At 37.2% G+C, this 72,089-nt stretch overlaps 3 protein-coding genes and 1 long non-coding RNA gene across 7 annotated transcripts; 2 read left to right on the top strand and 2 right to left on the bottom strand.

The window, feature by feature from the left end:
* Nucleotides 1–12,606: 12,606 nt before the first annotated feature.
* LOC140862535 (uncharacterized) lies at nt 12,607–14,360 on the bottom strand. Its single transcript, XM_073265563.1, has 5 exons — nt 14,070–14,360; nt 13,900–14,015; nt 13,626–13,695; nt 13,363–13,482; nt 12,607–12,924 (listed from the first exon to the last, which is right to left on the bottom strand). The coding sequence occupies exons 1-5, from the start codon at nt 14,358–14,360 to the stop codon at nt 12,607–12,609; spliced, it is 915 nt and encodes a 304-aa protein (XP_073121664.1).
* A 14,074-nt stretch (nt 14,361–28,434) lies between these two features.
* On the bottom strand, nt 28,435–32,565 carry LOC140864314 (uncharacterized). 4 transcript variants are annotated; one of them, XR_012144205.1, is made up of 6 exons: nt 32,112–32,565; nt 31,565–31,738; nt 30,612–30,703; nt 29,888–29,949; nt 29,070–29,129; nt 28,435–28,976 (listed from the first exon to the last, which is right to left on the bottom strand). It is a non-coding gene; the product is annotated as an uncharacterized lncRNA (long non-coding RNA). The 4 variants fall into 4 exon arrangements; XR_012144204.1 differs by having other exon boundaries at nt 30,617–30,703; XR_012144203.1 differs by having other exon boundaries at nt 29,888–30,703.
* Nucleotides 32,566–59,093: 26,528 nt separating this feature from the next.
* On the top strand, nt 59,094–60,442 carry LOC140863145 (lignin-forming anionic peroxidase-like). Its single transcript, XM_073266333.1, has 3 exons — nt 59,094–59,560; nt 59,644–59,809; nt 59,946–60,442. Exons 1-3 carry the CDS (start codon nt 59,159–59,161, stop codon nt 60,332–60,334), a joined length of 957 nt encoding a protein of 318 aa, XP_073122434.1. The 5' UTR covers nt 59,094–59,158; the 3' UTR covers nt 60,335–60,442.
* Nucleotides 60,443–61,218: 776 nt separating this feature from the next.
* LOC140867425 (pumilio homolog 12-like) lies at nt 61,219–63,523 on the top strand. The gene is made up of 5 exons (XM_073272497.1): nt 61,219–62,194; nt 62,289–62,451; nt 62,540–62,706; nt 62,791–63,052; nt 63,147–63,523. Exons 1-5 carry the CDS (start codon nt 61,269–61,271, stop codon nt 63,261–63,263), a joined length of 1,635 nt encoding a protein of 544 aa, XP_073128598.1. The 5' UTR covers nt 61,219–61,268; the 3' UTR covers nt 63,264–63,523.
* The last annotated feature ends 8,566 nt before the right edge of the window (nt 63,524–72,089 follow it).

Here is a 72,089-nt window from a genome sequence, read left to right as displayed (position 1 = left end):
AGCCTGGATCGTCGGCCGAAAATGATCTCTGATAGGCACCAATGGAGCCTGTGGTGGATTTTCTTCAGCCATATTTCTCAACTCTTCTTCTCTTCTCAATCTTCTCAAAGCACTTGCAATGCGTTCGATCTCTGGATCAAACAATAGTGAATTAGCGCTTTGAGACCTTCCCATATACTGCACACAAGAATAATTTAAAATTCAATTAGTAACTAAAAATAAAAATATAGAAAAAATCTAAATTAAAATCTAGACTAATTGGTAAAGTATACAGTTGTCAAGTTTTAGTAAAGTATGAGTAAAGTATCGTTCCCACGAGGAGTAATATTGATAATTATTAAGTACTTGTAATTAAAATGGTCTAAACTTTATCTAAAAAATTAAATAAGAGAATTTTGGTTTTTAAAACTAAATTAAATAATAAATTCTGGAAAATTTACCAAACCACACACTTCAATTCAGAAAAATATCGATATGAGAAAAATGGTCTAGAGGTTCGGATTTTACCTGGTTTCGACAACAACTACTCCTAAATAATTTATTTTCATAAATTTTATTCAATTAATAGCCAAGAACACTTAGGTTATTCTATTTCCCTCTCCCGAGCAACAAATAGAGTGTATCAATTAAGATTCAATTCCAATATCCCTATTAAAAATCTAGTCTTAGTGATATGTGTAAAACAATGTTCTTCCTAAAACTCCATTAAAGTTATATATTCTCCCGTGCTATATAAACAATTAATGGTGTGTTTTCTATTGATCCTATTCAAAATCCCCTCTCTCGAGAAATGATTTCGAATAAATATAACAGAACAATTTATGACCAGTAAATTTAAAAGACAATCAAAAATAGAAAAAAAAATAATTAATCTAGTAGAATTCAATCAAATAATATTAAAAATTCGTAGAAGTATCTACACCAGGTTCCATCATCCCTCTAGACTATGAAAAGTTTAGTTCATGATAAAATTCAAATAAACCCAGTCATGTTTTTCAATCCATACATCAATTCAATAAATCAATAGTTCAAAGAAAGATAAAAAATTCGTAGTCGGTTTTCCGTGTCCAGTCGATCGATCTACGTCTTTGTTCCAAGTGTTCTTCCTTGAAATCTCACAATCAAGCTCTTAATTCTCACAAGTTTGTTCTATCAAGGTTTTGTGTGTGTTATGCGGCAGCTAACTCCTTGATTATGTCCAGAAAACTACCTTTTATATGCCCTAAGAATCGTCCAAGATAAGCCCAAGAGAATCACAAAGTTTCCATATAAAATCAGACTCTCGAATTCTGCAACTCGCTACGCGCAGGCGCGCATAAATCTTTGTCCAAAATCTTCAAAAATTGCCACATCGCGCGGGCGCGCATAAGCTTTGGACTTGCACTTCTATTTTTCTTCAAGTAGCGCGGGCGCGCACAGGCTTCGGCCTTGATCTTTTTTTATCCTTCAATCCTTGAACCACCCTTGCTCGTTCATTCTTTTTATTGGTCTTTTTGACTCCGATCAACACCAAGTCATGATTTCTTATAAATCCTTGCACTCAACACAAACAACAACTAATAACGCATAATTCCGCTCGAAACAAAGCAATTAACCATAAATATCAATTCAAATTAAGTGCACAAAATGCACTTATCAAATCCCCTCAAACTTAAATGTTTGCTAGTCCCGAGCAAAATGAATTAAACACAAACACTAAAAACTCATAATACTCATGCAATCAATCAACAACAATCAAGAAATACTATGGATCAATGGCCTCAGCAATGTTTTCAAAAAAAAAATTTCAAATCCAATCATATCAAACCTACTAACACTTTGAAAATTAAAACGCAAACTAGTGAACCTCAGAGACTTCCCGCAACTCACATTTCAGAATGCTCTCATCCAAATTCAATTCACACATTCATATATCATAAGGACTTTTTAAGGTAGCACATGATCAAAGTTAAAGATATTCAATCAAAAACACTCACAATCAGTTCAAAAAAAAGAATATTAGTGTGTGCGTGTTTTGATAAAAAAAATTCATACTCATTAAAAGTGTCTATAGACTGTCCATAGGCTAAATTCTCGCAACCCTTCTCCACTTGTATATTGGGTGACTGTGACTCGGTCAGTAGGACTTAATAAGCTTGTAATATTAGGCTTGGGTCATGGCTACGAATGAAGGATAATAGTTCAAAGGAGGGAGTAAGCTATGATCAATCAATGTTTTTCATCTCCTTCTTTTTTTTTTTTCATTCCACTTCACTTCATCAAACCATTGACTTCACTTCTTTTTCATATTTTTCTTTTCCTTTCAACATTTTTTTCAATTCTATCATCATTTTTTTTTTATTTCACCACTACCTTTCTTCTTTCCAACTTTTCTCAACACATCATTCCACATACAATTCTCACATTCAAAACATACTCCCTTTAAGGTGGGAAATACTGTTTAGGCTATTATTAGGTAGTGAGTGTAGGACTTTGAAACCATGCTGAATGAGGGTTTATCACATGTTTTCACACGTGCCATTAGTTTTTCAATTAGGCTCAAACAAGGTACTAAGGATAAATATATCAGTGGGTAGCTCGAAAGGCACAAACAAATTTCCAAAAGATTGTCTAAATCATTCCTAAGTCACAATTTACCCGTATCTCGCCTCGAAGGGTGTCCGAACTAGTTCTAGAAAAATCTCAATTCACAATTAAATCGCTTGAATTTCAACCAGTGCAGAAACAAATAATCATCAACAGTAAACGATGATTTCCCAACAGAATTCAGAATTTGTATCTAATGTACTCATATAACTACGTGAAAGCTCAATAGGGCAACTAGGGATAAAATTAATTCAATGAAAATTAGGTTCAACGATCCAAACAATGCCTCAATCATATCCATGTTTGCACGTTTTAAACTCAGAATCAAGCATAAATCATAGAGTATATAAGAATTTATTCATCTACTTGGTTTCACCAGTTCAAAATTGGTCAGATAGGTCGACAATGATAGACTTCAGTTACCTAAATTTTTTTTTTCATCATTGGCAATTTTTCTAATTCTTTCTTGATTTCTTGAAATAAATTCCACACACTTCAACTTAAATGCAACAAAACAAATTAAAAGCAATCACACCAAAAAGAAAACCATAAATCTTAAAACAGCAAAACAGCAAAACCTAAATTCACAAATTTTGAAACACTTGAACCCCCCCCCCCCCCCAAATTAGGTACAATCATTGTCCTCAATGATATAGACTATGAAAATTAAAGGACATGTACCTCAAACAACAAACGTCAGTGGTCGCCGCCATCATCTACATCAGCAACATTAGGAGAATCATTAGGGCTGAACACTGGTGGTCATTGTGGATAAGGAGGGAATGGGTGTTTCGAGCTCGCAGCATATGGAAACTGATGGCTCAAGGCATCCGTAAACCCCATCGTGTAATTCATAAAAACGCCGGACGTATGCTGGAACTCCCGAAACTCCTTTTTGTGCTAGCGTAGCTCCTCCTCAAGGTAAGTGACACAATCTTTCATGGAAGAAGAAGCCGCAGGATGTGGTACAGGAACTCGTTTGGCGGCAGCTCGTGCATTAAATGCTCGCCTTGCTTCACGTTCACGCTGCTCAGATTTAGGAACCAGACGAGATGAATGAGAACGGGGTATGATAGCCCGAGGTTTCAACAACTCTTTAGTCGGGAACCATTCAACACCCACGACTTCACAAAGATCAGTAATGATAGAAGGCAGACCAAGACCCCGACTTTAATGGCCAGCTATAGAATTCATAATCGTCTCCTGGAAAATGCGACCTAAATTCACGGCCTTACCCACAAGAATTAAATAAACAAGAATGACCCTCTCCTTTTTTACCTCATGATCATGATCTGTGGGCTTTAATTGAGCACATACGAAAGAGTACCATCGTTTGGCATCCGTGATCAAATCAATCTTCCTCAGCTTTGATGGCTTATGATCACTATTGAGTCTCCACACAGCCCCATCAACACATATCGTTCGAAGAATGGTATCATAATCAACCTCTCCAGATTTGTACTCAACATACTCATCGTGCAACACCGGTGGGAATTCAAACAGGGTGTGTATAGAATGAGGATCAAACGGAACCATCTTTCCCCGCACTAACACCTTCAGCTGAATATTTTTAACTTTTAAATTGGCATAGAACTCACGCACTAAAGGAACCATGGCATCTTGCGGTTTTTGCACAAACTTCTGCCAATTCCACGCTATTACTTCACGACCCGCATTGCTCATGACAGGTGCCGATGGATCAAATCCAATAGACATGTCAAACCAAAGCTCTTGAAAAATACTTTTGGATAAAAAAAATTGATAATTTTCTTTAGCCTTGTCATCCCAAAAACGTTGGACATCAGAGGCGGAAGCAGACGAAGAGGAAGCACCATACTTCAATTTTTTTGGAGCCATCTAGCAAACACGTGGTGGGCGTCTTACACAAGAACAAATTCCAATATAAATCAATGAATTCAAACCCCAAACTTGCAATTGACAACACCAATGAGGAACAAACTTCAAAATCAGACCAAACACACCCCACAATTTAATCCGCAATTACCATCCAACACCACGGTACAACGGCTCAACCAATAAAGTACTGAAATTTTTCACCCCGCTAATATAGAGAACTTATCGCCTAGACCAAGAGAAACACAATTCGGAGATCAACAAAATCCTCCCTTTTTGAATCCCAAATGTGCGCCTTTAGATAATAGTGGAGATAGAAGATTTATAGAGAAGGATACGGGGGAAAAGGATGAGATATGAGTGAAATTTGATGAAGGTATTGAAGTTAGATGATGTAATTAAGATGTAAGATGAAGCGGATGGGGAGAGAATTGGAGAAAGAGTAATAAGAAGTATGGATTGTAGGGTTCAGAAGAAGAAAGAATGAAGAAAAGGAAAACAGAGGCGGCTTAAAAACGGGGTGGGTGGGCGTGCATACACTGCACCGTGTGGTTATTTTTAGATCGGGATATGTGCGGGCGCGCGTGTACTCCTGTCTTCAATCTTCTCAATTTTTTTTTTCAGAATAAGTGTGGGCGCTGCGCTGGACATGCGCGGGCGCACATAGGGGTCTGATTTGGTACCTAGAACCTAAAAAAAAAAAAAAAAAAGAAGATTCGAAAAATCAAAGGAAGAATAAAGAGAAGAAGAAAATTGCACTAAGAATGAATGAATTCGCAGAAATAAAAGAAAATTAAGCAAAAGCAAAATGAAACAAAATTTTGTATTGCCTCACAAATAGCGCTTGGTATAGAGTCGTCAGCCCGACTGTCATCAGACTTAGGCATGGTCATTGAGCAAAGTTCTCTCAACTTTTCGCACGTCATTCCCAAAATAATGTTTTATCCTCTGTCCATTCACTTTAAACATTCGCCCATCTAGACAGTGTAGCTCTATAGCACCATGCGGAAACACTTGCTGCATGATAAAAGGTCCGGAAAATTGCGACTTCAGTTTTCCTGGAAATAATTTCAAGCGAGAGTTAAATAACAACACTTGATGGCCCGATTCAAATTTCCTGCGCACAATGTGTTTATCATTCCACTTCTTAGTTTATTCTTTCTATGTAGTAGCCCGTAACCAAAATCAGTAATTAAGGAATTAATCATAATTACTTGGGAAGGGTTCGGAAGCTCCGAAGGCAAGATCGAAAGCTCAGAAGGTGAGTTCGAAAGCTCCGAACAGGATCGGAAGCTCCGATCGAATTACGTCAGGCATGACGTGTGGCAGGATCGGAAGTTCTGATCACCTCTATCCGAAGTCAACCAGTGAGATTTTGACACATGGCAGATAAGCGAGATCGGAAGCTCCGATGTCAGGATCGGGCGTTCCGATCGAGGAACGGAGGTTCCGATCGTCGTCCATAAATAGAGGGTGCCGAGCTCACATTTGAGTGCACCAATTCCTCTCTTCTCTCTCAATTCCTTAGCCTTCTAACTCAGATCTAGGGAATTCTAGGCGTCCCGTGGGGAATTCGGAAGTGGCATAGCGATCCAGGCATCGTAGCGAAGCTGTGGCCTAGTTTTGAGGCAATTGACATCAAAGGGCTAACGACGGACGAAGGTATAACTTTTGCTTCCTATAAATATTTAGGAGTATGCAATAGCTTAGTTAAGGCTTTTAGAGCACTTTTATGATAGTAGTATCATTTAGCAGTGTAGAGCAGACTATAGGCGTGGACCTAGAGTTGGTAGAGCTTGCACTGATTTGAGGTACGAAAGTACTGTTCGAGATATCCTGACTGAGTATGCATGTATTATGTGACTGCATAATTTATATGTCATGATTTATTCTGCTTTCATTTGCATATTGAGCTATCTTCTTCGAGATGTCTATTAGTAGGGTTGTACCCTATCCTGTTAGTGGATGGACTTCCATGTCTTTGGGTCCGATAAATTTACTGGTATTATGGTATGGGAGCCACCTCCTAAAGCGACGGCACAGCGTGCTACATACCAGGGCCCGGTCTGTCTTTGTTATCTGATCCTTGACCTCGAGTTTATAGGGAGTTCACTTTGCATGCATGTATACTCATATTCTCGTACTGAGCGTTTTATGCTCACGTCTCGTACTCTGTGTTTCTGGACACCCTATTCCATGGGGCAGGTTTGCGATTGGATGAGGCAGGTGGATCCAAGAAGGGCTAGGCAGTTGTTGGCCAGCTGGAGCTTCGCCTAGGTTTTATTCTGATATCCATTTAGTTAAGTTAATTGCATGCCTAAGTTCTGTTTAGTAGGTGATCCAGGTAAGGGTCACTACATTTATGGTATCAAAGCATGCAAAGTATTCTTGGGATTTAGATTTTACATAATATAACCATTAGGTTAATTTTGTAGATGGCAGATCATGACGAACAGAGTTCTCATGGCAGTATTGGTGGGCGTTGGGGTGATGCCGACCTGGAGCCTCGTCAGGAACGCCGCCATCGTCATCGAGATGAGGACCGTTTCAGTGTAAGTCGGTTCTTGCAGATGGGGCCTAAGCCCTTGGTTGGGGGTGAGTCTCCAGAGGATGCGGAGAACTGGTTAGACAGCATGGAGACGACTTTTCAGAATTTCCAATGCACCGAGGAGAAGAATATGGAGACCCTGGGTTATCTTCTGGATGGACGTGCGCGCAGGTGGTGGAGGTTTACTTCTGCACCTTTTGTTGCGGCGAGAGGAGTGGCCACCTGGGCCGAGTTCCGAACAGCTTTTCAGAAGCTGTATTTTCCTCCTGCACTCCGTCAGTCTAAGGCAGGTGAGCTACTGAGTCTGCGATAGGGAGCCATGTCTATTGATGAGTATCAGCAGAAGTTCTTTGATCTGCTATCCTACTGCCCCGAGATTGCCGACATCTCCGAGATGAAGTATAATCTGTTCCTTCAGGGCCTTAACCTTGAGATCCATGACCGTGTGGCGGTTGGTGACGACATGTCTTACAAGGGTTTGGTGAGCCATTGTCACCAGGCGGAGGACAGCATTCGGCGGAATATGTCTTTCTCTCAGTCGAGACCTGCGAGTTCTTTGGGTCCCCGTGCCCAATATTTCAAGAAGTCTGGATCTACTTCTTCTTCCTCTGGCTCTACTAGTGTTGTCCGTTTCGGTAGGAAGGACAAGTGTGATCACTGTGGGAAGATCCATCCATCCGACAAGTGCCGTAGAGCTTCTGGAGCTTGTTTTTGTTGTGGAGAGACTGGTCATATCCGGAGGGATTGTCCACTATCTGGGGGAGGTGGTTCTGGTTCTGTTTTAGGATCTGGTTCTCAGGCCACCGTTCAGCAGAGGTTGCAGGGCCAGCCTGCTGGGAGTTCTCATTTGAGGCCACGAGCTTTTGGCCAGGTGTTTGCCCTGAGACATGATCAGGCAGTGGAGGACAATGAGAAAGTCATCGCAGGTACATTTCTGCTTTATGGTATACCTGCTCTTGTACTTATTGACACTGGTGCATCTCATTCCTTCATTTCTGCACGTTTTGTTAAGAGGCATAAGTTACCATGCATTGCACTAGACGTAGTGATGTCTGTTTCTACTCCGACGGGTCAGTCTACTTTGGCCAAGCGCCTAGTGATGGGTTGCCCTTTAGAGTTCGAGGGTAACATTTTGATTGCGAATCTCATGGTCCTGGCGATGGATGATTTTGATTGCATTCTGGGAATAGATATGTTGACTACCTATCGAGCTTCAGTGGATTGCTACCAGAGATTAGTACGCTTTCATCCGGAGGGGGGTGATAGCTGGTTTTTCTATGGAGAGGGAGCACGACCCCCGATGCCTTTGGTATCAGATTTGAGAGCCTGTCGAGCTCTAGAGTCTGGCGGGGAAGGCTACCTTATCTATGCAATTGATTTGTCCGCTGAGAGCATTGGGATAGAGAGTATTCCTGTTGTGGATGAATTTCCAGATGTATTTCCTGATGAGATTCTGGGTTTTCCTCCTGTTAGGGAAGTCGAGTTTGGCATAGAGTTGATGCCGGGTACTTCGCCTATTTCTCGAGCACCGTATCGTCTGGCTCCGTTAGAGATGCGTGAGTTGAATAATCAGCTACAGGACCTTTTGGACAAGGGGTACATTCGTCCTAATGTATCTCCTTGGAGAGCTCCTGTTCTTTTTGTAAAGAAAAAGGATGGGTCGATGCGGCTGTGCATTGACTATCAGCAGCTGAATCGAGTCACTGTGAAGAACAAGTATCCTTTGCCTCGTATTGATGACTTGTTTGATCAGCTGCAGGGCACTTCGGTTTACTCCAAGATTGACTTGAGATCTGGGTATCATCAGTTGAGAGTCCGAGATCAGGACGTAGCCAAAACTTCATTCCGTACTCGCTATGGGCATTACGAGTTTCTAGTGATGCCATTTGGTTTGACTAATGCGCCGGCTATATTCATGGACTTGATGAACCGTGTCTTCAGGGAGTATTTGGACAAGTTTGTCGTGGTCTTCATTGAAGACATCTTGGTGTATTCGCATAATACAGAAGAGCATGTTTCTCACTTGCGGTTGGTACTGCAGACTCTTCGAGATGAGCAGTTATACGCCAAGCTGAGCAAGTGTGAGTTCTTGATGGATAGAGTGGTTTTTCTTGGCCATATCATATCCAGGGAGGGGATTTCTGTTGATCCAAGCAAGATTGAGGCGGTGCTTAATTGGTCGCGACCGACGATAGTTGCTGAGATCCGTAGTTTTCTGGGTCTAGCAGGATATTATCGTCACTTCGTTTTGAACTTCTCTCAGCTAGCTCGACCTTTGACGCAGCTTACCCGCAAGGGTGTGGATTTCGAGTGGTCCTCCGAGTGTGAGGAGAATTTCTGTGAGCTTCGACGGCGGTTGACTTCTGCGCCGGTGTTGGCATTATCGTCAGGATCTGGAGAGTATGTGGTGTACACTGATGCTTCTCTTCAGGGGTAAGGTTGTGTCCTGACTCAGAATGGGCATGTGATTGCATACGCTTCTAGACAGCTGAAGCTTCACGAGGACAACTACCCAGTCCATGATTAGGAGTTAGAAGCCATTGTGTTCGCTTTGAAGATCTGGCGTCATTATCTGTATGGCGAGAAATTTGAGATCTTCACCGACCATAAGAGTCTCAAGTATTTGTTCACTCAGGCGGAGTTGAACATGAGGCAGAGACGTTGGATAGACTTGCTTTAGGACTATGATTGCGAGATTAAGTACCATCCGGGAGGTGCTGATGCATTGAGTCGCAAGGTGAGACTATCCGCACTTCAGACTTGTTCGATGTCTAGTGCGATCAGTGACTGTTGTATTTCAGGATATACTTTCAAGCATAAGAAAGGTATGCAGGGTATCCAGATGTTTGCGATATTATCTGAGCCAGCATTGTATTCGCGGATTCGAGATGCTCAGATGTCTGATTCAAAGACCCAGCGTTTAGCTCGTCTAGCTAACGAGGGTAGCTCGTCTGGATTTCATTATCAATCAGATGGCTTTCTATGTTTGTTTGGTAGGCTTGTGATTCCGCAGGATGTAGAGTTGCGAGAGGAGATTTTGTCTCAGGCGCATCGCACTAAGTTGAGTATTCATCCTGGGAGCAACAAGATGTACAAGGATCTACGTACTCGTTTCTGGTGGAAGGGAATGAAACGCAGTGTTTATTAGTTTGTTTCGAGATGTTTGGTGTGTCAACGGGTCAAGGCAGAGCACCGACGACCTGGAGGATTGCTTCATAGTCTGCCTATTCCTGAATGGAAATGGGAGTTTATCACAATGGACTTTGTGACCCATTTGCCGGTATCTCCGAGGAACTATGACGCTATCTGGGTTGTGGTGGACCGACTCACCAAGTCAGCGTATTTCATTGCTTATAGCCGGGAGTACAATGTGGATCGTATGGCTCGGTTGTACATTCAGAAGATCGTTCAACTTCATAGAGTGCCGGTAAGCATTGTCAGCGATCGGGACCCCAGGTTTACTTCTAGATTCTGGGGGAGTGTTCAGCGTGTGATGGGTGCTACTCTCAGTTTGAGTACTGCCTATCATCCGAAGACTGATGGTCAGTCAGAGCGCACTATCCGTACTTTGGAGGATATGCTTAGAGCGTGCGTCATGGATTTTGGTTCAGCCTGGCAGGATCATTTGCCATTGATCGAGTTTGCGTACAACAACAACTATCATACTAGTATTTGGATGGCACCTTTTGAGGCATTGTACGGGCGACGTTGTCATACTCCACTCTTCTGGGAAGAAGTGGGGGAGAGACAGGCTGAGGGACCGGAGTTTATCCAGCAGGCAGTACACATTGTTGATCAGATCAAGAAACGGATTAAGACTACACAGGATCGTCAGGCCAGCTATGCTAAAACCAAGCGTAGGCCTTTGCAGTTCGATGTCGGGGAGAAAGTGTTTTTGAGAGTGTCACCTTTCCGCAGGATTCTCAGATTTGGCCTTAAGGGCAAGTTGTCTCCCAGATTTATCGGTCCGTTTGAGATCTTGGAAAGCATTGGCGATTTGGCTTATCGACTAGCTTTGCCACCGCATCTTTCCAGTATTCACGACGTGTTCCACGTATATCTGTTGCGACGATATATGGCGGATGAGTCTCATATTCTGCAGCGGTTTGAGGTTCAGGTGAGCAAGGATTTGACCTATGTTGAGAAACCTATTCGTATCCTGGATCATAAGGATAAAGTTTTGCGGAATAAAGTCATTCCTCTGGTTTTAGTTCAGTGGCAGCGCCGAGGCACTGAGGAAGCTACTTGGGAGCTTGAGGACAGGATGCGTGAAGACCATCCTGAGGTATTTTGATTTCATTCTTAAAGTTGTATTCAGTTGCAAACTCTGTAAACGTTTTATTTGAATAAAGAATGTTTCTGATTTCTGTATTACATTCAGTACTTAAGATCTGATTTCGAAGAAGAAATATCTTAAGTGGGGGAGAATGTAGTAACCCGTAACAAAAATCAGTGATTAAGGAATTAATCATAATTACTTGAAAAGGGTTCAGAAGCTCTGAAGGCAGGATCGGAAGTTCAGAACAAGATCGGAAGCTCCGAAGGTGAGTTCGAAAGCTCCGATCGAATTACGTCAGGCATGACGTGTGGCAGGATCGGAAGTTCCGATCACCTCTTTCCGAAGTCAACCAGTGAGATTTTGACACGTGGCAGATAAGCGAGATCGGAAGCTCCGATGTCGGGATCTGACGTTCCGATCGAGGAACGGAGGTTCCGATCGTCATCTATAAATAGGGGGTGCCGAGCTCACATTTGAGTGCACCAATTCCTCTCTTCTCTCTCTATTCCTTAGCCTTCTAACTCAGATCTAGGGAATTCTAGGCGTCCCGTGGGGAATCCGGAAGTGGCATAGCGATCCAGGCGTCGTAGCGGAGCTGTGGCCTAGTTTTGAGGCACTCGACATCAAAGGGCTAACGACGGACGAAGGTATAGCTTTTGCTTCCTATAAATATTTAGGAGTATGCAATAGCTTAGTTAAGGCTTTTAGAGAACTTTTATGATAGTAGTATCATTTGGCAGTGTAGAGCAGACTATAGGCGTGGACCTAGAGTTGGTAGAGCTTGCACTGATTTGAGATACGAAAGTACTGTTCGAGATATCCTGACTGAGTATGCATGTATTATGTGACTGCATGATTTATATGTCATGATTTATGCTGCATTCATTTGCATATTGAGCTATCTCCTTCGAGATGTCTATTAGTAGGGTTGTACCCTATCCTGTTAGTGGATGGACTTCCATGGCTTTGGGTCCGGTAAATCCACTGGTATTATGGTATGGGAGCCACCTCCTGAAGTGACGGCACAGCGTGCAACATACCAGGGCCCGATCTGTCTCTGTTATCTGATCCTTGACCTCGAGTTTATAGGAAGTTCACTTTGCATGCATGTATACTCATACTCTCGTACTGAGCATTTTATGCTCACGTCTCGTACTCTATGTTTCTGGACACCCTATTCCATGGAGCAGGTTTGCGATTGGATAAGGCGGGTGGATCCAAGAGGGGCTAGGCAGTTGTTGGCCAGCTGGAGCTTTGCCTAGGTTTTATTCTGATATCCGTTTAATTAAGTTAATTGCATGCCTAAGTTCTGTTTAGTAGGTGATCCAGGTAAGGGTCACTACTTGTAGATCATGACATTCTCATACGCTTCATTTAGAAATTCATCTAACTCGTTCAGCTGTAATTTCCGCAACTCCCTAGATACGTCAAGATCAAAATTTAACTTCTTTACAGGGCCAAAACTCCTTATGTTCAAGCTCCAACGGCAAGTGACAAACTTTTCCATACACCAATCTATATGGAGACATCCTAATGGGATTCTTGAATGCAGTGCGATATGCCCAAGAGCATCATCCAGCTTAGTTGCCCAATCCTTCCAATTAGTTTTAACAGTCTTCTCCAAGATTTGTTTAACTTTTTGGTTAGAAATCTCTGCCTAAACATTGGTTTGTGGGTGATATGCGCATGAGACTTGTGACTGACACCATACTTTTTGAGAAAGGTATTAAAAATTTTATTACAAAAATGTATACCTTCATCACTGATGATCGCTCGTGGAGTGCCGAACCTAGTGAAAATGTTCTTTTGCAGAAACTTGACTACAACAGAGCATCATTAGTGAGGTGGCAATTGCTTCCATCCATTTCGAAACATAATCCATGGCTAGTAAAATATAAGTGTAACCAAAATAAGGGCGAAATGGACCCATAAAATTGATTCCCCACACATAAAAAAGTTCAACTTCTAAAATATTCGTGAGGGGTAATTCATGATTTCGAGATATATTCCCAGTTCTTTGACATTTATCACACGATTTCACTAAGGTATAACTGTCCCTAAATTAAGTAGGTCAATAAAATCCAGATTGTAGTACCTTAGTTGCAGTTTGTGTTGCTCCGAAGTGGCCTCCATAAGGTGTTGAATGGCAATGCTCAAGGATTTTCTGTGCTTCTTGACCCACAAGAAATCTCCTAATCACTTGATCAGCACATCGCTTGAAAACATAGGGATCATCCCACAATTAGAACTTAATGTCATGGAAAAATTTCTTATTCTGGTGGCGGTTCATGTTTGGAGGCATAGCACCACACGAGGAAAAATTAGCGATATAACAAACCATGGAAGAGTAGAACGTACCTCAAAAATCTGTTCATCCGGGAACACGTCTTTTATAACTTCCTTCTCCTTAGCTTCTTCCAACTCCAATCTAGAAAAATGATCGACAACTTGATTTTCACTCCCTTTTTAATCCTTGATTTCGAAATCAAATTCTTGCAGCAGTAAAATCCACCGTATCAAGCGTGACTTAGCATCCTTCATGGAAAACATAGTGAATCGCTGCATGGTTAGTATAAACAACTACTTTAATGCCAATTAAGTCACGACTAAATTTATCAAAAGAAAAAAATACTGCAAGCATCTCCTTTTCCGTGGTGGTGTAGTTTTGCTGTGCAGCATCCATAGTGCGACTAGCATAGTAAATGGCTCGAAACATTTAGTCTCTTCGTTGTCCCAAAACAGCTCCCACTGCATAATCACTAGAATCATACATCAGCTCAAAAGGTTCCTTCAATCCGGTACAATCATTATAGGTGTCTTGATCAATGTTGTATTGATCTTTTCAAAGGCCTGCAAATAATCAGCATCCAATATGAATGTGGAATATTTTTCAAGTAAATTGCACAAGGGTTTGGTAATCTTAGAAAAATCTTTTATAAATCTACGAAAAAACCCCGCATGGCCTAAAAAACTCCAAATGCCCTTGATATTCTTGGGTGGTGGCAGCTTCTCAATTGCAACAACTTTGTCTCTAACGACCTCTAATCCATGTGAAGACACTTTATGTCCAAGGACAATGCCTTCTTGGACCATAAAATGGCACTTTTCCCGGTTAAGAACTAAATTCTTCTCTTAACATCTCTGCAAAACAAGGGAAAGATTATGCACGCAGTGATCAAAGGAAGAACCAAATACCAAAAAATCATCCATAAATATCTGCATGATGTCCTCCACCATTTCTACAAAAATAGTCATCATACACTGCTGAAACGTAGCCGGTGCGTAACAAATAGCAAACGACATTTGCCTGAAAGAAAATGTGCTATAAGGACACGTGAATGTGGTCTTTTCCTGATCTTCCGAAGCTATAGCAACCTGGTTATAACTTGAATACACATCTAAGAAACAATAATAACAAAAACCAACAATTCTATCAAGCATCTGATCAATAAAAAGAAGTATAAAATGATCTTTACGAGTAGCTTCATTTAACTTCCTATGATCTATGCAGACTCTCCAACCAGTTACTGTGCGTGTAGAAATTAATTCATTATTTTCATTTTTACCACAGTAATCCCACCTTTCTTGGACACTACTTGAACTGGGGACACCCAACTACTATGAGAAATAACATATATTACACCAGCATTCAACAATTTTAAAACTTCATTTTTAAACACCTCTTTCATGGCCGTATTCAATCGCCTTTGATGATCCACATAAGGAGTGTAAGACTCCTCTATCAAAATCTTATGCATGCATATAGTGGGACTAATACCCTTGATATCAGAAATTGACCATCCTAAAGCAGTTTTAAAATTTCTCAACACTCTCAATAATTTATCTTTTTCAACCTCAAAAAGATAAAAAGAAATAATTACCGGACATGTTGAATTCTTACCAAGTAATGCATAACATAAATGTGCAGGTAATTCCTTGAGATTTTGATTTTCGATGGTTACCTTGGTTGTACTATCCTCCAACACTTCTGGTATCGTGGAATTCACTCCTTTGTCATTTGGAGCACCCTCAAGAAATGTCTCTTGTTCACAAAGCTCCAAATCCTCTTCTTTGTCAACTTTCTCATCCGCAATCAAACATCTCTCCAATGGATCATTACTTCCTGCACATTAAAAAGGAGTATGAGAATCAATAACTTCAATACTTTTACAAGTACTTACCTCGCTTGGTCCCCTGACCGGCTAAATCGGTGTGATTAAGAATCTATTGGCAAGCGCACCAGGTCAAATTATAATAAAGTGGACAAAGGTCCAGATGTCGAACCCACAGAGACTCTATAATTATGAGTACCAGAATATGATTATTCTTACTTAATCTAGACTAATTAATAAGAGTGATTTCAGATTTTAAACTAAAATTTAAATAGAAAATAAATTTCAACTCAATAAAAACGCAGCAGGGATTTTGGATTAAATTCAATTCGGGAAAAGCTCGATCAAGGATTCACGTAGGTACCAGACAAATTATGTAACAATTAGTTGATTCAAGTCTCAAAATTAATCTTAATTCACTGGAATTCTCCTAATTTGTTCAAAGGATTATTTCTAGAACAATCAAACATATTCAAATATTGACGGATTAATCTTTTGTAATTCTAATCAAATTTGAATGCATGAAGAACTTTGAAAATTCAGTTTATACCCAAACCGCACACTGAAATCGAATTTTATTTCTAGTCGGTTTTACAATATGTTGATTATCAAAGTGATCAAAATCGAAACCTCCTCTTTTGACTTGGAATCAATTAACATGAAAACAAATAACTGGTCAGGAAATTTGCAAGACAAATATAAATTCAATAATCAATAAAATAAAATTAAGTCTGAAAATTCTCGAATAAACAATCAAGTTTTCAACATAAATTGTCTGGCCCAATAACGTGGCCTTGATCGAAAGGGAAAAAATACTTAAAGTTTAACATGATTCAAGAACAAAAGTTTTTAATACAAAACATCAACTAAAAATCAAAAATAAAAAGAAAAGAAGAAAATTAGAATCAGAGATGATGTTGGCCGCCTCTTGCCTTCAACGAAGTTGTGTAACCCTTATTTTGATGATTAGATTGATATTTATATGCTCAAGGGTCTTCAAAAGATAGTATCCTTACCGAGCAAGAATTTCCTTTTTTAAAAACTCTGTGCGCATCACTCGCTCGAGCAAGCACAAGTCTCGCTCGAGCGAGACACTTTCTGTCCCGGAAATTTCTTTTCTCGCCTCGCTCGCTCGCTCGAGCGAACAACCTTCTGGAAAAAATCCTTTCTCATAGGCTCGCTCGAGCGAGTATAGGCCTTCGCTCGAGCGAATGCAGCTCTGTCCAAAAATCAGGATTTTGCTGAGTTTCCCTACAAAATGGACCAGGAAGAGTATTATGTAGACAAATGCATTAAACATGCTAAAACTAAATAAAACAACAACAAAAACATATGAATGCATGAAAACAAACACAAAAATATGCATATGAAACACAGTTATCAACTCCCTCATACTTAAACCTTGCTCGCCCTAGAGCAAGACATATAACAAACACAATGCAATAACACAAGTAAGAATGAATCATGTACAAGATTGCCTCAGATGAGTTCCACTTCAAACAACTAAAAATCATAACACCTTCCGATTGGCCACAATACACTGTCAGTTTAACGTGTGTGTGCCATGTTATTTTAGTTTCATGAAACTTCAAAGGAATCCATTCTAAGAATGCTTAGCGATCTATGACAATTCAATGCAAGTATCATAATCCAGCACTCCTTCATCCCAACAATCCCAAACAAAAACATGCACTTTCTTGAGTTTAATTACGTACCTCCGGATTTTGCACCCGGTTTTCTAATGCCCCAATAATTACCCGCAAACTTAGCTATAACAAAGATAGGATTAGAACTTCAATCCCCTCGTCTATAGCCCAGATGGAGCAACAATCCCATATAACCCCAAACTTAGCTATGGAAAATGAATTAGGATTTCAATCAATTTCCAAAGCCCGGATGGAATTGATATTTTTAAAATTTCAATATGTTGTTAACCCCATTGAATCCGCATACTTAGTCAAGATCAATTTCCCAAGCCCGGATGGAGTTAACTTATTTTTCAACAAAAATTTTCAAAAAATTTTATAGGTACGCCCAAGATCATACAAGCAATGTCGAACAACCATCAATAATCCAAAACACTATCATGATCAACAAGCATCTATTGTCGTTCAATGGTCAAACAAACACGAATATCATCAAATACATCGCTACACTACACTAGTCTAACATGCGTGTTTAATATGATTTACGAGTAGACCAACAGCTTTTCATGTTCAATCAAAAGTAACATTTTCACAAAAACAATTTATTTTTCAACTTTTTCAACTCAATCATCATTGGCTAACAGTCATCATTCTACTCGCATCCACAAAACACAAACAACAACATAATGATATGCATGATTACGAACTAAATGCAAAGAACTAAACCAATTGAATGCAAAACACAATGAAGAGCAAAATGACAAACAACACAACACATAACGAAACACCCCCATACTTATCCAAAGCATTTCCCTCAATGCTTCAGAGACACAAACAAACAAACACATGACAAAAGAAGCGCGAAAAACAAATGCAATGCAAAACATAAACAAGACTCCCTGGTCTATTGTGGTGCGTGCACGTCGGGATGGGGGTGTTTCGTTATGTGTTGTGCAGCTGGTTCGAACTGGAAATGTGGCACTTGATATGATGGTGCTGGAGTAGCATACTGGAAATGGAAAGGAGGTGGATATGGCACAGCAGCAGGAATGGATGAGGCATCGAGACTCAAATGAGTGGTAATACCACTGAGTAGAGCATCCATTCTGTTAAAATTAGCAGTAGCAGCAGCCATAAATTCATTCTGAACATGAGAAAAAGCAGTAAGCTCATGAATGGCCTTAGAAAATGGACGATGATGGGGAGGAGGTGGCGGCGGTGCAGGAGCGGAACTAGAAGCCGCTCGACCACCCTCAGGAAAGTCTTTCCTCCTCTTCTCATTTTTCTTCTGAACCAATGCCTCATCAACGGGTTGTCGCGGCTGCTGCCATTATTCGTCGGCTCGAACTTGGACCCCAGCCTGAATGCATAACTCTGAAATGATGCTGGGAAAGAAAAGGCCCAAGGAGGATGAGTAGATAGAGCGCCGGATCTCACTGTGAATAATTCGGCCGACATTGATCGGCCACCTCAGACTCAAAGCATAGGGAAGAATAGCACTGGCCATGTTGACACTGCTCGTATGAGAGATAGGCATCAAACTCTTGGCAGTGAAGGCGAACCAATTCGAAGCATTGACTAACAAAAATCTCTCAGGAAAATGCAGATATGTGTTCGGGTCATGCCACGTTGCCCCGTCAAAGCAAAGTTGTTCCAAAATCTCATTACAATCGGGGTCTACCTTCAAAATCTGATATAACATATCATCAACAACAGGAGTTTGAAGTAAGGCATTCAAAGTATTTTCATCAAAAGAAACAATTTTGCCCCGAACATACGCTTTACCATCCTCTCTCTCAGCAGCATTGGCATAAAACTCCCGTACTAAAGGCACAACGGCTGCCTTAGGTTGTTGACAAAAAACATCCCAATGTCTATAGCCAATTCTATCGCTACACCACTGTCCCTATGCGTTAATTCCACAGCCCTTTTAGGAATAAGGGTGCAATTAAGTTTAGCTCTATCGTACCTTTCTTTTGAAATAGCATTGACAAATTTTTTGGCGATGCCCGATAAAGACGAAGACGTCGGAGCTTGCTGGGATGAATAGGCGCCATCCAATCGTGCTCTTTTTGGCCCCATTGAATTTAAATTGGACTAGAAAATTATGGCAAAACTTCGTGGAAGGAGGTGAACGGAATCCGGAATGAAATAGCCGATGGGTGATGGTGGTCCGGTAGAGAAGATGATCCGGCTTGTGGAGATTGGCGGCGATAGAATAGGCCGGGAAAAGAACGGCGGTGGAATGGAAAATTGGAATGAGAATAGTAGGCTCAGTGGCTGGTGGTGAAAAGGATTTGTCGGCGCGCGGAAAGTGGATGGCCAGATGTGGATGAACGATCGGCGTGGTGCTGAATCGTCAATGATGATGGTTTGGTAGTGCAGCAGGTGGAGGACGACATTCTGCGGTGAGGTACTGCAACAAGAATGGCGGCCGGCGAAGAGATGTATGGTGGAGGATCAGCTAGGATAAAGAGTAACGGCTGATTGTGTGCAGCGGCGAGTGGACGATGGATGGTGCTAGTGCGATGCCCCTAGAATTCCTTTCCCAGCAAATTTTGGGAATCAATTCGAATCGCGCGTAAAATTGGAAGAATTTGAGGTTTAGGGTGCGAAGGGGAGAAGTAAAGAAGTGAGGGAGAAAAAAGAAGGGTTCCCAATTTATTCGCGTAAAAACACGTTCGCTCGAGCGAGACCAAAAGTTTATCGGGGTCAGAGTACCTCGCGCGCTCGCTCGAGCGGGATTAATTTTCCAAAAAAAAAAATTTAAATCAAAGGGGTGCTCGCTCGAGCGCATATGGCGTCCACTCGAGCGAGCTCCTGAATTCCCAAAAAAAATGAAAACAGAGAACCCCTCGCTTGAGTGAGCTTGGGGCTCGATTGAGCGAGAACGAGGAAAAAAAAATTTATTTTGATTTTTCAAAAACTTTCGAGGAGAACACAAAAACTTCAAAATTTAACTAAAAAGCAATAAAAATAACCAAAACAAAATAGAATGGGGAAAAGTACACTGAGTTGCTTTCGAGTCAGCGCTAAATGTATAGTCTATAACTCGACTGTACCTCCCTTTTTAATTTTTCGGGTCACGTAAGTCGATGGTGGTCTTTGTTTGATCCACAATACCACATCGATAAAATTTTATCCTTTGCCCGTTAACTTTGAATGCTCCTGTGGCAGGACTATAAATTTCCACCGTACCATAAGACATCACTTTCTTGATAGTGTACGGTCCTGACCATCTCGAGCGTAGCTTCCCTGGCATGAGCTTAAAACATGAGTTATAAAATAAAACAGTTTGGTCTATCTCAAACTCACGTGAGACAATGCGTTGATCATGCCATTTCTTGGTTTTTTCTTTGTAAATCCTGGCATTCTCATAGGCATCCAACCTAAGCTCCTCAAGCTCATTCAATTGTAACAAACTCTCTTCTCCTGTAGTTTGCACATTAAAATTCAGAAATTTAGTAGCTCATAGTGCTATATGATCAAGTTCAACAGGAAGATGACACGCTTTACCATATAACAGCTTAGAGGGAGAAGTACCTATAGGTGTTTTAAATGCAGTACGATAAGCCCATAACGCATCATCCAGAAGTACCTATAGGTGTTTTAAATGCAGTACGATAAGCCCATAACGCATCATCCAATTTGTTCGACCGCTCTTTCCTGTTTGCATTCACGGTTTTCTCTAAAATTCTCTTCAACTCCCTATTAGATATTCCAACTTGCCCACTAGTTTGGGGATGATAAGGTGTTGCCACCTTGTGAGTGATCCCATATTTATTCAACAATGTGTCAAATTGATGATTACAAAAGTGGGTTCCTCCATCACTAATTATGGCTCTAGGTGTACCATATCTAGCAAAGATAATTTTTTTAAAAAATTTTACAACCACCCTAGAGTCATTTGTTCTACATGAAAGTTCTTCAACCCACTTAGACACATAATCGACCGCAACAAAAATATATTTGTTCCCCTCAGATGCAGGAAACGGTCCCATGAAATCAATACCCCATACATCAAAAACCTCACAAAACAAAATATTATTTAAGGGCATCTCATGTCTCCTAGAAATATTACCGACTTTTTGACAAACATCACAAGCAATCACATAGGCATATGCATCCTTAAAAAATTACGGCCAATAAAATCCCAACTGAAGTACTTTAGCAGCGGTTCGACCCGCGCCGAAACCTCCTCCTATCAACTTGGAATCAATTAACATGCAAACAAATAACTGGCCAGGAAATTCGCTAGACAAATATAAATTAAATAATCAATAAAATAAAATCAAGTCTGAAAATTCTCGAATAAACAATCAAGTTTTCTACATAAATTTTCTGGCCCAATCATGTGGCCTTGATCGAAAGGGAAAAACTACTCAAAGTTTAACATGATTCAAGAACAAAAGTTTTTAATCCAAAACATCAACTAAAAATCAAAAATAAAAAGAAAAGAAGAAAAGTAGAATCAAAGATGATGTTGGCCGCCTCTTGCCTTCAACGAAGTTGTGTAATCATTATTCTGATGAGTAGATTGATATTTATATGCTCAAGGGTCTTCAAAAGATAGTATCCTTCCCGAGCAAGAATTTTCTTTTTTTAAAAACTCTGTGCATGTCACTCGCTCGAGCGAGCAAAAGTCTCGCTCGAGCGAGACACTTTCTATCCCGGGAATTTATTTTCTCGCCTCGCTCGCTCGAGCGAGCAAACTTCAATCTCAGAGATCGATTCTTCTCTCGCTCGAGCAAGCACAGGTCTCGCTCGAGCGAGCAACCTTTTGGAAAAAATCCTTTCTCACAGGCTCGCTCGAGCGAGCATAGGCCTTCGCTCGAGCGAGTGCAACTCTGTCCAAAAATCAGGATTTTACCGAGTTTCCCTAAAAAATGAACCAGGAAGAGTATTTTGCAGACAAATGCATTGAACATGCTAAAACTAAATAAAACAACAACAAAAACATATGAATGCATGAAACAAAAACACAAAAATATGCATATGAAACATAGTTATCATCCTCTCATGGAATGATAGATGTGGAAGTTTACAGCTTCGCCACCAACTCTAAGTGTGAGCTTGACTTTATGGACATTGACTAACGCTCTTGAAATAGCAAAAAATGGCTTCCAAATATCAAAGGAGCTTCTTCATCGTCATCCATGTCTAATATCACAAAATCCACTAGAAATATAAACTTGTCTACCTTCACCAAAACATCTTCCACAATTCCCCGTGGATATGTGATACTTCGGTTAGCCAGCTACAATGTGATGGTGGTCTCCTTTACTTCGCCAAGCTCCAAAGCCCTGTAAATAGAAAAAGGCATTAAATTTATACTTGCTCCTAGATCACATAAAGCTTTATTTACTTTAGCACCACCAATAAAACAAGGGATTGTAAAACTCCCTGGATCCTTAAGCTTTTGTGGCAACTTTTTCTGTAGGATCGCGCTGCACTCTTCTGTGAGGTTCACCACCTCATTGTCTTGCAACCTTCTCTTCTTGGACATCACATTCTTGATAAACTTCGCATAATTTGGCATCTGATCCAAAGCATCTGCAAAATGGATGTTGATATGTATCTTTTTGAAGATGTCTAGAAATTTGGGGAATTGCTCATCAAGCGCCTTTTGTTTGAACCTATGAGGGTACGGAAGCTGTAGCTTGTACATCGGTTTCGAGTCAGGTTCCTTTTTTTCTCTTCAACAATTTTCTCCTCAACCACTGAGTCTTCAGCTTCCTTATCTTTTTCATGCTCTTCTTCTTTTTCTTCTTCCACTAGTGTATTTTCACTCCTCAATTCTACAGCCTTGCACTCCTCTTTCGGATTCACCTCTGTATTGCCACTCCTCAATTCTACAAACTTGCACTAGTGTATCAACTAAGATTCAATTCCAATATCACTATTAAAAATCTAGTCTTAGTCATATGTGTAAAACAATGTTCTTCCTAAAGCTCCATTAAAGTTATATACTCTCCCGAGCTATATAAACAATTAACGCTGTGTTTTATATTGATCCTATTAAAAATTCCCTCTCTCGAGCAATGATTTTGAATAAATATAATAGAACAATTTATGACCAATAAATTTAAAAGACAATCAAAACTAGAAAAAAAAACAAGTAATCTAGTAGAATTCAATCCAATAATATTAAAAATTCGTAGAAGTGTCTACACCATGTTCCATCATCCCTCTATGAAAATTTTAGTTCATGATAAAATTCAAATAAAACCCAGTCATGTTTTTCAATCCAGAAATCAATTCAATAAATCAGTAGTTCAAAAAAAGATAACAAATCCGTAGTCGGTCTTCTGTGTTCAGTCGATCGATCTCCGTCTTTGTTCCGAGTGTTCTTCCTTGAAATCTCACAATCAAGCTCTTAATTCTCACAAGTTTGTTTTCTCAAGGTTTTGTGTTTGTTATGCGGCAGCTAACTCCTTGATTATGTCCAGAAAACTCCCTTTTATATGCCCTAAGAATTGTCCAAGATAAGCCCAAGAGAATCACAAAGTTTCCATATAAAACTAGACTCTTGAATTCTGCAACTCGCGACGCGCGGGCGCTCAATGAAAGTGGTGCGGGCGCGCATCAATCTTTGTCCAAAATCTTCAAAAATTGTCTCATCACGCGGGCGTGCGTCTTCTCCTTCGCGGGGGCGCATACGCTTCGGACTTGCACTCCTATTTTTCTTCAAGCAGCGCGGGCGCGCAAGGCTTCGACCTTGATCCTTTTTTTTATCCTTCAATCCCTGAACCATCCTTGCTCGTTCATTCTTTTTCTTGGTATTTTTTACTCCAATAAACACCAAGTCATGATTTCTTATAAATCCTTTCACTCAACACAAACAACAACAAATAACGCATAATTCCGCTCGAAACATAGCAATTAACCATAAATATCAATGCAAATTAAGTGCACAAAATGCACTTATCAGTTTTGATGCAAGATTACAAAGTGATATCTTATGAATCCCGACAGTTGAAACTCTACGAGAAAAATTATCCTACACACGATCTTGAATTGGCAGCAGTCGTCTTTGCATTGAAGCTGTGGAGACATTATCTGTATGGAGAAAAATGTCAAATTTTCATAGACCATAAGATCCTGAAATACTTATTCACCCAGAAAGAGTTGAACATGAGGCAGAGGCGTTGGTTGGAGTTGGTAAAGGATTACTACTGTGACATTAGCTACCATCCGGGTAAAGCTAATGTAGTAGCTGATGCATTGAGTCATATGTCTGTCACTTTGAACCAGTTGACAACTCAATAGGAGTTGATTGCTGATTTTGAGTGGATGAAATTGGAAGTGGTCGAACCAATAGAAGTATGCTATTTATCAGCTTTAACAGTGGCTCCGAATCTGCTTGATAGAATTCTAGCAGGCCAAACTTCAGATCAACAGTTGACGGCATGGAAATAGAGATATTTTGATGGTGAAAGTTCTATGGCGAATCCAACTGGTTGATGAAGCTACTTACGACACCGAGAAGGATATGCGAAATCTTTATCCTGAGCTGTTTGGTAAGTCGAATTTTAAGGACAAAATTCTTTTAAGGAAGGTAGAGTTGTAGGGTCCAAAAGTTCACTAGCTAGCTTGATCACGATGATTTAATTGATTTATATGATGTTATACATGAAATTTATATATGATTATGTGTAATTTTTATGATGACATGTTATGACTGAAAATTTAATGTGATGCTATTATTTTAACGTTTTCAGGTTTGGAATTTAGGCTGGACCAAAAGAACGAGACTAGCCCGTATGAGTTAAGAAATTATTTTATGCTTAAAGTTAAAAGTTGATGCAGTGTATTTTTAAGTTGGGTAGAGTAATTTTTAAAATTTGGTTTGCAACTAATGGGTTGCTACCAAGCCCATTAGTCACAAACTAAGTGAGCGTTCAAATTTTCATTCTTTCCTCACTTTTTGAAACACCGCCTACTTTCCCCATTCCCCTCTCACACGTTCAACACTGCATCATGCTAGGGAAATATTTCTTCAATTTTCTCGAGGATAGATCGTTCTTCAGTCTAGGTTAAATCCAAACGACGAAAATCAGGGCAAGTTTTTAATGTTTTGAAACCATCATTCAAGGGTATAGATAATTTCTATAAAAACTCATGTGTTTATGGCGTTTTTATGAATGATTTATGAAGAACTTTTGACGTATTATGTTTAGTCCTGAAGCATGATGTGTTCTTGATGTTTTTGGCTGAAAAGTTATTGAATTTTATGGATCTAAGGGTAAAAGCATGATACTTTTGTTGTGAATATTTTAGATCTAAGTTTTGAATCATGTTGGTTGATATTGATCGTGTTGGGGCAAAACCTTTTTAAGTTTTGAAGTTTTTACATGACCAAGATCATTTATTTTCAATGGTTATATGTTTTTATGTGATAAGAGTCGGAAGAAGACCGAAAGGAGCGAATAAAATTGTTGCTCGCACCCTGCGTCTCTGCCTGCGCAAGCAAAGAAAATGGCGGCTCACACCCTGCGCAGGCAGCAGCAAGGCGTGGGTGCACCCAGTGCTGGGCACCCTCGCGCCCAGTGCAGCGCAAGGGCGCCCATCCATGGCTCACCCGCGCCCTGTGTTGTGGCACACCGTGCTCGAGCAGGATTTTCTTCCGCTCGAGCGCACGGGGTGCTGCCCAAATATTTTTAAAACTTGCATTTGAAGTTCAAAATTCAGGTTTATGATCTTTTAAGCTATTTTAAGTGTTTTTAAGATGTCTTATGTGAAAAAGTTTCAAATTTGAATGTCCGGTACGGATAGAACGACTCACGTGGATCGATTATGTTATGTATTGCATATGTATGTAAATTTTTCCTCACGAAACATATGTTTATATTGAAAGTCGTGAAATTTTATCGAGTGTGACATGCATGATGGATTCATGAAAGTTTTATGAGCATTCTATGATGAAGTTACGAGATGTATGATGATGAATGTTATGATACGCATGAGAAAGATTTTGATGTTTTATGTTCTTTTGTGGTGGCAATATGGGACTAGTACTCTGGGATGAGCTCCGGAGGTTCCAAACTATGGTTCACGAGATGGAATGATACGGGACTGGTACTCCGAGATGAGCTCTGGAGAGGCCTTTCCAAGTAATGAAAGTTCAAGGGCGGAAGCCAAATGCTTGTTGTACAACGAAAACCTATGATGTGCTCTTATGATGGTTGCCAAAAATTCACATATCCCATCACCCCAAATGTTGATTTTTTTTAATGTTATGTTCATGATGTAGTACTATTTCTTTTAGTTGCAAGTTTTCACACGATTTTCAGTATGAATATTTTTGCTGAGTCTTTAAACTCACTATACTTCAATGGTGCAGGTAATGATGATGTCGATGTCTATATTGATGAATATGGGTCAGGGCATGAAGAGAAGCAAAGGATCGGACCGACGGGGGATGAATGAGTGAGACATGATATGAACAGTTTATTTTATCACTGTTTACTTTTATTTTGAGGAAGGAAAAACAAGTTATACCATTTATTTTGTGGTTGATTGTCAACTAAATGATACTTTTTTTAAAAAAATGTTGGAGCAAAAATTTTAAATTTAAAAAAAAAAATTTATTTCGCCAATTATTTTTCCTAAATATTTAAAGTATGTATTTTTAGTAGCGTTCCTGAGTTTTGGGACGTTACACATACTGTACAACGACAGTGATCACGGAAATCGCAGGTGCTCATAAGATATGAATACCACAATTGCACATATTTCACCAACCCAAGATGAAGAAGTTGATGTTTATGTTTTTATGCATGAAGTTCATAGTGTGTTTATATGTTCAAAGCATGAGGAGTTTTTACTATGTATTTATTTTGGATACGAATAATTCTTGTTGAGTCTTTAGACTCACTATACTTTAATGGTACATGAGATATTGATGATTTTAATGATGTCAATGACGAGTATGTCGAGGGACATGAAACGGAGTAGAAGGTCAGGCGAAAAGAAGATGTACGAGCGCGCTGTCAGAAGAACTTTTTGTTGTGCATCCATTAAGTTTATTTTTTTTAAGGGATAACAAGTTTTTAATTTTAAATATTTTTATATGTTGGAACAAATTTTTTGAGGAATATTTAATTAAGTTTATTGGTGCACAGTATTTTATTTTAATGAAAGTTCTTAGTTTTCGCAAATTGTTTTTAAATAAGATAGTATGTTTGTAGCATTCCCGAGTTTTGGGACGTTACAATTTGTTTATGCATTGTAAATACAATTTGAACTCAGTTTATGAATAATTCATTTCAGTTTTATAAATGAATAGACTCGTTTTTTAGTTTTTGAAAAATGAGGCTTGTTTTCGAATTGATGTTTATTAACAATGCCGGTGTCAACCAATCCCAATTTTGGGGAATGACACTTATGAAAAAAAAATACATTTTGGTGAGAAATATGCATGCTAATTAAAGATAGTTCTCGTATAAGTGATACTTCAATATAATTAATCAAATCCATACTTACTGTGACGGAGGCATCTCGATCTGCCAAAGAAAGTATGTCTACACAAGAAATGACTCAAGGACATATAGCCTCGCCTGCACTTTTTGGAGCATCTATGACTTCATAACCTCTAACTGATCTAACATTGGGGGTTGAATTATTCTCAATTTTAATGTTAGATAGCTAGTGTTGTCTATCAAGATCGTCGCATTGCATACCTGGACAAAACAATGTGGAAATGGTGGCGAATGAGTGAGGTTTCCATGCAACGCTCACGCGATATGGCCTGACTGCATTCGGGAAAGTAGTGTCATCGTAAAATGTTGAGGGAGAATTAAGGGGAAACTGTATAACAAAAATAAGAAGGAAACTGATGCGGGAAAAAATTCATTAGCTAGTCTAGCTGAATTCGTGTGATCCGCCAAATCAGGAGGTCCAAAACTTTGATAATATCCTGCCCATATATATGGATTAGATAACAGACTTGCACTACAAGAAAAACGCAAAAAGACAACGGATTTTATCCGTCGTAGGGGTTAAAAACTGTTGTAATTGAAGCTGTTGTTAAAAGAACGCCCCTACGACAACGAATAAAATCTGTTGTCTTTGACCTCAAAGACAACGAATAAATTCCGTTGTCGTAGGCAAGAATCCGTTGTCGTTGAGGGAAAAGACAACGGATAAAATCCGTTGTCGTAGGCAAAAATTCATTGTCTTTTAGGGAATTGACAACGGATTTATCCGTTGTCTTAGGGATGTGTTTTAACAATACCATCAGTTACAACATTTTTAGACCCATACGACAACAGATTTTATCCGTTGTCGTTTTCTATATAAAAAACAAAAAAAATTAATATACAAATTTCAATATATAAATAAACAAAAATTCAAAATTTATAAATTAAAATTTAATATACAATTTTTTAGTATTACAAATCACTCGAAATTAAATTCTAATACAATGCACACTACATAAAAATAAAAATAAAAAAGTTCAAATCAAATGATTAAAGGAAGTCGGTAACACTTTCTCGCTTCATAATCTGAAAAAAATCGGACAGGGTGATTAGACAAAAATGTCCCTTCCAGAAAAACCACACTTGTGTTGTTTTCACTGGCTACATAATCCACATTCGGTTCCCATGAAATGTTAGAAGAATTGATGTAATCCGTCGTTCCACCACATGATAAACTCAAGAAACCTGTCCCATTGAAAAAACACAAAGCAAGAAAAAAACTAAATACAACAAAAGAAAATTCTCAACTTCGGAGGAAAAATGTGAAATCAAAGGTGCTTAAATTCTATACCATCTTCATAACCGAAAATGATTTCAATCGATTCAGTTAAGATCAAGAAGACAAGCCAGTATATTGTATGTCTCATTAAAAGAAAATAAAATCAAGACACTTAATTAGGGATTGGACAGCACCGATATTGATATATTTGTATACCAGCTTTGCAAGACCAGTTGAGACTAGAGAATCAGCTGAAAAAAAAAGAGCTCAAATGTAAATATTTCTGAACAAAACAGAGAGAAACTGAAATTATAATGGGAACTGATTAAGAAATAGTTCATAACCAGTTTCTCTTATCATCTTTTCTATCAATCATGTAGTTGAAATGATTCCAACTATTCCACCTAAAAAAAAAACAAATAATTTGATCATCTATAAAATAAATCTAATGCACATACCATTAATCCAATGTAAAAGATTATATATCTAGCTAGAGTTAATATCATCAATTTCACACGAATTATGTTCTGTAAATTATGAAGACAAATTAAATATTGTATCAGAATTTTAATCAATCAATATATTTTAATTCATTTTTTGACGTTACCAATATATATATATATATATATATATATATATATCTGAACTCCACTCTGAACCTTATGTTCTCAACAGAACAATTCGAACTCTTGATGCACAGATTTATTTCTTCACATTTTTGCCCCATCATTAACAACAAAATATATATTCTCTAAGTGATATTTGAATTTTTTTGAATTTAACAAAATCATGTTTGAGACCTTTCAAACAGGACACCTTATCAACAACTCATCACAGAGAGGATAAGAGCAGTGATTATTCTAGAATAATTACCAGAGGAATTCAACGAAAAGTTATTACTTCTAAATAATTCTGTTGCAACTAATCCAAAATATCCTTTACTTGGCAGAAAGAAAAGACTTTCTGAATCTGATAGCTTTCGCAACATTATAAATCATGAAATGACATGTTTAAAATTTGTGTATAAGCTTCCATTGGTAATATCTAGCAATCATGACCTAGTTCTCGGCCTTTCATCCTCTCCACACTTAAACCAAATTTTTTTTGGAAATTTGTAATTGTACAGCATAAATAAAACGTCAACGAAGAAGTGGAAACTTACAGTCCTTTGACCAGATATAATTCTGGACACATGGCCAAGTTTAAGGCGTTTCTCCTCTTTACCTGAGAACCATATCAGGACAGATTCATACCGAAATCAAGTAAGCCAATCAAGGGATCTTTCAGTGCCTTGTCAGGCCTTTACATCGAACGAAGAAACACAAAAAGCTTTCTCAGAGATGGCAAAAATTTATATTAATGTAGCATCTTCTATCAGCCAAACCAAAAGAATGCTTCACAAAAATTAACTGGAGTCAAGGCTTCACAAAAAATAATTGGAGCCAAGGAGACAGACTGCTGTCCAGACTATCGATCGACTAGACATAATCAGATTTATTGCATGCTAACAACATCATCCCCCTACTACATGGGCAAAATCACAACTGAGGACTCAAAATATATACCAAGTGGGCCATAACTTGGAAACAGAAAACAACCTTCGTAGTTATGACATTATGGAAATAAAATTTGAATCTATAAATTAACATTAGACAATCAGGAGAGTTTGCATTTATGTCCTGCAAGACCATTGCACACATTTATCAAGTTAAACAAGCTTTGGAACTCAGATCACAACATGCATGGTAATTGAAAACAAGAAGTTTTGTATAAAATTCATGCGACGGAGACTAGGAGTGGATGAGACTTCATCCCAGGCTCACTTTTGAAACAAAAAACTGAACATATGAAACCCAAATGCACCACATCAAGAAACTTCACTTAACCTTACATTAGCCAGCCGGAATGGACAAAACTTAGGCTTTCCTCTTCTTCCATACTTGAGTAAGTATGCACCTTTCTTAAGTGCCGTAATGGCCTGCGACAAAGATCAGCCAATAGCCTGCTTATTTTATAGATAACATACTAGATCTAAATACAAATATTAGGCGCAGTTAGCATACTTTGCGAAAGAACATACTGATCAATTATTGTCACACCCTACTAAAAGAAAGAGGGCAGAGTAACAATAACAGGTGTTAATGATCTCCATAACAGAAAATCTGCCTAAAATTGGTAAAGAAAATGAGAATCTTGAATAAATTTTTTGTAACGAAACAGAAATATTTCACAGCAATAAATCATTACAATTTAAAAGGCTAGAATAAAATAATTAAGTTGTTATACTTACAATACTTATAACAAGACAGATCGTTGTTTAAGTTGAGGAAACATTTTAAATCACAGTTTGATACAAATGATAACAATGCCAGAATAACAATCGAAAATATAATGAGATGTCGAAGCAGCAGACCACTCATTTTATTAAACAGGAATGCAGAAGAATGTATTTTAGAGACACAGTCAAAATGTCACAAGTGCTTCTTAAATTCCTACATCTACAATATCATGATACATTTACAACGATGTTATATGCATGACATCAACTTATGAAGCAAAGAAATGCTGAATGGACAAAACACAAATGCAAAACATCCAATTTTTCAGGAATGTCACTATGGAGCTTCTCCAAATACATTCACAGATTCACATCATAAGATATATGACCTCCATTGAAGGAAATTAAGCTGGCCATCACTTAGAGAATATATATTTCAAACCTATAGGAGAGCTGGGTTTGCCAGTCTCGATCAAAAAAATTCAAATGTCACCATGTGACCCCAACAAATTGAAATTCTAGGTTCTGCCCCTAAACCGGAGACATGTCATTATAAGTTACCTGATTAAAAAACAGAGCAAAGTGTGCTAGCTCTACAGCCTTATTGATATCAGCATCCTCGAATACGATGAACGGTGATTTGCCTCCAAGTTCAAGAGTTACCGGTTTCAGATTGCTTTTCGCGGACAACCCGAGTACGATCTTACCCGTTTCAGTTGATCCTGTGAAAGCAAGCTGCGTAAAAGAGGCAAAGTTGTTGAGGTTGTGCTTTGAAACTTAAAGGATCGACATTTCCATAAGGATGAATCTTGAAGGAAAAAGTAGAGTTAGTGTACAAAACACTCCGGCCAAATCCTTACTTATTTACAAAATGCATCAGACCACCATCTTTGTTCATGGGATTCATTCGCTTGCTCAAAAATATAACACACAAATATAACTAAAACATAAAGCAGCGGTTCCTTCACAATCATTTACAAATTAAAAATTTATAAACATATTAATCTCTCAAATTTCAAGCGTAGATAAACAAACTTGTAAAAAAATCAAAACTCCGTCATCTCAACGTACGCCAACCATTTCCTAACATAACTAAAAAATGTACAACCTGCAGTACTCTTTAGATTAGAGAAGCTTCCAGGGGAAACCGAGTCGAAGGAGATCGGAAGTGCCATGGCTTTCGCAGCTCCAGACTTAGAACCTGGCTTATACTTGAACTGTTCGAGGCTTTTCAAGCCTTAAATTCCTAAAATCCGACTCATTCTGTAAATCGGGATGAAATCTGGAATGGAATCCCTAGATTTCAACCTAAAGACTTGTGATTTCAAATTTTTTTTATCGGAGCTTCAATTAATCGAGCCAAGCGAAATGCACTTCATTATTTTAATCGCGATAGCGCTTCGTTCCCATGGAGAGGGGCTCAAATCATTCGATCTTTGGATCAAAACGAAGATAATGTTGTTGGGGAAAAAAAACTCTAAACTGTTTTTTGGATTCAGGCAAAAAGAGCGGAAAATCGACGGCAAGAGTGGGCATCTAAGGTTGAGAGAAGAAGAAGGATCGCGATGCAGACTTGAAGAAAAGTAAAATGGAAAGATGGGGTAAGGTGTATATTTTTATATGCGTACACTTAAACAGAAAAAAATAAAATAATATATTAATTTTTAAAAAAAATATCAAAACCAACAGTTTATTAATAAAAACCGTTGTCTTTGACAAAAAAAAAAGCACAAAAACAACGGTTGATAAAAACCGTTGTCGTACAGGTCCAAAAAAAGCACGCGCATAGACAACGATTTTAATCACCGTTGTCATAGACCCCAAATAAACAAGCACATAGACAACGGGTAATTAAAACCGTTATCGTAGGCCATTAAAAATCCGCTCATAGACAACGGTTTTAACATATAAGACAACGTTTTTTAAAAAACCGTTGTTGTTTTTCATTAAAAATATAGCCAACGACAACAGTTTTTGTAAAAATCATTGTTAAAGGCAAAAAAACAACGGTTTATGTATAAAACCGCGCGTTGTCTTTTTAGTGTGGTTAATTAACATATTTGTTTTAGTGTTTAATTCCATATTTGATCTCCTCGGGACTGACATCTACTTCACGAACAAATGTTAGAGGTGCCGGGTGAAAACCTTTCGATGCTCAAGTCACTGATCGCCTCCCGAATATAATATTTCAAAGGAGAGAGGGTGGTTTATAATCCAAATGTCACTTACCTCAAATTAGAAGAGTTCATGATCATATTTATAGGCAAAATAAGATGGACCTAAACTGCAAATAAACGCTTCTTAGGTTTAATTATTAATATCCAATCCTCTTAGGGGATCAATTTTACAAATGGATTTACCTATTTTTTTTTATTTAATTTTCATTTATTAGGATCACTCTCTACTACTATTTAATTAGAATTATAATATAATAATCAAGATAACTTATACCCATCAGAAATCATTGTAAGAAGATTATGAAATAAAGTTGTGTAAACAACGTCCCATGATTGGAAATATTTGGAATCTTGAATTAAATGTAAAAAATAATATTGTAAATTTATTTTTGAATGAATGGTGTGAGAACCCGAAATTTAATTGAGGACTAAATTTAGTTGATGAAATTCAGTTGAGTTTTCAAATTCAGTTGTCGAAATTCAGTTGAGCTCCAATTTCAATCGAGCTCAAATTCAGTTGAGCTAAGTTCTGCAGACCATTCAGTCAAGTTACAGCTACTGTTCTAGATTTGTAACTCACGCATTAACTCGAAATTACGAAAATTAAGAGCAATAAATAAGAGTCTAACAGTCATAATTTTGCCTATGAATAGCACTCAGATTTCTGAGATAATGTTACACGAAACTCTGAGCAAATTACATAGAAAATCGTGTGGAAAAATATCAGTTGATCAGAAAGAGTCCAGTTGAGTGAGAAGAAACAGTGTTTAGTTGAGCAAGTGCAGATTTTGGTCAAGGACGACCGAGATCAGTTTAGAAACTTTATGTAAGTGGGCTTGATGTAATAACTTGATATTAGAATTTAAATACTACTCCAGCATGTTTATCTTGTATTCAAAGACTAAATTTCGAAATTCCGTATTTTCGAATATTTCTTTGCACTAAATGATTATGAACTAAATGGAAAGAATACGTATTCTAAACATTACTGATTCTTGATTAATGGTCTCATCCTTTAGAGTATTATCATATAAGAGACTGATATCAGTTAGTCATGAAGTCCATAAGCAGTTTAGTGCATATGTATAAAAACTGATTCATGTAAATGAATTCTCGTTCTGATATATATGTATCTGAGAATTCTATTAAAACAATTTTAAAAGCTGAGATGATTTTCTCATTTACTGTGTGAAGATCATATCACTTACTTACCAAACATCATCTCATATAAGAACAAAGAAGAACTAGATGAAGATGAGCAAATTCATTTCTGGGGCCCGTGAAGAAGAAGACTGATTCTTGCAATGTAGATTTACTATATTTTGTGCGTTGTGTTACATTATGTATCTGTTTAATTTATGCATTTATACTTTCGTATATTTTCGAATGAATGTTCGATAACTACGTTGGTGTCTATTAACCCCGGTTTTGGGGCATTACAACTGAGAAGTAGATGAATGAGGAGGAAGAATTTTAGTGAAAAATTTATAGGAGAAGGAAAATACGATGTGAATGGAATAGATTAGCAAACAGTTGCTCTCGGCAGTGAGGATTTTGAAAATTCAACTATTTTCACATGTTGGATTTGGTCTTTTGACTTGAACTTTCAACCAATATCACACATATTGGTCATAGTCTATGTTTGTGGCCATTTAGTTAGAACGCACAAATTTGTAACATAAATTTAACTATATCTATGTTTAATTTATATTATCTATCTACCTCTTAGTGGTCATTTTTAATAAAAGAATGATGGCAATTAAATTTAGAAACATTTTCGACCCCTCTAGATGTACTGAATCTCTTATAGGTTGTGCTTGAATGAAATGATTTCAAATTTATGAATTTCAAACATATTAAAGTGTATTTTATTTTTCAGAGAAATAACAAAATAAAATTCAATTTCACTTTTTCATATTTATATAGTATTTCATCTTAATTAAGATGGATCTAAGGTACATCCAATAATAGTGTCATTTGACATCCATTTTTTTTTTCATATAACTAATGTGTAAATAAATATTATTTGAATTTAGAATATGATCTATTGTTTGATTGTTAACCATGAAATACAATCAAAATTCATTGATTTGAAATCCTTTCATTCAAACACAATCTTACTGAATTTCAAAAATGACAATTTTAGGTAAGATAAATAGTAATCTTCTTTTGCTGATACTATTTTTGCTGATACTATTTTATATTTTTGGTTGTTGTATTGTTCAATTAAAAGAGACACTTTTCTTATATCTATCATGATTCATGAATCATGAATCATGATAACCCCTTTCACATTTGATTAATAAAATGAATTGGTTTTTATGAGATTGTGTACTTTTCGAATTGATTCGTGTTTTTAAAATATAATAATAATAATTTTGAAATTTGATATATCGCGCTTGATTTGGACACATGGCATTATATTTTGGGACCTGAAAAACTAACTTTTGTTTTTCGAATGAACTAATGAGCTTAGGGTTTCTACTTTTCTGCTATTCCCCACTAGTTAGAACTTGAGAACTATATATGAAAAATCAACTGTACCAAAATTCACTAAGGTCAAATGAAACCGATTTAATTTTAATTAATTTATTTGTCTTTTGTAAAATAACATTCTTAACAAGTCAAATATTGTATCACAGTGAAATAAAAGCTACATCGTAACAAGGAATATGTCACACCAAACATGGAAGACTTGTACTAATTATCTCAAGTTGTTGTCTGTTTCGTATATTTTAGGCATGTAACTTACTGATTAATATTTGGTTTCCACATTTCTCTTTTTTACACTAAATAAATTGAATATTATTTATTTGATACATATTGATTCTCTTCAACATGGCTTATGTGACGAAAATAAATATATATTACTCAGATTAAAATATTTTAAAGAAAAATAAAGAGAAAAAAAATATTGTTCCTCTCATTTTGAAATATTGTGTGGTTTTTTATTTATTTTTTTCTTAAATACATTTTAATGCATGCAACATAAGTTTATTCTCACTACATGAGCTATGTAGGAGAGCATTGGTGCAAAATAAGAAATATTTGATGACTTTAATTAGTTACTTCCGGTGGGGCAAAAAAAAGGCGATTTAAAAAAAAAATCCAAGTTATTGGATGTAAACCAAACTTTGACAAGCAAGAGTGAAGCTAAGATTTTTATTCAATGTAGACGACGATATACTATAATTAATAAAAAAATAATTAAAATCTTCTAAAAACATCACAAAATAATTATCTTATAATTGTTTTTTTTTTTAGTCTTCATGTTTTGAAACATTTTCGACATACTTTTTTTTTTTAATTTGATGCTTACAAATTTTTTCTCCTAAATAAATATATAATATTATAAAGAATATAACCAAACAAAATACCATTTTTTTAACATTATTTTGGCCTCTACATTCAAGACAAAGGAAACGGTAAAAATAAAAATAAACAAAAAATAAAATAAAATAAAATATAAATATAAATATAAATATAAATAAAACTAGGAAATTGGAAAATAAAAAAATTTGGACCTATAAACAAAATTAATTCATAGCAATATTTAATTCAAAATTCAATTTAAAATCTAATATTTCATTTTAAACAAAATTACTTGTCTATGTACAACAATTTTTACATACCTAAGTAAGAAGTCCGGTCTAGATGAAATCAAAAAAGTGATGGGTATGGGGCTGTATTGACGACGATCACATATCAAGTCAAAAAATGACTGAAATTATCAAAAAAATAAAGATAGCAGACTAAATTTGAAAGTAAAAAACGTAAAAAAACAAAATCGCAAAGAGATAAACTGTGATGTCCCGTATTTTTAAATATTTACATGAACTAAGATGCGGAAAAGTGAGGGAAAATTTTTCAAATACACCTGTGCAGGGCATGCATTGCTTTCGCAAGTTCAACGACTCGATAAATCTAAGAAATTTACATTTTAAAAAAAAACTAATGACACTAACATGCATAAAATATTTGAAATAGGGATGCAACCCTACAGACAATGACCGGTTATTATACGGCATGCCAAAACTCTTTCTTACAAATAAAACCTGAAGAGACAATTTAAAATCTTATAAATGTAGATAAAAAGCTAGCTTAAATAAAATAATTTAGTGCGGAAAACCAATTTATAAAACATTCGTGAAAACCAAGAATAAAACTATTGTACCGAACTAAACAACATAAAGGTTAATCGTCTCGAGACCGTCATTGAAAATACTTAAATATAAACTTTGCTCAAAACTGACCTTTAAAGGTCGTGAATAAAAATAATGTAACAATAAAACGTGAATAAAAATAATCAAAACTTCTCTTTTAAAAACGTCAGAGCTTCGAAATCGTCATGTCATGCAATGTCTTCGCTTCTTGGACTCTTCAGCCTTTCCACCGACTCTTTTAAATATCTCAAATCTAACTGTACCAATCAAGTATAGTGAGTCTCAAAGACTCATCAAGAACATACTTTACATAGCTACTACATATTTAAAAGTCATCATGCTTTGAACGTAGAACATTTGAACATAACATCATGCAATAAATGACAAAAGGTAACCTAACTAAACATAACATAAAACTTGTCATTTTGGGGTGATGAGATATGTGTATTGTGGCAACTATCATAAAAGCCCCATCATAGGTTTCTGTGATCACGGTCGTTGTACAACAAACATATGGCTTTGGCCTTTCATTCTTTGGAAAGCCGCTCCGGAGCTCGCCCCGAAGTGTATGTCCCGTGTAACCATCTAGTGAGCCATAGTTTGCATAGCCTCTCCGGAGCTCATCCCGAAGTGCATACCCCGTGTAATCACCACAAAACGCATACGACATAAAAATATCTTTCATGCATCATATCATTAATCGTATCGTATTAATCATATCATATTGTAGTGACCCGTATCCGGAAGTAACGAATAATGAGTAATTGATCATGTAATCATGTATAGATTAAATAAAACATGATTAAGGAAATTCCAAATGGATTATTGGAGTCCGGAGATGGATCCAGGACACTCAAATTAGTGGAAAAGGTCCGGAGGGATCGGACGGTCCAAATAGTACTCGGAGGATCCGAACATGTACGGAGCCAGGCTTCGGAGGCTCTGAAGGCTTCGGAAGGCCCGAACTGGGTTCGGACGATCCGAACTCATGCGACCAGCTGTCCCAAAATAATATGTCATTTGTGACGTCATTCGGGGGGAGTTCGGACGATCCGATAGTGCAGAACGGAGGCTCTGATCTGTAGTCCCGGACAGGTGTATGGTTGCATGTGTGAGTGTTGGCACGTGGCAGACTTCGGACGGTCCGAAGTAGAGATCTGAGGATCCGATCGATTTCGGACGCTACGAAGGCGTAATCGGACGGCCCGATCGTGTTCTATAAATATGGGGTCCGAGTTCCTCATTTCGTGCAAATTGCGAATTACTCTCCTTCGCCCGCTTGGCTCTATTTTAGGGCCTTGGGTACTCTTATTTTAGATTTGGAGTAGGGAATATATTTTAGCATAGTCAGACAGTGTTTGACATAGTAGCGAAGCAGTGCTCGTGTAGTGAAGCCGTGCTCAAGGCTGTGGAGCTGCAGCAGGGGTGTGCCCCAGTTGCGGGATAGTCGCCATTAGTGGGCTAACGACGGACGCAGGTATAACTATGGTCTCCTTAAATTATTTAGGAGTATGCAATAGCTTAGTTAAGGCTTTTAGAGCTTAATGAATGATGCATGGGTATTTGCATTGTAGAGCTGATGATAGGCTTGGAACCTAGAGTGGACTACTAGGACTGCCTATAGTAAGGTATGTAAGTACTGACTGAGATGGCCAGCATGATATATATTATATGTTTTGCATGAGTATGTGCTACTTGTTTATATGTTTTACGGGTTTAGCACATGCATGTTTTTACGGTAGACTGCATCTGATATGATGTGAGTCTAGACAGTTTCCATCGGTGATGAGTTACTCCTTATGGATTCGTGTCTGGGGACACTCAGCCCCTGGTTTTGCTATCACTAGGAGCGACCACGACGGTGGAGTAGATGCTATAGTTGATAGGAGAATATAGGAGCGGACTAGCTATCCGGCATTGCCCTGTATATTCATGTCTGAGTACTGTTTTTACCCTCGTTTTAAATACACTTATGTGATGCATATATTATATATATCATTGCTTATGTATTGAGCTTAAAGCTCACGTCCAGTATTTTTTGTATGTATGGACACCCCATTCGACAGGGCAGGTGTAGGTGCAGGATTGAGCACCAGGAGCATGGAGTAGCCCGCGACCAGTGAAGACAACAGGATTAGTTGTAGGTCTTTACCCTTAGGATTATTTGTAATTCGATTGGGTTGTATATCGGCTTATTTTAACCGATTGTATTCTGCCGGTCTGCTTTTATTTAAGTCTTTCGCAGCGATTTATTTTAAATTCATGCTTAATTATTCTCTAACTCTGATTAGGTAGTGTGTAGTGACCCTTCATGGTATCACCTACTAACTGGCAACTAATAGCATGCATTAAACTTAATACAGCAAAATAACTTAACAGAGTAAAACATGCGGAAACAAAACCATAATTTACATATCATCTTAGTAACATAATCCAAGCTTAAATCTATAGTGATACAACCAAATCGAAACCTTAAACAGTAAACATTATATAGCTATATCGAATCCTGTTGTATAATAAAATCCTCAAGGCTCCTGCTCCCTAGTCCTGCCTTGAACTACCAGCTCCGTCCATCCTGCGACCTGCCCCATGGAATAGGGTGTTCAAGATAACAACTAGGACGTGAGCGCTAACTCCCAGTACATAGACATGAGTAAACATATGTATATAATGCATGCAACATGATGACTGGTACAGGGTCATCTGAAAAGTCATGCTCAGAACCGGCGCCACATGAGTGCTGCCACCGCACGGATCAACCTCTGGGTGCAACCACACTCGTCTAGTACACCAGAGTAGACAGACATAAATGCCCCCGCCGTCGCGGTACTCTCAGTGACAGACTATCGAGTATAGAGTTGAGCGGCTCTATAGTCAGGTATAACAAGGTATAGGCTCAACGTGTATATGCACATGACATATGAATATAGAAAGCGGTAAATCATATATCATGCCATATAATAATGCCAAATAAATGCAACATATAAACATGTATACTCGCTGGCAATCTCAGTCAATGTGTACGTACCTCTAGGCTAGTTCAAGTATAGTAAGATCCTAGGTTCCAAGCCTATATTCAAAAGTTCACCGTATCACTACATAAATTCTATAAGCCTTAACTAAGCTAATAAGTACTCCCAAAACTTAAATAGATTCCAGGACCATACTTTCGTCCGTAGTTAGCCCTTTGAAGTCGCTAGTCCCGGATGACTATAACCACACCTTGGTTATTCCAGAACCTCTATTATAACCGATAGGGCCCTCAAGTGTATATCTCACACTATATAACTGAAGAAAGAAACTCGGGAATTCGTAATTCAGAAATGAATCTGAGAAGCCCTATTTATAGGCAAAATTCCCGGCCAGGATCGGAACTTCCGATTTCAAGATCGGAGCTTCCGATCCAGCTCACTACGTGCATGTGTGACACGTCGGGATCGGAACTTCCGATCGGGCGATCGGAGCTTCCGATCTACTCTACGTTCAACACTTGTCAAAACTCGCGGCTGAGTCATCGAGCATTGCTGGCAGCTGGAGATCGGAACGTCCGTTCCAGGATCGGAGCTTCCGATCTCGGTGCTTCCGCTGAGCTTCCGAAGTGGCTGGGATCGGAGTTTCCGATCTAGGTTCTGAGCTTCCGATCCGGCCCAAAGTCAAAAGCCCAAATTCTCTTCTGAAGTCCAATAACACTCCAAAATTACTAACCCTTAATCATGTTTAACATATTATTATCTTAAAATGGAACCTGGGTTACTACATTCTCCCCACCTTTAGATATTTCGTCCGCGAAATAACATCTAAAGACAAAGTTAAGATAACAATATGAAACATCAAACCATGTTTTATTACAACAACTGTAATTACATCTTACACGGTAAATCAAAAGTACAAAGAAAACAACTCAGGATATTCCGCTTGCATACGACTTTCAGTTTCCCAAGTTGCTTCTTCAACGCCTCGGCGTTGCCACTGTACCATCACAAGTGGTATAGTCTTGTTCCGAAGAACTTTCTCCTTTCTGTCTAGGATACAGATTGTTCGTTTAACAAAAGACAGATCTGGATCTAGCTGAATATCAGTAGACTGAATTACATGAGATTCATCAGCTATGTACTGTCGAAGCAACGACACATGAAAAACATTATGTATACTGGAAAGATTTGGCGGTAACGCCAGACGATATGCAACATCTCCAATCTTCTCCAGTATCTGGAAAGGTCCAATAAAACGAGGAGACAACTTGCCTTTCACGCCGAATCTCATCACCTTCCTGAAAGGTGATACTCGAAGGAACACATATTCACCAGGCTCAAACTGAAGTGGTCTGCGACGAATATTAGCATAACTGGCTTGTCTATCTTGAGCAACTTTGATTCTATGCTTGATCAAATCTACCTTGTCTACAATCTACTGCACCAATTTAGGACCCTCGACTTGTCGTTCCCCGACTTCATCCCAGAATAATGGAGTACGACACCGTCGACCGTACAATGCCACGAAAGGTGCCATATCAATACTACGATGATAACTGTTATTGTAGGCAAATTCGATCAAAGGTAACTGATCCTGCCAAGATAAGCCAAAATCCATGACAGAAGAACGTAGCATATCCTCCAGCGTACGAATCGTCCGTTCTGACTGCCCGTCAGTCTCCGGATGATATGCAGTGCTCAAACTTAGAGTGGTACCCAACGCCTCCTGAAAACTACCCCAGAAACGTGAGGTAAATCGCGGGTCTCTATCACTGACTATGCTCACTGGAATCCCATGTAATCGCACTATCTCTTTGATATATAAGCGTGCCATGCGATCATAAGAATACTCCCGGTTGTAAGGAATAAAGTGTGCTGATTTTGTCAAACGGTCAACGACAACCCAGATAGCATCACACTGACGTATAGTCATAGGCAAGTGGGTAACAAAGTCCATAGTTACGTGCTCCCACTTCCATTTGGGAATCTCAAGATTCTGCAGTAATCCACCTGGTCGTCGATGTTCAGTCTTGACCTGTTGACAAACCAAACATCTCGAAACAAAATGATACACACTCCTCTTCATCCCTTTCCAACAGAATCTAGTTCGCAAGTCCTTATACATTTTCATGCTACCAGGATGAACTGATAATCGACTCTTGTGAGCTTGAGAAAGAATATCGTTCCTGAGCTCCGCAACATTAGGTACAACCACTCGATTAGATAAGCACAATAAACCATCTGCCTGAAAATGGAATCCAGATGTATTAACTCCATTGGCTAAACGTGTCAAACGCTGAGTCTGAATATCAGATATCTGAGCATCTCTGATTCGAGAATACAATGATGGCTCAGATAGAATAGTATACAATCGAATCCCATTCCTCCCTTTCTAGTGCTTGAGTGTAAAACTCAATGAAAAGCACTCTTGAATCATATGAGATATTTCATTAGTCTGAAGTGCAGAAAGTCTCACCTGCCGACTCAAGGCATCATCAGTAAGATTAACAAAACCTGGATGATATTTGATTTCACAATCATAATCTTTCAGAAGATCCATCCAGCGTCTCTGTCGCATATTCAACTCCGCTTGAGTGAATAAATACTTCAAACTCTTGTGATCCGTCAATATCTCAAATTTCTCGCCATAAAGGTAATGCCTCCAAATCTTGAGCGCAAATACAATGGCGGCTTGAAAGAGTGGGTGCCCGGTTAGCCAACTTGTGGCTAAGGGATTTTGTGACTCTATGTATAAACAATCTTTTGTTTAATATAATTTACACTTTTATAATGGCATTGACTTTATCTTTCTTCATAATGTTATATTATGATATACTATTGTTGTTTTGATAAAGACCTTGAATATACTATAGTGTATGTAAGATGTGGTAGCACATGGGGATGGCTATCATGAAACACATCTTATAGTCACTGTATATTCTAAACAGTTCCTAGTCAATTGAGCCGTCCACAAATAAGGATAAGGATCGCTCGAGATTGAGACTAGCATTTGCGATGCCGAGTACCACGTTTCATTGGTATGGAACATAGGGATGTTCAAAGCATGCAAATGGATATTCATATGATGAATGATCGAACTACCCTATCCGGACTTTCCAAGTGGTTATCACTTATCGAGTGGATAAAGTCCGCGGTTTTGGTTGTACACCATTAGTCCTTACTACTTGAAACATCATTGAGACTCTATATGATAGTACTGTACTTTGACTCGTTTACCGACTCTATTGGGGTCATTAGGTGTCGGGATTGGGTACAGTTACGACACATATAGGAGTCGATGCTTTGTTGTCAAGGATTCACCACATACTCGCGAGTGTGGATATCCTATGCAATCTGAGGAGATATTAGTGTGACGAATCTCTGGCCAGAGTACATGATGTGTTTTAGGTTACTTGGTTTCCTAGTAGCACATGCGATGTCACTATTTGATCTTCAAGATGCATTGCATAGTTATCGAATCTCGAACGACTCTCGATTTACCAATGGTTATTGATTCGATCGGGATATATGGATGAAGGGACCGTACTATACGCTAACCAAAATCTATTGGTTCTTGCAGGCACTATCAGTGATACCTAGGGAATCATGGGGCGATGTTGCTAGGCGCTCTTACCATGATTCGATGGGCAAGTCGGAAATTGTTGTTCCGAGTCACAAGGAGTTGTGAGCCCACGACTAGCTGTATCCCTGAACCATTGAGGGTCACACAAGTAATGGATTTCTGATCCCCGTTGAGATAATTAAATTTAAAAAGTTAAATTTAGTGAATAAAGAAGTGGGACTTCTTATTTAAAAGTAGAGGGAGTAAGATTTCCTAAAATGACATAGTGATGGACATTTTTGGAAACCACTGAATTCGGATTCAGAAAATTTATCTTGACTTTAAAAGATGCAGAAATGGTTTCTGTGCACATTGGTGAAATTGGTTTATCAATCTGAGTCACGATGAATTTTATATTAATTTCTGAACATGCGGGCTTTGCTTATCAGGCTTGAACTTATGACTAATGGGCCCTAAGCTGTTAGCAGCCCACATTATAAATAAGTTATTGCAGTACAAAAATTACACAACATAGGTCATAATTTTCGAAAACCCTAGAGCTCTCTCTATAGAGAATTCGGTCGCCCCCCTCCCCTACTGTGTTCGAAAATTTAGTCTGTGAATTTTTGAATTTTGCATACTGATTTAACAGATCATATCTGTTCTATCTCTTCGTAGAAACTTCTGATAGACTTTCTAGTGCAGTCTATCAGAGGGATTAAACTTCTGTTCGTGGACCTGATTGAAGAATCGTTCGTTCATCAGTTTCTGGGATATACAACAAGAGCAGTTTAATCTGTTGGTGTCCATAATCTCGCTTCGAGATTTTAAGGTAAAATTTATATTGTTTAAATTTTATGTTATCAATTTTAATCGTAGGAATTTGATATCCATATGGAATCGTTCCATATAAAATTTTAAAACTTCCGCTGCACCGGATATCACTTTCTTTTTCGATCCGGAGAACGACCGTGTTCCAACAGTGGTATCAGAGCCAGGCTGTTCTCGGATTTTACGATTAAAATTTTATCGATTGTACAAAACCTAGATTTTTCAGAAAAATAAAACAAAAAAAAAATAAAATTCGGGGGCTGCCCGCTGCCCGAAGGCGGCGAGCAGCACCGCGTGCAGCCCTGCGCGCAGCACGCAACAGCCCTGCGCGAGCTAGGGCAAGCGTTGCCCTAGCCCACGCAGCTGGGCCGCATGGAGCGGCCCAGCGGCTGGGCTGGACGAGTCCAGCCCAACGATGGGCGGGCAGCCCGGGATTGTCCCGGGCTGCCCAGAAATTTTTTTATTAAAAAAAATTAAATTTTCGTGAATTATGAATTCTAGCCCAAAATGGTTTTGGTCCCAGTTTTTGGCCCGATTGAAAATTGTTTCAGTTGGTCCACGAGGCAATGGGTCAAAATTGTTTGAGCCCAAAAATTTTTTAAAAACTAAGAAAATTAATTTATGGATAAATTTTGAATTTTGGAAATTTAAAAATTTAATCCAATAAATTAAATCTTTAATTATTAATTTTGGTACAATTGATAATAAAATATGATTTTATGTATAAAATTGGATTTTATATGTATAATATGATTTTATGGATAAACTAGATAAAATATGATTTTATATATAAAATAAGATTTTATGTATGAAATATGATTTTATCTATTTATATTTATTGCCATTGCATGATGTCCAATAAATTAATTTTTGAATTAAATATTATTGGATAAGGATGATCGATTGCCATGACCAATATTATAGGTGTATGTTAGGTTGTTTACATTTGGCTTTATTATTGATTGTTGGATTTTATTAATGGGCCTGGTTTATGGCCCAAATTTGATTTTATCATTTGTAATAAAAGTGGGCCTGGTTTATGGCCCGTTCCCACCCCTATAATGTATCCCTTTATTTATCATAGTAATTTAATGTAAAATTCACTAGAAATAGTGAGAGATTTTGAAGATGGAGGTGGGATCAGCAAGCAATGATAAAGACTGAAGAAATGTAAATTGGAAGCACAATGTAATAGGATTGCATTGCATACTTGCATATCACCTAGGATTGGACTTAGACTCGTGATTGGCAACCACGGGTCGATTAGTAATGGAATCGATCATCCTAAAATATAATATATGATATTATCGTTGTATGCATGTTTAGACTAAATTGTATGAATCCCGCAAGCATACAAATTTTAAATGATGAGACAAATTTTCAAAATTAAAAATCCCTCATTTTAAATATGATTTAAAATTGATATCAAGATAAATAAAAGAAATTTAAATATTGTTTAAATGTTCCTACCTTCCATCAACGATCAATGTATGAGATGCTACCCGCGGATACGATCCGGCTCATATTATTGGGGGGGGCCCGTTCGTCGGAAAGCTGTACATTGGATCGACACATGTTGTAAGTTGGATGGAACTCCCATGGGATTGGCTCATATTATTGGGGATCCACATGGCGACCGTCCATCACAACTTAATATTGATGGGTCATCTTGACGTGTCACAATAAACGGCGTCATATTATTGGGCCATTATTGGACATGAGGTAAAAACATGGAGGTTGCTTTGGAAGCAATTGGGCTCTACCTTTTGAAAATTATGGTTGGCTGATTTTATTCGGGACTATAGTTTGTCAATTGGACTTCATGTTTCCACTAAAGAAAATGTTTCCCGTTTTCACTAGAGGGTAGTGAAATCGTTAAAATAGTGGGAGTGTAATTCATAAAATTAAAATTTGCCATATTTTATGTCTTAGTAAATTAATTAAACAATCATCGATTATTGTCTGTTTCATCTCAGTATATCATTATGATGAATCTTCGTAATCCACATGTTTCAATTCTCGAACAAAACAAACTTTCTGGCGCAACTATACGGAATGGTTCAATAAGTTAAGATTGTCCAGAGTTCGGAAAAGATTTTCTAAGTGTTAGAAAAGGCTTCTCCGAAAACAGCCCCGGCTGATGTAACTGCCGAAAGGTCGGCCGAACTAGAGAAATGGTTGGACCATGATCTCAAGGCCAAATGTTACATGCAAAATTGGACAAGTCTAAACAAGTTTGCCATCACTGCAAGAAACCCGGTTACTAGAAGCGCAACTGCAAAGAATGTATATCGAGTAGTTACGAACTACAAAGGATATATTTTATAAATGTTTCACTTAATACTATTTCTTGGGTATTGGATACCAGATGTAGATCTCACATTTGCAATGAGTTGCAGATGATGACAAGAAGTCATAAGCTTAGGATGGGTGAGACCTAGTTAAGGCTCGAGAATGGTTCCAGAGTTGAATCCAAAAGCTATGGAAAACATTTGTTTAATTTTGCAAAAACAATTTTAAGCTATATTTTGAGAGAGATGTTTTTATTTGTACCAAGATTTCATTAAAACATTATTTCTTTTTCTATTCTTGATAGAGAAGATATTTCTTGAAAATTTGCGAATGGGATTTGCAATATTTACGAGAATGAATGTTTGATTTGCAATGGACAATTTAAAAACGATCTATATAACTTAAAATTAAAAGACGTTCCAGTTGATTATGTTGATAAACCAATAACAACAAACAAAAGGAAAATCGATAGTCAAAACCCGGCAAACCTTTGACATACTAGGCTAGGTAATATTTCCTCAAGGAGGATGAACAAGCTAGTGAGAGAGGGCATATTTGATATGTCTGATATTAACTCTCTACCTACTTGTGAGTCCTGCCTAAAAGGAAAAATGACTAAATCTCCTTTCAAAGGAAAGCCTGAGCGTAGTCAAAATCTGTTGGATTTGATCCATACAGATGTTTGCGAACCATTTAGTATCGGTACTAAATTTGGCAACACCTACTTCATTACCTTTACCGATGATCATTCTAGGTATGGGTATTCATATTTAATGAAATATAAGTCTGAAGCATTTGAAAGGTTCAAAGAATTCAAGGCTGAAGTAGAAAACAAACTAGGTAAAAGTATTAAGGCACTTCGATCGGATCGAGGTGGAGAATACTTAAGTACCAAGTTTTTGGACTATCTAAAAGAGAATGGGATTCTCTCTCAGTGGACTCCTCCGATGACACCTCAACTGAATGGTGTTTCCGAGCGTCGCAATCGAACTTTGTTGGACATGGTTTGATCCATGATGAGCTTCACTGAGCTCCCACCTTCGTTTTGGGGCTACGCGCTTGAAACGGCGGTATTGTTGTTAAACAACGTCCACACTAAAGCAGTAGATAAAACACCATACGAGTTATGGAATGGCAAAGCTCCTAAGTATTCGTACTTGAGGATTTGGGGATGTCCTGCTTACGTGAAGCAGACAGTGGAGATAAGTTGGATAGTCGATCCACCTTATGTTATTTTGTAGGGTATCCGAAGAATTCAATCGGATATTATTTCTATCATCCTGCTGAAACAAAAGTGTTTGTTTCAAGGAATGACACCTTCTTGGAGAAGGAGTTCTTATTAGATAAGAAAGGCAAGATGATGGAACTCGAAGAAATTCGAGAAGAACCCGAGATACAAATTAGCGATCCTACACCTCAAGATCATCACAAGACACGCCTATTACTAGGAGATCCGAGAGGACTTCTAGGCCTCCTATTAGATATGGTCTTCTTCTTGAAGGGGATCAAAGTGAACCCGGCATTGGATGTGATCCAAGAAACTTCAAGGAAGCAATTTCTGATGCGGATTCGAATTTATGGCTTGAAGCTATGCAATCAGAAATAGACTCGATGCATTCTAACCAAGTTTGGTCTTTAGTAGATCCTCCCGATGGAATTGTTCCAATTGGGTGCAAATGGATCTACAAGAGAAAGCTTGGACCTGATGGAAAGGTATTGACCTACAAGGCACGATTGGTGGCAAAAAGTTATACTCAAAGACAAGGAGTTGACTATGATGAAACCTTTTCACCAGTCGCAATGTTCAAGTCCATAAGAATCCTTATTGCCATAGCAGCATGGTATGACTATGAGATATGGCAAATGGATGTAAAGACTGCATTTCTTAATGGAAACATTAAGGAAGAGATCTATATGATGCAGTCCGAGGGATTCACATCCATGGGAAGCGAGCATAAGGTATGCAAGCTTCAGAGATCGATCTATGGTCTCAAACAAGCATCAAGAAGTTGGAACCAGAAATTTGATGAAATAATAAAGGATTTTGGTTTCATCAAGAATCCGGAGAAACCGTGCGTGTACAAGAAAGTAGTTAAGGATGCTGTAACATTCTTAGTACTTTATGTTGATGAAATCCTACTCATGGGGAATGATGTAGGGATATTGCAGTCAACAAAGATATGGTTATCAGGTAGATTCTCGATGAAGGATTTAGGTGAGGCATCCTATATTCTAGGAATTCAGATCTATAGAGATAGATCTAAAAGAATGATAGGACTCACTCAATCAACCTACATCGACACCATATTGAAAAGGTTTTCAATGGATGGGTCCAAGAGAGGACATCTACCTATGTGTTATGGAGTTTCTCTATCCAAGTCTATGTGTCCCAAGACTGACGAAGAGATAGAGAATATGACACACGTGCCATATGCGTCAGCCATAGGTAGTATCATGTATGGGATGATATCTACCAGACCGGATGTGGCCTATGTTCTGAGCGTCACGAGCAGATACCAAGCCAATCCCGGTCAAATGCATTGGAAAGCCGTGAAGGATATTCTTAAGTACTTGCGAAGGACTAAGAATTTATTCATGGTTTTTGGAGGGAGAGAATTGAAGTTGGAAGGGTATACCGACTCTAGCTTCCAATGTGATATGGATGACTCGAAATCAACCTCTGGATTTGTATTCATGCTCAATGGCGGTGCTGTCTCTTGGAAGAGTTCCAAGAAGAACACCACAGCGGATTTCACCACTGAGGCAGAATACATTGCAGCATCAGCTGCTGCTAAAGAGACGGTTTTTTGGATAAGGAAATTCATCCAAGAGTTGGGTGTAATTCCTGAAGCTGTTGGCCCAGTCCCGGTGTACTGTGACAACACGGGTGTTGTTGCTCAGGCAAAGGAACCAAGGTCTCATCAGAAGTCCAAACACGTACTAAGAAAATACCACATCATCCGGGAGATCGTGAAAAGAGGAGACATCAGTGTCGAGAGAGTGGCCTCTACAGACAATATTGCTGATCCGCTTACTAAGCCCTTGCCAGGACCATTGTTTGGAAAACATCGCGAAGCAATGGGATTGCGTAGTGTGACTAGTTGGCTTTAGGGCAAGTGGGAGATTGAAAGAGTGGGTGCCCGGTTAGCCAACTTGTGGCTAAGGGCTTTTGTGACTCTATGTATAAACAATCTTTTGTTTAATATAATTTACACTTTTATAATGGCATTGACTTTATCTTTCTTCATAATGTTATATTATGATATACTATTGTTGTTTTGATAAAGACCTTGAATATACTATAGTGTATGTAAGATGTGGTAGCACATGGGGATGGCTATCATGAAACACATCTTATAGTCACTGTATATTCTAAACAGTTCCTAGTCAATTGAGCCGTCCGCAAATAAGGATAAGGATCGCTCGAGATTGAGACTAGCATTTGCGATGCCGAGTACCACGTTTCATTGGTATGGAACATAGGGATGTTCAAAGCATGCAAATGGATATTCATATGATGAATGATCGAACTACCCTATCCGGACTTTCCAAGTGGTTATCACTTATCGAGTGGATAAAGTCCGCGGTTTTGGTTGTACACCATTAGTCCTTACTACTTGAAACATCATTGAGACTCTTTTTTTTTTTTTTTTAAAAAAAAAAAAAAAGAAAAGGTGGCAGCGCCACTTATTTTATAAACACAGCAGAACAAACACCAACTAGAGAGGGGGACTAGGCCAAGACCTCTCCAAAGGAAACAAAAGAACATCAGAGCATAAAACATAAAAGACTACAAGAGTCCAAAATACAAAATATAACATCAGTGGGCAAAGATAAACCTGCAGAAATCACCCACCTAATAAAACCAACATAAAAACAGCTACTCAAGGAGGACGCCCTGAGGGAGCACGCTGTCGATGCTGCTGAGTCAAAGATCCATATCGCTTCTAAGAGCGTGTGCGAACAGATAGGAACGGGGAATGACTCGAAGAGGCAGCAGGAGTCGTCGAAGTCTTCGTCTGTCTTCTACTATCCGTGGAAACATCCAACACTGGAAGACATAAAGGATCTGTAGGATCAACTCCCGAGCTCTGAACATCAGTAGAGACCACTGGCAATGGTGTAACAGAAGGTACCACCTCTATCTGTCCGGACTCATCTTCAATAGCCAACTGGGAGTCCGAAGCAGAACTAACACCAAAAGCAGGGATTCCACCCGAAGCAACATCCTGACCCACATCCTCTTTGAAGTTCCGGAGGACTTCAAAGGAATTCCTCAAAGACTGAGGTAGCACACGACGCTGAGTCTGACGATACCGCTGTCTACCCCTCTGAACAGTCCATCCATCCGAATTAGCAGGCTGAACAACACTGGAAGGGGGACCCAAGTCCTGCTGAACAGTATGCGCCTGATCCCCAGGAACTGTACCAGAATCCTGAGGAACACGTGAAAACTTACCCCGACGACGGGGTCTTCTTCTGCGAACAGGGGGCCCATTCCGAGAGCAAAACTCAAGGGAATGGCCCAGCAAGCAACAATGAGTACAAAAATGGGGAACCTGTTCATAAACAACCTCAACTGTCTGACAGTGGTCACCCCAGCCAACCCAAATACGCTCCGGACGAGCCAAGAGAACATCCATCTCCACACACACACGAGCAAAAGACCCCCTGGAACCATCAGCAGTAATCTCATCAATCTTAATAGGGTTACCTAGGATCTTTGCTATCGGGTACAGACTTTTTTTATCATAAAGGTGCAGGGGTAAATTCTGAAATTTGACCCAAATCGGAACCACTGAAGACTCCTCCTCAAACCTGAACTCCGGAGTCCATTTAGAAAACCGAATTGTAACAGACCGAATGGAGACTTCAGGTTTGCCCCAAAACATCAGGTAATCTTCCTCCAGAGAAAAATTAATAAACAAAAAACCGCGAGGAAGGAATTTCACCGTATGAGAACCCACCAAACCAATACGGGAAATCGCAGCAATAATATCACAATTAGGGGTCACCCCTCTGTTTCCTGAAATCCTCCCAACCAACGCAAATTTAAAGGGTTCAGAGAGGGAGGAAATAACCTGATCTGGGAAGAGAATCCCAGGAATCCCATCACGTACCGACGATGCAAGATTCCCAAAATCTGAATCCGCAACCCCTTCAAAGCTCAATAGTTACGAATTAACAGACGGAGGAGCCACCACATCCCTGAAAGAGACCTTAGGAGGCGCTGAAAGAGCCGAGACAGCAACAGGAGCAGACGGAGCCAAAGAACTCGAAGGATTGACTGCCGAGTCAAGCACAACGGGTTGACTCGCTGGCTCGGCCGAGTCAACTCTCGAGTCAAGAAAGGAGCTACCACCGACGATCGGAGACGGCGAGGGGAGCAAGGAACCGGTCACCAAACCCGAAGACTCGGCCAAATCGGATGTGAAACGGGGCAACTCAGTGGCTGGAGCGGGTTGACTCGCCTGAAATTGGGCGTTTGCAAATGGTGAAGGCAATGACGAAATTGATTGCACCATTGGAAAGCCCATGACCTGAGGAGTGTTCGATCCGCAAATCGTCAACAACGGAGCACCGGCGACGGAGTAATTGAGAAAAGACTCCGGAGGGCGAGTGAATAGTGGCAGCCGACACTCAGATCCAAAATTGCTGGAGTTAGGAAACTCCGATTGACTCACGACCGGTGGAATTGGAAGCGTCTTGGAATGAGGATTCCAAATCGGGGTCCCAATCGATTGGGCACTGCCGGACGCGCCGGAGATCGGAGAAACACCGGGCGGCGGTCGCATGAACTGTGACGTCGGAAATTTGACCGGCGAATTGACATGGCAATCGGACTCCAAATTGGCTGAAATTTGGACCGTGTGTTCGCCTTGAAGAGGCAAATCAGATGATACAACGGGCTTTTCCATCGGAGCACCGACGGCCGGAATCGCATAGTTGGACGGAAAATTTGAAAATTCAATCGAGCATTTGACCGGGCAAAACAACTCCGAATTACCTGAAAATTGAGTATGTTGGTCGCCTTGACGAGGCGGTTCTGATGATACCATGGGCTTGCCGGAATCCGGCCGGCCGGACGACGGGGGGCGATTTATGGGGTCAAATTTGGGCTTTTTGGGCTTATTTTTCTATATGCTAGTACTGTACTTTGACTCGTTTACCGACTCTATTGGGGTCATCAGGTGTCGGGATTGGGTACAGTTACGACACATATAGAAGTCGATGCTTTGTTGTCAAGGATTCACCACATACTCGCGAGTGTGGATATCCTATGCAATCTGAGGAGATATTAGTGTGACGAATATCTGGCCAGAGTACATGATGTGTTTTAGGTTACTTGGTTTCCTAGTAGCACATGTGATGTCACTATTTGATCTTCAAGATGCATTGCATAGTTATCGAATCTCGAACGACTCTCGATTTACCAATGGTTGTTGATTCGATCGGGATTAATGGATGAAGGGACCGTACTGTACGCTAACCAAAATATATTGGTTCTTGCAGGCACTATCAGTGATACCTAGGGAATCATGGGGCGATGTTGCTAGGCGCTCTTACCATGATTCGATGGGCAAGTCGGAAATTGTTGTTCCGAGTCACAAGGAGTTGTGAGCCCACGACTAGCTGTATCCCTGAACCATTGAGGGTCACACAAGTAATGAATTTCTAATCCCCGTTGAGATAATTAAATTTAAAGAGTTAAATTTAGTGAATAAAGAAGTGGGACTTCTTATTTAAAAGTAGAGGGAGTAAGATTTTCTAAAATGACATAGTGATGGACATTTTTGGAAACCACTGAATTCGGATTCAGAAAATTTATCTTGACATTAAAAGATGCAGAAATTGTTTCTGTGCACATTGGTGAAATTGGTTTATCAATCTGAGTCACGATGAATTTTATATTAATTTTTGAACATGCGGGCTTTGCTTGTCAGGCTTGAACTTATGACTAATGGGCCCTAAGCTGTTAGCAGCCCACATTATAAATAAGTTATTGCAGTACAAAAATTACACAACATAGGTCATAATTTTCAAAAACCCTAGAGCTCTCTCTCTAGAGAATTCGGCCGCCCCCCTCCCCTACTGTGTTCGAAAATTTAGTCTGTGAATTTTTGAATTTTGCAGACTGATTTAACAGATCATATCCATTCTATCTCTTCGTAGAAACTTCTGATAGACTTTCTAGTGCAGTCTATCAGAGGGATTAAACTTCTGTTCGTGGACCTGATTGAAGAATCGTTCGTTCATCAGTTTCTGGGATATACAACAAGAGCAGTTTAATCTGTTGGTGTCCATAATCTCGCTTCGAGATTTTAAGCTAAGAATTTATATGTTGTGTCAAGCGGTTGGATGTGACTTTGTCTTTGCAGATAAGTTTAAGAAATCAATAATGAAATGGAAAAATGTCCAATGATGAAAATACTTTTTGTATCTGAAATCCATGATCGTTGACCTACTTAAAAGAATTTTTGTGTTGGTGAACTAATTAGATGAATGAATTCTTAAATACTCTGTGATTTATGCTTGAAGCTTAATTTTGAGACATACAAACATAGAAAGGATTGAGGCATTGTTTGGAATCTTTGGGCCTGATTTTGTTGAAAACTCATTTATCTGTAGTAGCCCATTTGAGCCTACACGAAATACATGAGTACTTTAGGTACATGTTCTGAGTTTTTATTAGAGATCATCGTTCACTGTTGGTAACATTCATTTCTGCACTGGTTAAAATTCATATGATTTGATTGTGAATTGAGATGTGTCTAGAACTAGCTCGGACACCCTTCGAGGCAAAATAAGGGCATTACTGTGATTAGGAATAATTTAGGAAATTTTTCATGAAAAGTTTGTGTCTTTCAAGCTACCCATTGATACATTAAATTCCTAGTACCTTGTTTGAGCTTAATGAAAAATTAATGGCATGCGTGTAAACGTGTGATAAACCACCAATATTCGGCATCGTTTCAAGATCCTACAATTACTACCTATAAAAACCTAAACACTAGTTCCTACCTTTGAGGGAGAAAATTGTATGTTGAAATTTGATATGCTCCTATGTTATATTTATGTATATGGAATGGTGTAATGGAAGAATTGAAAAGAAAAAGGGTAGTAGAAAAAAAATATTTGAATGATGTAAAACAAAAAAAGATGAAATTCAATGGGATGAAGAGGAGATGTAAAGTTGAATGAAAAGGAGTGGAATTTAGAGATACCGCACAGTTTTCTCCCTCTTTTGAATTCTCATTCCTTGGTTTGTAGCCTTAATCCAGACCTAACATTACAAGCCAATTAAGTCCTCATGGCCGAGTCACAGTCGCCCAATATACTAGTGGAGAAGGGTTGCGAGAGTTTAACATATGGATTATCGATTGACACTTTTGATGAACATAGATTTTTTTATCAAAACACGCACACACTATTTTATTTGAAATATCCTGATTGTGAGTGTTTTCAATTGAATTTTATCCTGTTAATTGATCTCTTATTACCATGAAAGTCCTCTTGTTCTATGGATGTTTGAATTGACTTGGATAAGAGTATTTTGAACGTGAGTTGCGGGATTTGTAAGTCTTTGAGGTTCACTAACTTTCGTTTTATTTTGAAAAAGAATTAGTAGGTTCGATATGATTGGAGTAAAAAATTTTCTGCTTTACTGAGGTCATTGATCCATACTAATTATTGATTGTCTTGGTTGGTTGAGTGAGTGATATTCTGTGTTTGGTTTTTGGGCTTTAATTGGTTTTTGATCAGGACTAGCAAATATTCAAGTTTGGGGGAATTTGATAAGTGCATTTTGTGCATATAATTTGTATTGATATTATTGGTTGATTGTTTAGTTTCGAGCGGATTTATGTGTGGTTTGTTGTTGTTTGTGTTGGATGTTAAGAAACACAGGAAATAATGAAATGATGTCGTTTGGAGTCAAAGGAATGAAGAAAGAAGCCAAACAAGCGAAGGTGGTTCAAGATTTGGAAGAGAAAAATGACTGGAAGCCGAGCCATATGCGCGCCCTCTCAGCCTTACTTGCGCGCCCGCGCTTCCTGATTCAAATCAAGGAGAAGAATCCGAGCATTGTGCGCGTCCGCACCTGGACCAACGCGCGCCCGCGTATATTGAGGAATTTTGAAAGATTAAGCAAGAGATTTATGCGCGCTCGCGCGACTTCTGAAGCGCGCCTGCGCGTCGTGTTTTATCAGCCGAGGAGTTTTGAAATTTATGAAAACTTTGGGATATATTTGGGCCTATCTTGGACGATTTTTAGGGCGTATAAAAGGGAGTTTTTTAGACCCTAATAGCAATCAATCAGCCGCCATACACATAACACTTGGGAGATTTCTCTGTTTCAACACCACACGCATGAGACGGTTACAGACAGAGAAAATCCCTTTTCTTTTTCTTCTTCATAAGTTCTAGGTGTAATCTTTTATATTTCTAGAGAATTATGAAGCCAACTATGCTTGGTTAAGTTTCTAAATCTGATTCAAAGGATATTTTCTTGTATTTCACTTTATCATGATGAGGTTTTGAGATTAAATTGATGTTCTTGTTTGTTTCCGGTATTTGTTTATTTATGAATTATTTTCATGAAAGTTGTGGGTCGATTAATCTGACAAATTAATTTGCTTTACAATTTTTCGAATGTTATCCATGAATTCAGCAATCTGTAATTTTCATGAATGATTTGTACTGATTAGCGATAGATTATGTGTGTTGTGCTATCACAGCATGTTTGATCTAAGTAAATCAACGAAACTAGATTTAACAGTTGCAGCTATCTCGATTGTTAGATTTTAGGATTAACTGTTTTCACAAATCGAAAAGTTATTTTTAATCAATATGGAACGTTATCGTGCCCAATGGGTTATTGATAAGTTTTGACTAAATGTTGGGTTTGGTCAAATTAAAATATGAGGACACAAAGATCTTAGTTGACATCCCTTAGATTTTAAGGTTAATTGCTAGAAATTACATGAATATATTATTTATTAGCCGATGATCATTGATATAATTGAAATGCAGAAATGACTTGGACCAGAGTTTGTTTAATTATTGAATTTCATATATGTTAGATTGATCATCTCATTTATTTGATTCTTGCTTATTTTTAATTTTATTTCTCTACAAACCAAAAATCCCCTTTTCTATTTGTTATTACTCGAAAGAAATAAATCTACTTTCCCTGTGGATTCGACCCTACTCACTGTTATATTCGTTTTGTTAAGGAGCAGGAATTTTAAGTTTGTTGGCTAACAACAGGCCTATCACATTTCGAAACCAATTACTATCCCATTTAAAATTGTGGTAAAAAACATGAAAAACTTTAAAATCTCGAAAATAATTCATCCAAAATCAACCATCTTCAAAATATTTTCATCTAAACTCTTCATTCAAAATACACACTCCAAAATTCTCATATGCGTCCAACTTTTCATCAAATCTTTAAAAACAATCCTTAAACGAACCATTCAATCATCAAAACCTTGATTTTCCACATAAAAAATCTTCAAATATTAAATGGTTTGATAAAAAACACATCAACTTCAAAAGTTTTAACTAAAAATAAAAACATCGAACTTTATCTTATGCAAACATATTTTCTCAAAATCTCTAACATCTTTCTTAAAAATCTTTAACCAAAACGTCAAGAACGATTCACGTTTTACAACTATATATCATGCTCATCAAAAACTCATAGAATTCACGCAATATACATAACTTACACATCAACATACATTTTTTTCATGTCAAAATATTTATATTCTCGATTGGTGGTTTCAAAACATTTAAGACTTGAATTTTTTTCTTGGTAGGGAGTAATCGGTAGCTCAGAAACTCGATCTAGCCTCATCACGAACGGATCATCCAACGATATTTTTCCATAGATGCAATTTTTAAAGAATTGGGGGAGAGGAGACTGGGGGTTGGCGGCTAGGGTGTGTGGAAGAGATTTCTCCTTCACTGAACGCTAACCCCCTATTATAAAACTAATGGGCTTAACCGGCCCATTACATAAAAATACTGGTTTTTTTAAAAAAAATCTCTCTCCATATTTTAAAACTTTGCTGCCAAACCTAAATTTAAATAATTTGCACCAAAAACATATTTAACTTTGGAATTTAAATAGCACACATCATTTTTAATCGAAAGCTTCATAATGATAATTTTTCTCTTTAAAAACTCTTAAACCTCATTCGTAGGCTAATTTTCTTTTTAGATTAATTCCTGCATACATCTTATTGCTACATCATTACCCAAAAAAATCAATTTTCTCTTTAGATTTTCCTTACTAATTAATTGTATTTAACTCATTCGATAGATTATATGTTTACAATTTATAATGTGATCGAATTAGTAAACTGAAACACGATTAATAATGCACATCCAATTGAAAGTTGATCTCTGCGTAATTCATCGTAAATTCGCAATTTGTGTCAAATATTTGTGTACCAACTATTTTTATAAACACAAAAACTCATATCAGGAGAATGTTTCATAATTTTTTTTTTGTGAGACATACCTCCGATCACCAAATCGATCGATAAAAAGTGTTATTTCTTATGTCAAAAATATTAGTTTTAACTATAAGTTTGAACCGGATAAATTCGCCACATGGATACAAATCCGTCAAATAGTTTCACATAAAACCATAATATTTCCTCTCATTCGTCCTAAATTGGGTCGCTAATTTACCATGCTGTGCATAATTAGAACACGATTAACATATGTCTTAAATAAACAATTTGATTTTCTCATTTTTCAAAATAAAGATTTCCCAAAACCCCAAATAAAAAAAATAAAAATGGAACTTAAACTATTATTTAATTTTCTAATATTTGTACGTATTTGAATATAGATGGACAACTTCATGTTAGATAGTTCGGTGATATAATATAAATTGAAGTCAAAAGACCGATTCCACTATGTGAAAAGAGTTGAATTTTCAAAATCCCAAAAACGAAAAAATAATGTCAAATTTTTATATATGCGAACGCGTTAGCTGCCGAGAGCGACTCTTTGTTTCATTTCCTATAAATTCTTCACGAAAATCCCTCCTCCTCATTCATCAACTTAATTCTCAGTTTTGCAAAACTCAATTTTCAATATTCTTTTATTCATTTAATTCAAGATTCAAAATATTTTCAATTATGGGACGTTTTTTAAATTCATTTGATACAATTATCGTTTTAGTCTTATTTTTCCCTTGCTTTAATGCTCAATTATCGCCCACATTTTACGACACAACTTGTCCAAATGCAGTCACTACGATCCGAACCTCCATCAGGCAGGCCATATCTCGTGAGCGTCGCATGGCAGCCTCACTCATTCGCCTCCATTTCCACGATTGCTTTGTCCAGGGATGCGACGCGTCGATCTTGCTAGACGACACTGCTAACTTTCAAGGTGAGAAGACTGCATTCCCCAATGTAAGATCAGCAAGAGGCTATGAAGTCATAGACGCTGCAAAAAGTGCGGTCGAGGGTATATGTCCTGGAGTCGTTTCTTGCGCAGACATACTGACTTTGGCAGCTCGAGATGCCTCCGTCGCAGTAAGAAATGTTTATATTTTGCATGCATGCATGTTTAATTAATTCTCACCAAATTAAAATGCATATTGTATCATAAAATTAAGGTTGGCGGCCCGTCGTGGAATGTGAGACTCGGCAGAAGGGACTCGACCACGGCCAGTTTTTCCCGAGCTAACAGTGATCTTCCCGCCCCTTTTCATGATCTCAATGTCATCAATGCTCTCTTCGAAAATAAAAATCTTAATGAAAGAGACATGGTTGCCCTATCAGGTAAATATATTTTTTATTTGTGGAAGGGAAGCCAATGAACTTTATTATATATATATATCAAGTACGTACAATCTCAAAAATATAATTTCTTGAATATTGATATATAAACTAGCTAATTAATGTTTAATGCATGCAGGAGCTCACACACTAGGCCAATCCCAATGCCAAAATTTTCGCACTCGCATATACAGCAATGGGACAGATATTGATGCCGGCTTCGCTAGCACTCGCAGACGCCAATGTCCGCAAAATGGTGGTGACGAGAACTTGGCGCCGCTAGATCTCGTGACCCCGAATTCTTTTGACAATAACTACTACAAGAACCTGATGCAGAGAAAGGGTCTTCTTCACTCGGATCAAGTTCTTTTCAATGGTGGATCTGCCGACAGTATTGTTTCCGAGTACAGTAGGAATCAACAAACTTTTTACTCCGATTTCGCAAACGCCATGGTTAAAATGAGCGAGATTGAACTGCTCTTGGGCCAAAATGGGATCATTCGAAGGGTTTGTGGTGCAATAAACTAATTAAACATAATTAATTCATGTTAAATCATTTATTATTTCTTTAAATTTTTATTTATTTTTTTTTATAAAAGTTGTATTAATCATGACTTGGAGAGTCGATGTGTTTTTTTTTTAAAATTATTTTTTTGCAATAATGTTAATAAAATGTTGGAGCATTCATAAATTTTCATGTCTTTTTATTATGTGTTGAAATGAAACAAGTCCTATATAGAAACTAAATAGAAGCAACGTTAATTTGAATCTAATATCAAGAATCGGTGGGAGTAAACAAAATTCAACAATCTCAACCAAATAATCCCTAGCTATCCAGAATCTGATATCTATATATCATGATGAGATATATATCTTCCTTTTAAGTTTCGAATTTGCAACATACCATGTGTTGGAAAACATTAGGCATCGAACTCATAAGAAATATCTAGTATATTTTCCGCTAAATATTAGATGATTAGTAGTTGTAGTTTATGTAATTCCTGAATTATATTGATGAAATAAGAGTTTGCTTTTCCCAGACCCAAACATCGGCTAGAAAGTCCAGCACATAATTTAGTTTGGATTTTTTATGACTCTAAAGTACCGAATCGAAAATGAACAAGTACACATGCAAGAACTCTAAACCTATAGTACCGTACGAGAATGAATTTTTGCTGGCTCGAAATTCTTAGACAGATTAGCTCAAAATCGGAATGTTCTTCATTTAAAATCTGCAATCACCCAAGAGAGAACTAGATATCTAGGAACGTACCAGAATAAAAATCTTATTCTGCATGCATGAGATAGACATAATCTCCTTTTTTTAAAACCAAAACCCCCAAGATATGGAAACACTATCTTTTATCAAAAACTTTTTATATATTCCTTTACATTAGAATTGCACGCACGGGAAATACAAGTATGGTAATTGGTTCTCATTAACCAAGTGAATCTATGGTGGATGGAAGGAAATAATGATCTCCATCGTCGAGCGGAGGATTTGTCGGTCCCCAGCTTTCTGAGACAAGAAACACCAGGGCTTTCCGTTTTTCCGATCACCAGAAACAGAGAACATGGGGAGTATTGGTTTCAGAGTCGGGATAGGGATAGTGTCCGCACAAGGGAAATAGTTCCCGTCCGAAACATTCCCCAAAACCATCATCTTGGGCCGGATGTTTTCTACTCTTATGATGACATGCATCGGAATCTTGCACCGAGGGCCAACAGTGCCATCTATTCACCGCCTGTTTCTTCAAGAAACAACCTTGTAAACTTCCGTCCACAGGCCAGTTGGGATCCGTTCTGCCCTGGCGGCGAAAGCTTTTGGTCGATGGATTATCATGGTGCTCGTAGTTTTCCCGATGACTTTTCCCTCGAAGCCGAATTTGGCAGACTCCAATTATTGGATGATGATTATAATCAAACAAGTTTGTCTCGTTATTCATCACTTAACAGGCTTCATGAGAACGAACAACCACCGCAGTTTTCCTATGGAGACTTGCAGCCTCTCAGGGCACGCGCTGCTGCAAACGGGTTCATGAGAGATACCTACAATATTAATAATCCTCGTGATGGCTTCAACTTTCGGAACTCCAACATATCATGGATCCCTTCTCCTCCTAATCTCCATGGGGTGGTTTCAGAAGCAATGGATCAACATGGTTGTCGATCCTTGTGTCAAAGGCTACATGAAGGGAAACCAGAGGACATCCAGATGATTCTCTCTGAGGTGAAAGATCACATATATAGGTTGCTGCATGATCGTTTCGGTAATAATGTAATTCAAAAGCTCTTCGAAGTCTGCGACCAACAACAGATGTCACAGTTGGTTTCTGCGGTCACTGCCCATGGCCACTTGCTCATGTCTGTCTGCCTCCACCCTCAAGGGTATATATATATATATTTCCAATCTCTCTTATTATAACATACACTATAAACTTCAACAGTGGAATTAATACCGGTTTTTCGTGTTTCTTTGCAGATCTCAGTCCATACAGAAGCTTGTCCAGTGTCTCATGGAACCAGAGCAAATATCTCGTATGATATCCATCTTCAGACACATCACGGTTCCGCTAGTCAACAACCAGATTGGTTCTCGGGTTATTCAGCGCTGCTTAAGTATCTTCCCTGCAGAAGAAACTAAGGTATATATATATTTGTTGCTCAACCTCATCCTATTTTTTTGTGACAGACAAATAGTTTATATACCATCTATTTATGTTTTTTTCACAGGAAATACTGAATGTGATAGCTGATCATTGTGTCCAAATAGCCACCAACCAAAGTGGATGCTGCCTCCTGCAAATCTTCATAACCAAAGACAGTCCACTGGAAAGCCAGTGGCGTATTGTCACGGAGATAGTATTAAACATAAATGAACTGTCTAAACATCAATTCGGGTACGTAGTTTTTTACACACACTAGCTCGATCCAATTAGTCGCAAATTTTTAGCATAAAAAATCCCACAATTTTCTGGTTTCAGGAATTATGTAGTGCAATATGTAATAGGACTCGAGATACCGAATGTGATGGAAGGTATGTTAGCTGGACTGAAAGGGAATTTTGTCTCCCTCTCGATGGACAAATATGGAAGCAACGTGGTGGAGAAGTTGATGAGGGCATGTCAAAAAAAATTTGCACCTCAAATCATCAATGAGCTTATTACCAACAGCCTCGATTTCTTGAATGTCGTGCTAGATCCCTATGGCAACTATGTTGTACAATCTGCTAAGACATGCGCCACGGTATCGCAACTTGTGAAAACTATATATGCTGGTATATATATGTTTGTTTCTGTGTGATCTCGGTCGAAATGTTGATTAATATGTGATATTGCAGGGAGGCAGTCGCAGGACTTTGAATAAACTGATTCTGGAACACTCTAACGAGTTGCGTAGTCATCCTTACGGAAAGAATGTTCTCCTAAACAAGGAGAAAACAAGGCATTCCATCTGATTTCCTTTCTGCTGCATGCTAAACCCGTCCCGTCCCGGCTATGCATGTGACCGTGTTTGTGTCTTTTGTTTGTTGTTTGTTGTTTGTTGTTTGTAGTTGGATACTTGTACTTTCTTGTGTTTTAATTGGTGTGTTGTTTCGTAGATTTTATCGTTACTTTTTGTTATGTTTGTGAGTGTTTTTTGGGTTACGCAAGAGGGATTATGGCTTCAAATTCTTGTTGTTTGAAGGAACAAGTCTGGTATTTATGTTTGTCTTGTGTTTTAATTGTCCCATTACTTGTCAAGATAATGCTCTGATATATATAATTTCCATGTGCACCTGAGTGATGAATTGTTATCTATAAGTGTTGGTAATTCTGTTTATAAGATTTTTTTGTGTAAAAATATGGAACCAAATCTGGTAAAGGAAGAGTAAAATCAACTCACTATTTTAATTTTTACGATATATTTGTCTTCTGTTTAATTCTTTTTTCGAGAATATATACAATTGTCTTTTGCTGGATTCATTGCGGACTCAAAAATTAAGCTGAAATTTTTATTTTTTTTTAAACATGTATGAAGTAATTATTTTAGGGTAATGCTATATGTACACGGAGTGTTACAAGTTGGGTTACACGTAGCATTTGAAATTACATAAATGTATTTTGGAAAGAGTTTTTTCAAATAAAATGGAGGAATACATTTGTAATTTCATATGTAGTGTGTAACCCAATGTGTAACCCTCCATGTACACATAGCATTTCCCATTATTTTATATGAAAATTCGAATGTTTTTTACTCAGTTAAGCGCGGGTGATAAAGAAAGTCTTTCATAGAAAAAAAGCGCAGGTGATAAAGAAGGTTTTTCATAGAAAAAAAAAATTTCTTATCTTTCTTTTTTAAAGAATAAATTGGAAGTCTGGTTGGAGAAATTTTAAAAAACAAATGCGAATAGAAATGCGCTTTTCCCAAAAATTTAAAACTATGGGTTCCAAGCTTTTGTTTTAATTTTTTCCCTCTTAAAATTTAAAAGTCTTCTGATTGAAATCTTAGAACTATTTCTTCCATTTCTTAAATAAATAATAATTAAAAAGAAACAGAAACTTTAGATTGCGTTTGATGCACATCTTACTATCGTATTATAGTAAAAATCATTTAATTAACGAACTTTCAATTAATTGATGAAGCGTGAGATGAAAGTACGATTATATTTTAACTTAATTCCCAACAAGAACAAAATTATTAAACAAATTAGTCATTTTATATGGTCTCTTCTTTTTTTAGCTATTAGATGTATCTTATTTACTAAAATGACACTCCCAATATCTGTTTATATTTTTTAAATTTTAGATTAGATAGTTATCGCTATTAAACTTTTGATTATCTAATTAATCATTTGAATTCTAAAAATAACATGAAAATTAATTAACACAAAAATTCATGTATATGCACACATCGCGTACAAAGAACGCCAGTATATCATTATACTATGGAGTAATTCGATTATGAGAAAGATTTAAAGTTTGAATTTCCATGAGTATGACTCAAATATTAGATATATCTAATTAAATCCATAACAATTTTAAGAGAAAAGAGTTTAAATCTAGAGGATATATATATATATATATTTGAAATCTATCCACATGATCAAAAGCATTCAAATAATGAATAAATTGTTCAAACAAAGAATCTTGAATAAATTGTTCAAATAAAGAATAAATTGTTCCAACAGAGCTAATTAAGATTTAAGGGATACAAAACAGGCGATTTCAAATAACCCTATTGAAAATCTTTACTGATTGTGTCGTGAACCCTAGCTACGGACAGCACCATGAAGAATCAAGTTCGAGCCCACCACAAGGGAAGGGATATATCAACTAGAAGAGTTTTACGAACGGAAATTTTAAGATTTTGGATTCGTCGCTTAATTCTTAGAACTCTATTTGATTTTCTTTAACTTGTTTATGTATATTCTTATCTTTGATTTTGTTTTATTTTTAAATCAGATATAGTTATTAGTTAGGGATTTTATTCTACAAGTTTGGATCTGATCATCTTGAGAAAGGACATTTGTGAAACAACATAATAAGATAAAAGGAAATCTAAACAAGCTAAACAAAGTCAAATAAATTAAGGAGAAATACTTTTTTGATCCATCAACTTATCCATGTTTTGGTTTTAATCAATTAACTTTTCACAATTAGGTTTTGGTACACTAATTTTTAATTTTCACTGATTTTTTGTCCAACTATATACGTCATACGTGTCAGCTAGACATTGGGACACGTCACCCGAAAAATGCTGACGTGGGCCAATGTCTAGCTGACACATATGCAGTTAGACCAAAATCACTGAAAATGAAAAGTTAGTATACCAAAATTTAATTGCAGGGACGGATCATTTCAAGAGTTGTGGTGGGCTGTAGCCCAGCCCAAAAATAAATTTTTTTTAACTACACATATAGGTTGTTGTCCACTCTCTAGCCCAGCCCACCATTTGCAGCGGCCTTTTCACAATTGCAGATTTCTTCTCCTCATAGGTGCTGGCGTGCTGCAACACAGGTTTAACTTTAATTTTTTAATTTTTTTTTTTTTTGCTTTCTCCTTTTCGGCTTTCTTAATCCTACAATTCATTTGATCATTTTTTTTTTACCTTTGTGATTTTTTTTTTGTGTATAAGTGTATTATATATGTAAGTATATTTAAATTTTAATATTTATATATGTATATATATCATTTTTTATGTATGATGATATATACATGATTCATCCTCACTAGTCAGTATATTAATAAACTCTACGCAGTGTTTGGTACAAGGGATTAGGTAGGTAAGTGTGTGATTTTTTATTTAATCCATTGTTTGGTAGGATTTTTATTAAAACAACCTAATCTAACCTAAAAAGGATAAAGTTGTTTTATAGTAGGTTAACTAAACTCTCCCCTCACCCTAGATTATTTATCCTTGTTTTTTTCTTACACATAAATTTCATAATTAGCCTTTTCCTCCAACCTAAAAATCACTCATCCATATTTTTGTTATTGGCCTGACAAAGGGTGGGGCTTAATTTTGTTCTTTCTTTATAAATTATACGTACGTTATAAGAAGCACTTTGGATTTTTTTATGTGTACGTATTTTGTGTGAATTTTTTGGGCCTCAATCAATTGTGTATTTTATTTTATTTTTGTGTAATGCAAACTCAACAAACTAAATTAGAAATATAATTGGAATTTTATTTTCTACCCACTACCCAGCGAACATTTTTAACAATGAAGCATGTGAAGAAGACAGTTCTCAATAAAATGAAAGATGACTTTTTTGTTGATTGTTTGATACTCTCTATATTGAACGAGATGTAGCTAAGGCCTAAGGATATATATGTAGATTCTTTTATAGATGAATTTTATGTTTCAAAATCTCGTATGACTCAACTTTTCTGAACAGTATAATGTCTTTAGATATATATATATATATATATATTATATTTTTTGTTAATAATATATAATTTATTATATTAAGTTCAAGCGCCCTAGGTCTAATTCCTGGATCTGTCCCTGCCTAATTGTGAAAAGTTAATGAACCAAAACCAAAACATGGACAATTTAGTGGACAAAAAAATTATTTTCCCATAAATTAACCCTAAGAATTATGCGAGTAACATTAGCATTCGGTTCGGGATCCTAAATTTCCCACACACATATATAAATTAAAAACGATACTTATGGGACATATATATTTAAATGATAATAAGGATTAAGGAAACAATTGGCTAGGTAAGCTTGAGAGATTTGTGTCCATTTATTATCATGAAAAGGCAATATAGCATGATATGGTGGTTCAAATGGAAAAATTTGAACCTTATCAATGTGACTTAATTAACATTGACAAGGCCACGAACATCCGCACTTTTCCAATGTACGTATCACACTGTCAGAAATCAGTAAAACATGCACATTCTCGTACCTATCGTCTCAACATTTTATTTTATTTTTTTGATTCGGTGTCTCTAGTTTCTCACGTGCCAAAATGATCCCTAAAGTAGTACTTGAAATTAAATTTTGACATAAGAGAATCCTCCATATTTACCCAAACATACATATAAAACTAATCTTAATTATAGCTTGTGACTCATGGATTCAATATTAGTTTATGATGTTTTAGTAATGGCAATGATTTTTTCGGGTCAAATCCGCAAGCGTGCGGATGAGTTTTCGACAAGATCGTGGACCAAACTTGAAAAAATTTTAAATACATAGAACGAAAATAGACATTATCTCATGAATTATATATGCTATACTATACCGAGAAATTTTGCCCAATTTCCCAGCTGCTAGCACAGTTGGATTATATATGACAGAAAATTAATTAAAGCCCATCCGGATCGTGATAGAATTTTTATTCCGCGACATAATTAAACTGCAATTTTTATAATAGACTATGGATGGAGATAATATATATATTATATATAAATTAAATCAAGGGCACTTGGGTTTGCCCTTGGAGTTACGGTAGTCCCTGTAACAAGGGCACTGGTGCTTGTTCCCGAAAGTCCCCGACGGGACGCACTTGCATTTGGCGCAGCAGATTCCACAGTATTTCATGCACCGCTCCTTCAACCCCGCCTTGGCGCATCGCAACCCGCAGCTCTGCTGGCAGTTAACTGCATGCGATCGACATGCAAATTAAACCCAAACATGCATCATCATCTCATTAATTAATTAATTATTTATTTTTTATTAATGCATATATATATATATATATATATAGAATGAGAAATGGGGACTTACATATGTTGGCCATGGCGGGTTCCATGAAAGAGTTGCAGAGAATTAGAAGGAAGCAGAGAAAGGTGGTGGAATTTTTCATGGTAGTCTGTATTTCTTGGCTTTTGTATTTAATCTGTGGAGTACTGTGTTCTTCGATAAAGCTGTGTGCATGAGCTAGCTAGGTATTTATATATAGAAGCGAGATATTCATTAATATTGATGTTGGTTGGATCATGGAATAATACTCACGAGCCTAGCTACCTACTCCAAAACACATGCTTGGTATGATATTGGGTATTAATTCCTGTGAAGAATATCATCAAAATTACACCCCATGGTAATTAATATAATTTGTATGTTTTTAAAAAAAAAAAAAAATTTATCCCGATCAATTATTGATCTTACTCTATTAATTTTTTTAAAAATTTTAATCATTTTTAGACTAACAACTAACGCTCACTTTAGTTAATGAAAAACACTTGAACTAATCCCAATATGGGTCGACCAATTTAAATATATATATATATAAAGTTGATACTTTAATTATATATTTTATTAATTTATAAGTTTAGTTGAGCCTAATAGAGATAAATTAGTTTTCTATATATGTTTTTTTAGGAATATCCCAAAAGACCTCCTATTTTTTTAGCATGAAAATTAAATATATGCCCAATAATTTTTTTTTGTAAAAGAACCGGCCTATTAAAAAACAGAAAATGGAAGATTTATTTTTACCTTTTTTACCAAGAATACTTGTACAAAAAAATTAAAAAATAATAATAAAAATCGACTATAAACACGTAACGTTTACAAAGAGAAACTAGTAATTTATTAAATAGTTCCGAATGTAGGATAATATATATAAATATAGAAGAGGTCATTTTTTATATTCAATTTTAAAGGCGTCTTCTGTCAATTTTTCTGGAAGAATGGGTGATCCCTCCCAAAGCTTCAAATTTTCCGCGGTGTTTATTTTTATATATAAAATGGATATTTTTTTTTGGATCTATGTATAATGGATATATATATAAAAACACAATTTCATCCATCTACTTTCAGTTTTTTAAGAAATACAGAATATCAAAACAAAATAAGCAAGTAAAGTTTTCAGATACATAGACAGAGTAGCTTTTGGCGACATTGTTATTAAATTTTAAAATACATAAAAGAATCACAAATAGAACATTATAAAATTATATTTTATAAGTTCGACGCAAATATATATGTAATGAATAGTTTCAAATTTTTGTACTAATGTTTTTGTTTTAGACAGAAATTTTTCGTACGTACTAGGTTTGGTTCATTAATGTGAATCGTTAATATATAATTTCTTTATATTATAACTAACGTACACATTCCCCGCACAAAGATTTTCATCGATCTTGGCTCGTGAAATTTTTGAAAATTTCACATCTTTCACCCATTCCTTACAAAAGTGGCATAGAATTTTAAAAATTCCAAATTATGTTTATATTTTCGAACATATTTTATGGTTCATTTCATAAAATATATTTCAAAACTTGTAAGACCAAGCGTTTCTTGTTTATCAAAAGTTATAGCTGATAGGAAGCTCAAGCGTTACATTCAAATCTTTAAAACCGCAAAGCAGTTCAAGCGTCAATGCGTCATGTGGTTCGATCGTTCTAACCAGCAGGCATAATTATTGCATCACAACAATCTCTCTCTCAATAATTTCACTTCTTACGATCAATGACAATCGAACTCATGACTTGACTCTGATACCATTCACCAAAATCTATAGCTTTTTATAATTCATGTGCAACTCAAATCTTTTAAACCACGGAGCAACTCAAGTGCCATTGTGCAATCACTTTACACAGCACGAACAATTCTTGTACCTCAAAATAATTATATGTGAAAGTTGAAGTAGTAGTAGTTGTTGTTATTATTAATTTTATTTTAATAAAAGAGGAACATGTTTTAAAAACTTTAGACAATGTTTGAGTAAAATTCTTAGTTTTGTTATTACAAACAACATTGAGTTGTTTATGAATTCCAACTAAAAATTGAGTTTTTATATTAAAAATATTATGTTTTACTCTATATATAGATTAAAGCCCTGTTTGGTTTCAAAAGCTAGGTCAAAAAAGTATTTTTTTTTAAAAAAAGTGTTTTTTCAACTAATAAGGTGTTTAGATGACCAAATAAGTGCATAATAGTGCTTTTTTTAAGTCAAAATTAGTGATTTTTCAAAAGCCAAAAATTATAATTTAAAAAAGCACTTGTTAAAAAATTCTACCAAATCCAAACGGGCTCTAAGTCAAACCATTTCACATAAATTATCCTTGAAATCATCTCATAATATATATTCTTAAAGAAATTATCAACAAATATACATAAATTTTAAACATAAAATCGATTCTCTATGTAGTCTCCATTTCTCCATATTTTCTTGTACTTTACTCGATTTTTGTTCATGAATGTGAAATCAAAGACTAATTATGGTCATAAATATGCATACGTAGAATTAAGCGCTCCATGCTATAACAAAAAAGGAAAAGTACATATGGATATTGAGGGTTACACATTAATAGTTTACATATTATTTCAAAAATTGCAAAATTATCCATATATTTTATTTGAAAAAACTTTATCAAATATATATTTGGGATAATTTTATAAATTCAAATACAATATATATAAGTACAAATTGCTCAAAAATCTTCAATGCAAACATGTTTTGCTCTGCACTCTCTAGCCATTTTTTTGTACCATAATTTTTGTTAATTTGTACCACATCTTGTATGATTTTGTACCACACATCTTGTATTGTTTTGTACCACATTTTATGACTAGGAACCCCAAAACAAAACATGTTTGCATTTGGAGATTTTTGAACAAATTGCCATGTAGCATCGTCCTAAGAAAAAACCTAGTTGATATTCGAATCTTGCGTTTATCATTTTTATGGGGACGATTATTGTTCCCACTATTAGTCTTGAGAAAAATATTATTTGAATACATGAAATCCAGCAAAACCCATGAACTCGATTTTTATGAAAAAAACATATGAATTTATCTTTTAAAAAAATTAATATAGGAGATAAGTTTGTTGTAACTTTCTGTGGTGGGACTGTGAAGAGATGATATCGAGACATTTGGGTACAATCGTAGATCAACATTACACGTGCAAGATTGTTGTACATCTGACAATTTGGCACATCAATCAAAGCTCCAATAAAATCAACCAAGCCACGTCCTATGTTCCCTTTTAATTTCTTTTTACTGGAATATCTATTGGTCCTTTTTCCATATCTAAATCTTATTTTCATCCAATTTCTCAATTAAATCCAACTCCGTGATGTCTGAGGTTGTGTCTGTGCCTCCTAAAATTTGACTGAACATGGAAAAAAAATCTCTCCTGCACTAAAACCAAAATTTAACTTATTAGAAGACTAATAAAATCATTGTACACCAATTTGTACTATCAATTTTACCGTTATTCGATTGTTTAATATCGTTAAAGTTGGTGAGCTTGAGTTGAGTAAAGCTAACTCAAGGAAAAAGTTGTTCAATATCATATACAGAAGTTATAGAAATTTTATCTAATCAGTTTGAGACAATTAACACAGCAATACATCTCTCACACCCAAAAGTGAATATTAATTTTAGCCTGAAGTTTATAAAACAACGAGGGATCCAGCCATGAGAAGTTTAACACATAACAGTAACATGTCTGATATATTTAGATTAGGTATAAGTTCATCATATTCAACATGTACTATCATGACATTCCAGACCCACCGTTATTTGTTCGAATACCATAATTAGGTTGCTCATAGTTGGGTCACCCGTTAATTTCTCCATGCTTCAATCGTTTTATTTTTGAGCATATGAAAGTGTGTTAAAATGTCCAACATTGGTTGAATATAAAATTCCTGAAAATTTTACATACGAACTTGAGTATTAATCCTCTCCTTTTATAAGCTAACTTTTAAAGTTGAATTTAGTTTAAGTTGTTTAACATTTATCATCAAAAAATGGAAGTGAGAGGAATCATGTAACTTTTGAAGTTGAATTTAGTTTAAGTTGTTTAACATTTATCATCAAAAAATGGAAG

Source organism: Henckelia pumila, chromosome 4 (assembly GCF_033568475.1).
Source record: "Henckelia pumila isolate YLH828 chromosome 4, ASM3356847v2, whole genome shotgun sequence".
In the NCBI taxonomy this organism is placed as follows: domain Eukaryota; kingdom Viridiplantae; phylum Streptophyta; class Magnoliopsida; order Lamiales; family Gesneriaceae; genus Henckelia; species Henckelia pumila.
The sequence above is the reverse complement of the archived record's forward strand: the minus strand, read 5'-3'. Positions and strand labels throughout refer to the sequence as shown.

Excerpts from the sequence above, each read along its gene's own strand:
- LOC140867425 (XM_073272497.1), top strand. The coding sequence starts at position 61,269 with ATGGAAGGAAATAATGATCTCCATCGTCGAGCGGAGGATTTGTCGGTC. Across the intron at positions 62,452-62,539 it reads TCCCTGCAGAAGAAACTAAG|GAAATACTGAATGTGATAGC; the intron begins GTATATATATAT and ends TTTTTTTCACAG. Across the intron at positions 62,707-62,790 it reads CTGTCTAAACATCAATTCGG|GAATTATGTAGTGCAATATG; the intron begins GTACGTAGTTTT and ends TTCTGGTTTCAG.
- LOC140863145 (XM_073266333.1), top strand. The coding sequence starts at position 59,159 with ATGGGACGTTTTTTAAATTCATTTGATACAATTATCGTTTTAGTCTTA. Across the intron at positions 59,561-59,643 it reads CTCGAGATGCCTCCGTCGCA|GTTGGCGGCCCGTCGTGGAA; the intron begins GTAAGAAATGTT and ends CATAAAATTAAG. Across the intron at positions 59,810-59,945 it reads AGACATGGTTGCCCTATCAG|GAGCTCACACACTAGGCCAA; the intron begins GTAAATATATTT and ends TAATGCATGCAG.
- LOC140862535 (XM_073265563.1), bottom strand. The coding sequence starts at position 14,360 with ATGGTCCAAGAAGGCATTGTCCTTGGACATAAAGTGTCTTCACATGGA. Across the intron at positions 13,696-13,899 it reads CGGAAAAGGAGATGCTTGCA|ATTGGAGTTGGAAGAAGCTA; the intron begins GTATTTTTTTCT and ends TCATTTTTCTAG. Across the intron at positions 13,483-13,625 it reads CGGATGAACAGATTTTTGAG|CGATGTGCTGATCAAGTGAT; the intron begins GTACGTTCTACT and ends TATGTTTTCAAG.